The sequence below is a fragment of the Glycine soja genome, chromosome 11, assembly GCF_004193775.1.
Source record: "Glycine soja cultivar W05 chromosome 11, ASM419377v2, whole genome shotgun sequence".
Taxonomy (NCBI): Eukaryota; Viridiplantae; Streptophyta; class Magnoliopsida; order Fabales; family Fabaceae; genus Glycine; species Glycine soja.
This window is the reverse complement of record NC_041012.1, coordinates 32,412,134-32,484,222: the sequence shown is the minus strand read 5'-3', so window position 1 is coordinate 32,484,222 and position 72,089 is coordinate 32,412,134. Positions and strand designations below refer to the sequence as shown.

Genomic DNA, 72,089 nt, shown 5'->3' with positions numbered 1-72,089 from the left:
TGGTGGGTGATTGTCTTGGAGGGGAAAAAGAGAGTGAAATGAAAGGGTTTGTGTTGTGGTTCAGTTTTTAGTGATACAACTCTTTCTCTTCTTTCTATTTGCACCCCATCACTTCCTAAGTTCACCCACTCCATTCCTATCACTAAAGGCTCATTCATCTCATCCCAAACTCCCTAAAACTTACTACTCACACCCAAACAAGGATTTCCGCATATATAACCATAACATACATACAAGCATTACACACCATCATCGCATAATTAATTACTTAATGAGAAAAATGGTTACACACTAACAATGTAAAAAATTTTACACGATCATCCAATCACAACTCAGTATGTATGATAAGTTTATTGGCTTTTAAAATAATTATCTTAAAATAATTCAAATGGTGATTTATGATTGGATGACCGTGTAAAACTATTATACACCGTTAGTGCATAGACATTAAACTCTTACTTAGTTATGACACTTAAATTAAATTAAATTATTCATGTTATCTAATTAAAACAACTTAATTAGAAATTAGGGAAACCATAATGTTACATAGGAAGCAACAACCCTACTTGACTAATGTGGTGAGATTGCTTCAGCCTAGTTACTAATTCTCCTTAATGTATGATTTACAGCCCTATTTTTGCTACTTACATCCTTATTTTTGCTAAATATACAACTATTCTCCCTTTTTAATTTTAATTACCCATTATACCTTTTTTCCTTAAAGGGTTACACCCCTTAGAACCTCCTTTTTCTCTTTTGGAAATGTCTTTCCAAAATGACATATACTTATTTTGAAAAGACATTTATTTAGTAATAAAACGTATCTTAACCAAATCACTTAAGAGTTAAGAGTCATTTGCAGCTTGCAATCATTAATGTTGTAAACCTAGATTAGAAAATGAAGGTTCATTTGAATGCACTTAATGGAGAGAGACCAATGTCAAAATCTTTGTTTTACAATTGAGGTATATAATAGATTAAATTAGTGATAAATATACCTTGAAACGTAATGTGACGTATCCTTTTAATCTCTTATCTTACACCCTCATGTTTGTTAGTCTTATTTTCATGTCATAACTATTATTCTTTAAAATCTAATTTTAACCCCACATTCACATATATTCATTATATAATATTGTGTATATTACATATGACATTGTGTATTTTCCTTCACATGACATTACATTTCAAGGCACATTCATCATTAATTTCCTCTATTATACATCTTAATTGCAAAGCAAAGCATTTAACAATGGTTTCTCTCCTTTGAGTGCATTCAAATAAGTGTTCATTTTGTAATCTAGGTTTACGTCATTGATTAAAGAGTGTAGTGTCTCTTAAGTGAGTTGGTTAAGCTATTTTTTTAACTACTAGAAATGTCTTTCCAAAATAACATATACCTATTCCAAAAATGTATTTCTAGAACTATGATACATTTTTGGAATAAGTATAATTCCAGAAATACATTTTCATAATAGAAAAAGAAGATTCCAAGGGGTGTATCCCTTTAAGGAAAAAGGGTATAATGGGTAATTAAAATATGAAAAAGGGGGATGGGGTGTACTTAGCAAAAGCAAGGAGTAAATAGCAAGTGCCAAGAAAGTATCGTGAGTCCAAGGTCCACTTGGATTATTGCGGAAAATTTAAGTGCACTGTTTTTGAGTTTATTCTTGTTTAGCATGAAAACATCAATAATATATTAGTATATTTCTGCGGTCTTTGCGAAGATCTGATAGTTGCAAAGATCTGATAAAAAAAAATTCAAAATTCAAAACTAAAAAGAAAACATCAACAGACAAATTCACTCGTAAGTTACTTGCGGTCTTTGCGTTTTTTTATTTAAAAAAAAAACTTGTTTTATAAACTAATTTTTAAAAAACCTCAATATAATTAGGAAAAAGTATGTATTTATATAATTGTATATATATTACATTAATAACATTGAGTACTATATTAGTATATTTCTTTTCAAATCTAATTTATTTATAATTTTATAATGAAAAATATTAATAATGTATTACTAACACTCCCTTAATATAGGATAAAATGATAAAGCTTAATGTGAGTTGAGAGATCAACACGGCGTGTTCTACACCTTACAAACGTGATTCTACAATCCCATTGTATGAGAGTCTTTCTCGATCTTTTTATAGCTAACTGGGTGTAGGTAGGATTATATTATTAAAATATAATTTTATTTTTGTATTATGTATAGAAACTTACACTTTAAAAACAAGAACGAGAATATCATATTTATTTGACCAATGATTAAATATTCATTCAACTTATTTATTATTTTTAAATTAAGTATACGATTGCATTAAATAATTAGTTAGTTTGTTACTTCGCGAAAATAAAATACAAAAATTCACAATTAACTATAAGTTTCCCCTACTATGTATCATTGACACAATTTCAAAGTTCCAATTTCAAATGGATGAATCATTAATCATTATCAATGATGGATTATATGGGAAGTAGACTACTTCAAGTAGTTTTTAAACTTGAGAGTTCTGACTTTTAATTGTTAATGTTAATTTTATTTAATGTTTCAAATCTATTAGTGTTAGAAGGGAAATAGCGCATTATTACACCAACAAAGAGAGAGACCAACGTTATAATATTAACAACGAAATATATTAAAAATTTTGGTCCAATTATTGATTGTAATATTATATTATTTTCAAAATTTGATCTAATTATTGAATTGTATGTATATAAATTTTTTTAACGGTAATAAAATGCTAGGGGTCCTTTTTGATAATTGACCCGGCCCCTATATTTTAATGGGTCATTCATAGGAATTTTTTAGGACCCCAGTATTTTTTCAACATAAAATATTTTTTTTATTTCAAGCAAAAATATTTACTACATGATAAACGTAACTCTTTCAGATATATTTTTATACATCAAGTTTAAATTTAAATTTTAATATAAAGGAAGGAAGACACATATTACCTAACAGTTGGAATACAATCTTTAAGATCACCAATAAGTTCATCACACATGTTTATTTTTTATTAGTGAGATATGAAGAAAAAATGTAAGGTCAGGTTACTGATAATACTGACTACTTCAGCTAACATCTACAAACTACTAAGGAAAAGAAAATCCACAAAGCACAGCCTTTTTTTTTTTTTTTTCTAAAGGGGAACTACAGCCTTATTAGTTGTTTTGTACAATCCTACTTCATATTTAACTACTTCAATCAAGATAGAATTTATAATTTGTTATACTCTTATCTGGCAGGCAAAGATTATATATATATATATGCTATAATATTCCCACTCACTTTTAAGAAAGAGTATTATAGCAACATGCATCTTTTTAATTAGACAAAATAATCATTAATTGCTATTTGAAACCAGCATCATCAGTAAAAGGGCAACAATGTAACTTAACTTTATTTTTAATAATACAAATAATTAATCTAAAATTTATTTTTCTCCCACGAGCACGCCATATTTTTGGTTGTTGTCTTCCGCAGAATCCGCTTCATCGTGCTTCTCTCTGCGTTGTTTGTCATCCAAATTAAACAAGGATTACAAATATTGTGTCAATATCTCCTTCCTCTCCTAATGATGGATTTGCACATGATTAAGTCTCTCCGCTATGGTACCCCTCGCTCTCTGTCATGTTATTGATTCAGTCATAATTAGTATTTTACACATATTTTTACTAAACCTATTATGTTAAACATTGTACTTAATAAATATTTTGTTTTAAACCTTAAAAATGTTTCCAAAATTTATTTATCTGTCGTAGTTAAAGTTTCTAACATTTATCATTAATATTGACAATATTTTTATAATTATATTTTTTAAAATACACTTATTATTACTTTATAAAGTTTAATTAAATATTAAATATTTATAAACTAACGTATTTATTTATAATTCTAAATTAAATGACTAAATCGTGCTTTTAAAATTTTATACAGTATTTCAGCATTTCAATGCTAAAATAAAAAGTTAAACCATTTGAATTCCATTGTAAAAATTATATAGCACAAATAGAAGTGGTCCATAATTCATAATAATTCATTAATAATGTCCGTTGAGTTGGTCCAATGTCAAATTTTAATGCATCGTTGGTACTGCCGTGCCGACACATAACGTCTAGGGAAAATGGTGGATCAATTTGACATTTAAAGAAATAAAAAAAATATAAGTAACATAAATGAAGTAATATAAATAGAAAATAAAAATATTAATAGAATATCTGTAATGGAATGTATTTTCATATTATTACTCATCGTGTAAGGCAAATCATAGTTATCAGAATCAACAGGGGTTCCTTTTAGGAGAATCAGCAGGGATGAAATGCTGATTTTTTTTAGCAATAACGTTTTTAATTAGTAACTAAGAGATTTTTTTAGGACACAAAGATATTTTAAGAGTGTTTTGTTTTTATCAAAGAACTTTTTTATATGTTTAATTAATAATTAGATCTGTATTAACATACTGTTTATATGTTCTTTGATATTTTGTGCATACTGTGAAGTTAAATTTAGAGTTGGCTTCATTCTTACCCAGATAATGTCTAGGAGCGAAATTCCTTGTTGGGTAAGTTTCGACCCGCACGAAAGGCATAACAATCTATAAAATAGTAACCGGTACCATCAGGAATGTGTTATGTTAGATTATCAAGAAGAATTTTAAGAATATTTAAATCCAAACATAACAAAATTTGAATTTGTAAGTAACCAATAACTTCATAATTCAACATCTTAATTCCTTGATAATTATTTTTGTTAACGACCTATTAATCAGTCCAACCTTTTAGTCCTACCATTTAGTTTTTGATGAGCTTGGGACTTGAGAGAAGATTTTTTTCCAACAGTGAAAAAAAAATACCTTTTGCTTTTAGACGAGTTTGAGCGAAGACAGAGAAACATTTTTTTTCCAACATCCATCCAAGGCTCTAAAGAGCTGCTGGAGAAGATATTTTCAGGAGAGAATCCAGTCTTCTATAAGTATTTCCCCACAATTTAAAGTTTCTGAATCCCATGGGCCATGCCATGACCTTTATCGTAAATTGATTCATCATGGAAGTGAATCGGGTGACTCTTCCATGTTGATCTCTCCTCCACCACCTCCTTAAGGTGATGGCAAATTTCTGAGTTTCCCGAATTTGCTTCCATGGTGAATCAATCGACGACAAACGTCGTCGCATGTTCTCTTTCAAATTGATCTCTCCTCCTCCACCTCCTTAAGCAAAGCTATCTCTCTTTCTCTGTCTCTATTTATATCAAGTTAATGAATGCACAGAGGAATTTTTTTTACTGCTGTAACCTATGATCTTGTATCATGTTTTTCTTTTGTTCTTTTTGTTTAAACTATTGAACTGGCTGTACTCTTAGCTTCAATTTTGTTTTCTGCATTGCTAGGTAGGTGAACCAAAGTATGCCACCAACCATGAGATCAAGCAGAGAATCCAGAGTTGATGTTGCAATAGCTACTATTTGACTTGTGCATATTGTTATTTTACAATACTTGTTGATGATGATTCTGTAAAATAATATGCACACATTGGTTTATGCTACTATAAGAGTGGGTCAATAGCTATTGCAACATAACTCTAGAATCTCTGCTTGATCTCAATGGTGGTGGCATATTTTGGTTCACTCAACTTGCAATGAAGAACACAAATATCAATATCCAATTGGGAAGTTAGGAGTGCAGGCAGTTCAATATTACCTTTAATGTCTATATATGTTAATGATTAGAATCCTACTGCTCTTGAAATTCATATTGTAGTAAAAATAGCTATATAAAACTAATTCTATTTGTTGAATGTTAGAAAAGTTATTGTGTAACTCATTTTCGCAATTACATTCACACTGAGGAATACATGGTAGTCATGGTTAGTTTATTGATGTAATACTAGCACAAGCTTTATTCTTACAAACCTTTCCTACTCATCTATGTTAAATGACTTTCTTACTATTGGGAAAACTCGGACTTTCCCGCTTCGTGAAGTTTAAGATAGACACTTAGTAATTAAAGGTAATAATGAGAGCACACGATTATATTTCTCCAATATGGAGATTCTTCCACTATGCAAAATGATAGTAGGGTTACAAGGATGTGTTTACAAAATTGACTCATTCTATGGTGACTCACTCAAGCTTGAGGATAGAGACTTCCCAAACTATTTATCTTCTCTCTCAAAGAGGCTCTCTAACTTTCTAGCTTCCTCACTCCAAGGAGTGAATTCACTCTTGTCTTGAGATCGACTCACTCTACGGTGGCTCACTCAAGCTTGAGGATAGAGACTTCTCAAGCTATTTATCTTTTCTCTTAGAGAGGCTTACTAAAGCTTGAGGATAGAGACTTCCCAAGCTATTTATCTTCTCTCTCAGAGAGGCTCTCTAACTTTCTAGCTTTCTCACTCTAAGAAGTGGATTCACTCTTGTCTTGGATGGTTAGGAATGAAGGCTCCTACCCTTATTTATACTACTCCACCTCCACAATGAATGGTGGAGATTACTTGTATCCTAGGGTGGAGATTAATTCTCTAGAATGCTCCACACATTCTAGGAGTCTCTACACTCTTCTACCCCCTTCCATACTCTTCCATAAGGTTCCGGAAGGTTCCGCACATCTCCAAAATATTCCAGAGGTTTCCATATTCTTCCACAAGCTTCTAGAGAGTTTTACACTACTCTAGAGTTCTCCAGGACGTTCTAGAAAATTCTACACTTTTCTAGAAAACTCTAGAATTTTCTAGAACCTCTCCAATTAAGGAAGGATCCCAACACTTACAAACCTTAATCCTACTGTAACTTTTTTCCTTAATGGTTCATATTAATCTTAGAGTTTGTGAGACAGAAAGTATGTACACGTATTAGTCTTCATAATGATTAGATTATATGCCTCATCATCTGGATTTAATTTGGAACAAGTTGACATTGAACAACTCAAAGATTTACCCTTAAAAGTTAAAAGCACACACTAATGGAGAGAGCCTACAGATAAAGCTAGAGAAATTCCAGAAGTTGCATGGACATTTGTTCATTTAGACTTTAAATGTGATCATAAACCAGAGCACTCAGTTCTTGGCAAACTCTTAGCACATTTTACAGGTCCCTTGAAGAATATTACATGATAGGGCAACCATTCATTCTGTTGGAAAACTTCTACTCATTTTTTGTTAAAATTGTTATTTAGTTCAGAAGATTTCTACCCACTAAAAGACTGTGTTACTAGTATCTCTCAATTAAAAAACATCCTAAATGGAAATTATTTTCTGTTATGTATGGTGCTCTACAAACTTTAAAGGAAAAGGTGAAGTATGCTAAAAGGAAAACATAAGGGGCATGTGGACTCCTCCTTTTGTATTTTTTACTACATTTCAAAACGCTAAGGGTAGAAACAATATACACAATAGAGACCATATATATTTATTTCCATTACGTTCAAACTCTTACAGAATAATGAGATTTAAATACATCAAATGTTGCATCTTTCAAGCCCCTAGGACATCTTGGAAGATAGACAAATACATAATTCAGATATCTTCTAACAAAACACAAGCAGAAACACAATTTTATAGTTACAACAACATATCCATTCACCATGTGAAAAGAGAAAACCACATATTCAATGAATTTCCTAGTGCTAACTGCTAAAGGGCCTAAGCAGTAGCTGGTAAGAAAGCTCTTTCAGGCTCATGATTCGCCAAAGGACCGTGACACCCAAGAACCTAAAAAGAACAAACAAAAAATTCAATCCTTTGATCCAAAAATCACATTGCTAGAAATCTTTTCAAAACCATATATCATAGTTGTTATGGGTGAGAAGGGAAGAGAAGTATCTATGCTAGCTATTATTATCGAAAATGGCTTTGCTTGCCTTTATTCATGAATATGGTGTTCCTTTTATACAATAGTGTTGCACCGTTATAGCTCGTAACTAACCGAGATAACGGAATAATGGTCTAAAGCTAACGTAACTAACTGGTGCTGCGTTCTCTATGTTGCATGGTACAAGTTTATACGTAATCCTCAAGGTGTTTAGGGCGTGAGGCTTATCTTCGTGGACGTTCCTCCGGGTGCAATGTTGCAGTACTGCTATCATTACCCTTCCCTGGGAAACTGACCTTGTCCTCAAGGTGATGGTCACCACGGGCATCCTCCCAATTCTCCCAAGTAGAATCTTTTGGAGGTAAGCCAGCCCACTGTACTAGCACTGAACGAGTGGGTGGGGATGTGGATGAGTCCATTCGTGAGCCAAGGATGGCTAGAGGTTTTAAGAGGGGTTGATTGTGAATGGCTTCAGGTGGAAGAGAGGAAGTTTGTAACTCGAAGGGCCCGTGATGAGGGCGGAGCATCGAACAGTGGAACACAGGGTGTATCTTGGACCCCGGAGGAAGCTGTAGACGATAAGCGACCTGACCGATACGTTTCAAAATGCAAAATGGCCCAAAGTAGCGTTTGGTGAGCTTATTGGGTTTGTCTGTTGGTACCGAAAGCTGACGATGGGGGCGAAGCTTAACGTACACCAATTGTCCAACCTCATATTGGACTTCTCATCTTTGCCTATCCGCGAATTGTTTCATGGTATCCTGGGCTTTGGTCAGCCTGCGTTTGAGTGCCGTGTGAATCTCTGCCCTTGTTCGTAGAACTGTTGCTGCTGCATCATTGTGGGAAGAGCCCAGGATGTAGCTAGGGACGGAAGGCGATGGCTTGCCGTAGATAGCTTCATACGAAGTGATCTCTGTGCTGGAGTGTTGTCAAGTATTATAGGACCACTCTGCTAGGGCAAGGAACTTGTACCACTCCGCCGGCTGATAGTGGACGAATGAACGGAGATACTGCTCAATGGTGCGATTCATGACCTCCGTTTGCCCATCCGATTGAGGATGGTAGGTTGTGCTCATACGCAGGGTCGTGCCATGCAATCTAAACAACTCTCGCCAGAAGGAGCTTATGAAGACGGGATCTCGATCGGAGATAATACTACGAGGAAACCCGTGGAGCTTACACACCGTATCAATGAACAAGGTGGCCACTTTGAACACCGTGAACTGAGTAGGTAAGGCTCCTAGGTGGACGCCTTTGGAAAACCGATCAACCACCACGAGGATCACCGTGAAACCATGTGAACTTGGAAGGTGCGTGACGAAGTCCATGGAAAGGTCTTCCCCCACGCCGTTAGGTATTGGAATCGGTTGTAGCAACCCCGCAGGTCTTTGTGTGATGTGCTTGACCTGCTGGCACACGTTGCACTTACGAATGAATGTTCGAACGTCCTTCGCCATGGAAGCCCACTGAAAGCTTGATTGCAGGCGATGCAGTGTCTTCTTCACTCCGAAATGGCCTCCTATAGGCGCGGCGTGGTACTCATATAACAGTGCCGGTATGAAGGGGTTCTTCGAGTCTAACCAAATTGCACCCCTGAAGAGTATGAGATCATCGGAGATTGAAAAGTCCCGGTATTTCTCAAGATGCGAGAGTATGGCAGCGCGTTGCTGTTGGAACTCTGTGCTAGCTTCCAACGACTCCTTTAACTGCATCATAAATTCATGGTGAGGGACCGAAAGGATGAGGCACTGACCCTGGGAAGAGCAGTCAACACGAGAAAGGGAATCCGTGACTATATTTGAGGATCCAGCCTTATATTGGATATCATAATCGAATCCCAGGAGCTTGGCTAGATAGAACCGTTGTTCAGGTGTCTGAACTACCTGAGACATAAGCTCCTAGAGGCTCCTGTGGTCTGTGAATATCGTGAACTTGTGGCCAAGTAGGTACTGCCGCCACCGGCGGACTGCGGCAATGATCGTGTGTAATTCACGAACGTATGCAGATGCATGTTGAAGTCGAGGATAGAAAGGCTTACTAAAAAATGCTATGGGGTGGCCTTGTTGCTGGAGAACTGCTCCTATGGCACTGCCTGATGCATCTGTCTCGAGGATGAAGGGAAGGCCAAAATTGGGTAGGGTGAGGATTGGGGCTGTGGTCATGGCGGTTTTCAAGGAATCGAATGCGGTCTGAGACTTGGAAGTCCAGTGGAAGGCGTTTTTGCATAGTAGCTTAGTCAGTGGTGCCGCCATGCCTGCGTATCCTTTAACGAATTTACGATAGAACCCTGTGAGGCCAAGGAAGGCTCGAAGGTCCTTCGGGGAGCGAGGAGTAGGCCAGTCAACGATGGCCTGAACCTTAGAGGGATCAGGTTGCACCCCACTGCCGGACACGGCGTGGCCTAGGTAGTCAAGTTGGCGCTGGCCAATTAAGCATTTTGAATGCTTGAGGTAGTACTGGGCCTGCGACAATGCACGAAAGATACACTCCAGATGAAGAAGATGATCAGGAAGGGACTCACTATAGATCAATATGTCATCAAAAAAGGCTGCCGCAAACTTCCGCAAGAAGGGACTGAGCAGGGCATTCATGGCTGCCTGAAAGGTCGAGGGCGCGTTCCATAAGCCGAAAGGCATGACCCTATACTCGTAGTGACCGTGATGGGTGCGAAACGCGGTCTTAGGAATGTCGTCATCCACCATTAAAATCTGATGGATGCCTTGTCGTAAGTCGAGCTTCGAGAACCATGAAGCGCGACTAAGCTCATCTAGAAGATGGTTGGTATCGGGAAACGATCTCGCACCGTGATCGCGTTAAGTGCTCGATAGTCGACGCACATACGCCATGTGTCGTCCTTCTTCTTCACCAATAATACTGGTGAGGAGAATGGGCTACGACTTGGTTGGATAAAGACGGACTCGAGTAACGCTGCCACATGTTTTTTGATCTCGTTTTTCTGAAAGTGGGGGTACCTATAGGGCCTAACGTTAACTGGGTGGGCTGAGGGAAAGAGGTTGATGTGGTGGTTGTGCTGTCGAGGCGGTGGTAAGGTGGTGGGTTGCTGGAAAAGAGTTTGGAATTTGAGTAGAAGGTCGTTAATGGCGGAAATGGGGTGAGGTGGGTCGGTGTCTGGTTCGGGTAAGGTGACGGGTATAAGAGACAAGTGAAACAAACCCGAGACCGAGTGGGTGTGGATGCTGCGTCGAAGTTGATGGGCTGAGGTTGGGTCAGTGTTGGTGTGAACGTCTGCGTGAAGGCTAACGGGCTGGCCCAAGTGGGTGAAATGCATGGTAAATGAGGTGTAATCGGTAATAATAGGGCCCAAGATGCTTAACCACTCAATGCCCAAAACGACGTCGGCGCCACTTAACGGCAAAACGCGCAGCGTCACTGTGAATGAGTGGTCCTGTATGAGCAAGGAGGTGGCGGGGCACAGTTGCCAGCATTCCAAGACTGAGTCGTTTCCTACCATCACTCAAAGGGCCATGGTTTCCTCCATTGCCAACCCAAGAAACTTCGCAACACGTGGTTGGATGAAATTGTGTGTACTGTCGCTATCCACCAAGATAGTGACACGAGCGTGATTAATGACACCATAGAGACGAAATGAGTCGATGGCCGGAATGCCAGCCATGGCGTGGAGACTAATCTGAGGGTGAAGTGGGGTGGGGTCGAATGGTGGCACCGTCTCATTGATAGATTGTGGCGAGGCCTCTGTGAGGGTGATATCAGAGGTAGAGGACTCGTCGGAGTATACAATGAACAAAAGAACATGTCCTTTACATCGATGAGAGGAACTCCATTTCTCATCACAGTTGTAGCACAAGCCCTTTTTGCGCCTGTACATCATGTCCTCTGGAGTACACTGAATGAAGGGAGTTTTAGGTCGAGATGTTTGGGTTTGAATAGGCAAGGATGGAGCCTGGGTCTGTGGGGGAGGAAAGGAAGACCGCGGGGTTTTCCGGCGATCATTGATCTTATCTTCTTGAAGACGGGCGAGGGCCATGGCGTGAGGTAATGAAACAGGTTGGAGTGCCTACACCTCTCACCGGATTTCGGGGTTGAGGTCGGAAATGAAGAAACTCAGTACATCGGAAAGAGAGAGACCAACGATACGATTTGCCAATCTCTCAAACTCCGTCATGTACTCCGTGATTGAGCCTCGTTGAACCAGTTTGAACAATGCGCCACGAGGATCATCGTAAATTGATGGAGCGAAGTGAGTTTCAATTTCCTGAAGTAATGCCTGCCATGACGTAATAAAGCCATTTCGATACATCCATTGGAACCAACTGAGTGCGGCGCCGTCAAGGTAAAAGGATGCGATAGTGATGCGGTCTTCTTCTGGCGTTCCTTGATAATCGAAGAACTGGGAGATCTTGAAGATCCATCCCAGTGGATCGTGGCCGTCAAATCGTGGTACGTCAAGCTTGAAGGGGGGGCGCTGATGTAGGCGAGGAGAAGAAGATGGATGCTGATGCGGAGGCATGTTAGAAAAATGTTCACACATGGCGTCAACCTAAGTGGCTAGTTTGGAGTGTTTTGCGGCGAGGGTCGAGATGGCCTCCTCGAGACGATCAGTGGTGGTGCGGCGGGTACCGTGCTCCGCCATAGTAGCAGGTCGGACCAAGCTGTTATGGGTGAGAAGGGAAGAGAAGTATCTATGCTAGCTATTATTATCAAAAATGGCTTTGCTTTCCTTTATTCATGAATATGGTGTTCCTTTTATACAATAGTGTTGCACCGTTATAGCTCGTAACTAACCAAGATAACGGAATAACGGTCTAAAGCTAACATAACTAACTGGTGTTGCATTCTCTACGTTGCATGGTACAAGTTTATACGTAAGTTTATACGTAATCCTTAAGGTGTTTAGGGCGTGAGGCTTGTCTTCGTGGACGTTCCTCCTGGTGCAATGTTGTAGTACTGCTATCAATAGTCTAGAGACAAACCTTGGCTTTGACCCCATCTGGCACAATTCTGTTCCCAGACTTCAACTTCAAATACTCACTTCGACTGAGCTTGGTAAATCCCCTGAAAATTGTAAGACAACTATCAAATCAATGGGCATTACTACTAAATTCAACCTTATCCAAGCTTTACAAGCTTTGTATTATTAAAAGTTGTTACATGCTGCTTGTGTTTAAAATTGTTAATTTTGGATTGCTAGCAATCTGTTATCATGTTATGTAACAATTGCTAGCATTCTGTTCATTTTACATTGCTAGAAATATGATAAAAATTGTTTTTAGTATTTTGAATATTGAGAATTTTAAAGTTATTGCGGCCACGATTGCAAACACATGAGATGTGTTTGTTTGCAATTTTTGTCAATGATAAAGATATTGTGTATGTTTGCAATCCGATGCAAAATGATTTATGACAAAAGTAATTCTCTAAAAGATCAAGACTCTTACTTTTGTTTTTATTTCATTTTTATTAGTTGGATTTGTATTGGAATGCATGCTACAACAATTTCAACCACAAACCAAAAATCAAATATGCACTTAAACTTTTTGCAAGAGTCTTAATCCGTTGGCAATATTAGTAGTGCAACTTTTGTCTCAAACTTAATTTTGTAACAAAATTGTCAAATACTTCCTTTCATCCTTAATTATAAAGATTTTTTCAACTAATTCATCTCTCTTAATAAAATATTTAGTTTAGTTAATCATATTAAATTTATACTATTATTCCAAAATTATCCTTTTTATTTTTTGATCCACTTAATTATTTTTCATTAATGCTTGTAGAAAAAATAATTGAGTAAGAATTTGTAAAAAAAAATTAATAATCTAAAATTAAAAAAATAATATAATAAAAAAGAGACAAACAAATTTTAAAAAATAATCTTATAATTAAGAACGAAAGTAATATTTTCATTGCCCAATATTTGAAAGTGAAAATAAACCCGTGTTTTACAAATGACTCTTCAAAATCCAAACTTCAAGAACAGCTGGATGTGTGTTGTGACTGCGTTTAACTTCTTTTTAAAGTCATTCTAGCCAAGCTGTTAACTCACGTTTATATCCTAATTTTGGTAAAATAATATCCTCCTGGAGTTAAATGGTGGCGATGAGCTATGGGATTAGTGGATATTAAAACTTCCACAAACAACATCAAGAATCCAAGATAATCATTAAAAGTACTAAAATAAAATATGGCTAGGGTTAAATTTTCTGAATTTGGAAACAAAAGTTCAAGTTCTACTTCTATCATTTAAGTTGTCTAAAAACTGAAGTATATAGAGTTAATTATGAAGTAAGAGAACTAACAACTACTTCTAACAAGTTATAGTTATACACAATACAAACTGAGAAATTGAAAGAAGAGTGAGGTTGTTGAAGCTTACTTCTTCCCATGGTGTTGGTGTTGGTGGTGTTGTTGTTTTTGATGAAATAGAAACCTTGAAGATGGAGAGAGGAGGAGGTGGTGGTGCTTTTATACCCTTCGGACGCACGCGTTTGTGTGAGTGCATGCGTATGAGCTTGCATCTTGAGTGGCGATGTTTGACTTTTTGACTAGGCCCAATGTTGGCCTAGAATGTTCGAGAAGAGGGTTAGTTTGTTGAACCCGCTGTTTCGAGGCCTAAATAGGCTAATAGCAGGCTATTGCGTCCTGCACCTATCACTTCATGGCTGCTCCTTGGGGCACCCAACAGCTTTCAAAAATGCAAAAAATATCCATATAAATAGCAGAATTGATTTTCATTTATGCAGCGCTTTTTTGTTTCCGCAAAATCTCACTCCATTAGTTTAAGTTGCTTTCGTTAGGGTCGTTTTCGAAGCGTATTTGGTCTCCAGTGGTGTACATGCATCGTTAGGAGTATACGGTGAAGTTGAGTCATTATTCGTCGTCGGAGAAGAAGAAGAAGAAGAAGAGGTATGTGAAAAAACTTAGGAACACATGGATTAGCAATCCATATGACCATACGGATTGGCAATCCGTATGGACCATACAAATTTCTGATCCGTATGTTCATACGGATTTCAGTAATATTTAATTTTTTATTTAAATTGCAATTTAAATATAAAGAAGAAGAAGAAGAGGTACATGAAAAAACTTAGGAACACACGGATCAGCAATCCGTATGACCATACGAATAAGCAATCCGTATGACCATACAGATTGGCGATCCATATGAACCATACAGATTGGCGATCCGTATGGACCATACAGATTTCTGATCCGTATATTCATATGGATTTCAGTAATATTTAATTTTTTATTTAAATTGCAATTTAAATATAAATATTTTGAATATATATTTAATTTTTTTTGTAGTGTAATTTTTTTTGAAATATTTTTAGCAATTTTAGAAATTTTGATTTGGTGATATTATTTAATAGTTGTATAGAAAAATGTATTCTATAATTAGAATGGTAAAATATATATATATATATATATAAACTTTTAAAAATTGCTAAAACTAATATTAGATTGCTTATAAATTAATTTACTAATGATTAATAATTAAACAAATTTATATGACAATGATTATGTATTTACATGTTTAATTGAATTATGTATTTTAATGTTTATTACAATTATGTATTTATTAGATTTATATGACATTTTAATAAATATGTGTAGTAAAAATGTAGTATGTGGTTATATGATGTACAATACATTTATATTTTATTTTTCTATACAGCTATATTTGTGTCGATAACAAATGAGGTGATTGAATAATTTTTGAAAGTTGTATTTTTTGTCATTGAATTTGTTAAATGTTTTATTAAGATGGATGAAGAACAACATATGTATGATAATATCATGTTTGAAGAAGTTGATATGAATGTTAAAAATGAGGAAGATGCTGGCGTGAAAGTAGAACACGTCAATTGCTCTGATGCCTTTAATACTTCTCAGGTATTTGTATAATTTGTTGTTGTTGGTACAGTAATTATATTACATGTTTATTGATGTTAGATGTTTTTTGAATTGTCTTATAGTTGTTTGCTAGTTGTGATGAAGTTTTACAATGGGCTCAATTGGTGGCTCGTGACATTAGATTTTTTGTCGTGATAATGAGGTTAGACACCAATACTGGTGTTCGAGGAAGGGCCTCCTTTCTATTAATAGCTTGTGAAATGAGTGGTGAATATAGGCCCAAGAAGAATGATTTGGTAAGAACATGAACTGACAGTAGAAAATGTGGATGCCCGTTCAAGTTGCGTGCGATGCCAGTTTTAGGAGGAGAAGGATGGATGGTGAAGTTAGTTTGTGGGATTCACAATCACGAAATGGAAAAGTCATTAGTTGGTCATCCATATGCGGGTCGACTGACAAAGGAAGAGAAGATTGTTGTTGCTGATATGACGAAGTCGATGGTGACGCCAAGAAATATTTTGTTGATGTTGAAGGAGCACGATGCCAACAGTTATACAACAATCAAACAAATTTACAATGCTAGACATGCTTACCGTTCTTCCATAAGAGGGAGAAAACCCTAGTTGCTCAAAAGAATGCATGAGATTATGTGATGAAGGCTTGGGGGAGTTTGGTTGACTGTTCATGTGAGAGTTCTTTTGATGAGTACCTTAAAAACTTTGAAATGACTTGCTCTCCATGGCCTATGTTTGTGGACTATGTGTGTCAAATATGGGTGATTCTGCACAAAGAAAAATTTGTAAAAGCATGGACCAACAAAGTGATGCATCTAGGAAACACAACCACTAACATGTATGAATATTGTTTTTTGTTTGTGATGATTTGTTTAAGTGTTGACTTAAATAAAAATGTTGCGGTTGTTTATATGATGTTGTATATTTCATTTGTAGGGTTGAGAGTGCTCATTGGTCATTAAAGGGACTCCTTAAAAACTCTTTTGGTGACATATGCAGTGTTTAGGAAGCAATGAACAATATGATGACACTTCAACACACCTAGATTAAAGCATCTTTTGAGACAAGCACGTACGTGGTTGGGCATGTGTTTAACGTTACCTTGTACAAAAAAGTACTTGGCATGGTATCAAGGTACGCTTTAAATGAAATTGTTGTTGAGTATGAGCGTGTACCTTATGCAGGCAAAAACCCTTCACATTGTGGATGTGTCATGAGGAGTACCCACGGTCTTCCATATGCATGTGAGTTGTCGAAATATGTTGTTGGCTCCATACCACTAGAGACAATCCATATTTTTTGGCGGAGACTTAGTTTTTCATATCAAAGGTTATGTAAGGCATAGGTGACCATAACTGAGGAGATGAAAACCATATCGAAACGCTTTGAGCAACTCGATGTTTATGGCAAAGTACATTTGAAGACAAAGCTGCGAGAAATTGTTTATCCTGATATGAACTCCATGTGTCCTCCTTTAGAAAAGATGAATACCAAGGGTGCTCTGTGATGCCCTCTACCCCACACATATGTACTATTAATAAAAGAAATAAGAAATCATAATTAATTAAAATTCTTAAAACACATATAAATAAAATCCTTTCTAAAGGGTAAAAGGCTCACATTTACTTCATTATTACCAGATAAACTTGTCAGAAACATTGTTTTTTTTGCTCAAAACATCATTTAATTAAACAAAAATCATGCCCCAATATCACATCCTATCAGAGCATTGTGTCCTGATGTTCTTCAGCACAAGGTTCCTTAAAGCAATTCACCTAATCATTTGCTCCCACGAATACAAAGTTCGAGATCATCACAGGATCCAAACACAAACAACACACGGGGAGTGAGTTATCACATTCCTAACTAATGGAGAGAAACAAGACAACATGTAGGTATAAATATCATATAAACAAAATAAAACTTACTTAAACATAGCTCACGTCATTTCATCACTTTGTCGCCCAACATCACATCACAACACAACACGTCTCATTCATTTTTACAACATTCACATACTTAAGGATCAAAACACAATATCACCAAGTCAATCAATATCGATAAATACACAAGCGTTATGAAACATATACACTAAGACTTAATCCTATATGCAATGTGGTACCATATCAATGAAAAACCTCGTTAGGCACCTAGGAGTACTGACAAGACAAACCACACACTAGTAAGTCAGGTCACTCTCACTAGGTAAAATCATAGGGAGACCAGTCAGGGTCACGCTGTTTTGACGAGAATGCTCAAATCATGCAGGATCGACATAGGCTTAAAGGGGCACTCAAACTGAGTGTATTTACCCCCAAGGCCTACACTCCGAAGAGTCTGTTAGGGTCTCTCCCTCCTGATTCAGGTCCAACCCAGAAAACATTTTAGCACACATACTCTATCTATTTACTGTACAAAACACACGACTCCTCAATTATTCTCAAAATAGTTTTATCTTATCGCGCTTGTAATTAAACTCGTTGGGTCCCTTTAGTGGTTCCCATCACAATATTCGTCGCGCATTAACTCGTCTCCCTTAAAGGGTCTTAGCATTAACTCGTCGCCCTTAAAGGGTCTTATAGTCGTGTGATTGTACAATTCATAACTCACAACTCAATCCACATATATATTACGAGTCAATACAAACTCAATTTATCACATATATTTGATCTCAATCACAATGGTATAATCCCAAAGTAGCATGTTATCACACCTCATGAATCATATACACTTTACCTATGAACTATGCAATACACACAACTTCTCAATAATTTTCAAAATCATTTTAACTCGTCACGCTTGTGATTAAACTCGTTGAGTTCCCACAATGGATCCCATCACAATACTCATCGCCCTTAAAGGGTCTTACAATTATGTGATTGTACAGTTCATAGCTCATAACTCAATACACATATCTTAATACACATGTATTTCACCTTTCATCATAGGTTCAATTTATCACATACTCACAATTTGAATCACAATTTCATAATCTCAATATAACAATTTATACAAAAGGTTTATCACAACATGGGAAGTAAAACCCCTCAAATAATTTCGCACAATTATATCAAAATCATAAGTATGAAAAACGAAAACACCAAGAGAACTCAATTTTATCAACCAATTCACATCAGGACATCAATATTGTATTTATAATCATAAAGGAAAAATTCAATAAACATCCCAAAATAAACCAATTTAATCCTCTAAGGATCCCTACACATGTTCATTCTAACCCCAATTGCGATAAACTCATCCCTTACCTCTAAGCGGGCTCACGTGTGTATTGTGACAGCGATAGCGACACCTCTAGTGGTTTCTTGAGATTCCTCAAGCTTTTCCTCTTATTACTCTTATAGGGTTTCCAAACGTTAGAGAGAATGTGAAGGGATTGAAGTCTTAATTCCACTGTTTACGTGCGATGAGTATTTCTCCCTCCACAAACATTATTTTACAAATCCCGACGGTGAAGATGTGTGGAAATGAATCACGAACCAAATATCAAAATTCCACGACAATTCAACGGTTAACGAATCCGAGATCGTAGTTTTACTGAGACAATTTTGGGTTTTTGCGGGGAAAAAAAGCTACAATGCAAAGGGTATTTCTCTTAGGTCCGACATGTTTTCGTGATTCCCAAAGGTGAGAATGTTTGAAAATGAGTTCTGAACTTGATGCTCAATTTTCACAATGATCCAACGGTGAATGAGTTTGAGTTCATCATTTTTCCGAGACAAGTTTGGTGGTATGCGGGAAAAGAAAGAGTTTTAGGAGGAGGAGAAGGGAAAACAAAATTGAAAGGAAGAGGAGGTGTAAAGAGTAGTATCGTCAGTATGAAAACTGACCTAAGATGCATATATTTATAGCTAGGATACTCACAACCTATTATTTACTCTATTTTTCTTTGTTTATTATTTTATAAACAAATACTCTATTTTATTTCCTATCAAATGAATAAATCAAATATCTTTCCTTTTTTCCTTCAAACCATTATTTTAATTAATAACATTATTTTTCCTTATTTATTTTATTATAAAAAACTCAACATTTTTCTAAAACTATATTTTTTAACTACAGAAAACCTTTTTAATTTGTTTACGAAAAATGGAATGTTACATGCTCCAAAAAAATCGTTGACCAAACAACAAAAGTCAACAAAACGTGATCCGTTTTATTGGGAGTATGTTGATGCGTTACACTTTGTGCAAAATAGTAATTCTTCAGTAAAACATAGTGCATCGTCATCTGAGGAACCAATACAGAGACAAAATATTCCAATGTTGGATCAATTTCATTCGTGCATCCAAGATTCTATTAAAAACATTATTGATGTCAAAGCGAATGGTAACTATGGTTATTGGGCAATAGTTGCCTTATTGGGTATGGGTGAAGAATCGTGGTCATTGGTGCGCAACCATCTTCATAAAGAACTGACAATCTGGTTGGAAGTGTATATCAACCTGCTTGGTGGCATAGAGAGATTTGAGGAATTAAAGCATTCCCTACATGTTGACAGATTATATATGGTGCGTAAATTCATTGTTAGGTCACTTTTTCTTAAAATAACATTTAAGTAATCGTTATTTGTTGTCTTTTACATGTAGGTTACCATGGACAAGTGAATGAATATTACAGATATGGGATATGTCATTATTTCATGATATAACGTGATCATTGTTTCTCTTTCACGACAACAAAACATGACATTTTTTCCTCTTAGAAGTCACCAGATTCTTCTGTGCATCGTGTAATATGCATTGGTCATGTGTATGAAAATCATTTTGTATAGGTAATTGCATAATTATGATGTTAGTATAAGTGCTAACAATGTAGTTGGTTATCTTACATTGAATCTGTTTGTCATTATGTAATAGGTTTTTTTACGAGACCATTGTCCTTTACTACCATTGGCGTTGTTGTGGAATACACATTGTCAATATCAGTCAAAGTAGTGGCCCACCCCGTACGTAGGTAGAATGTAGCGTTACAGAAATTTGTCTAAGCTCAAAACCGAATTTGTTGATTTAGGTGAATAATGAACATAAAATATATTATTTCCATTGACATTTGTGTAAATAATTATTTTACTGACATTCTTAATTTTCTTGACAATTTTGTAAATAATAATTTATTTTCAGTCATTATTTTTAAAAGTTAGGAAATAATTACTTTGAAAATAATAAAGATATGGTTTCATTAGCTAATGGACACAAATTTAAACATTACATTAACTTCAACATAGTTGAAACAAACAAAAAATACATCAAAAACTACAATTAACTAATACTAATTTTGAATTGAATCACGTTAGATTGTCGAGGCATGTCATCTTTCATTTTGATTACCGGTTAACTAAAAACAGCTAAAATTTCTATTAGGCCAAATTGTTTCCAGTAGTTAGACTGTACTAAGACCTTTAACACGTCATCATCAGTTTTCAGCTCAATAACTTCAAATTTGATAACTTTGTCTGAATACTCAGAATGACCTAGTTGTCGAAAAAACAATCGTCTTACCGTTTGTGATTCATGAATATTATAAGGGGGAATCCCTTGAGGTGCAACTTGCTTGATTACATCCTTCACTCCATCGATGATACATCCCGAAGAAATGTCAAATCTTTTTGGATTTTTTCTTGTGAACGAGTAACCGACAAAGTCGTGTTGACGTGGCATGTTCCACCTCCAGTTGTAATATAGCACGACATCATGAGTAGGGGTCATAATGGCTTGAAGTAAGTTTAATATATCATCCGGTGTTCTACCAATGGTGCGTAATAACTCAATCGGATTAACATTTTTATATTTTTTAATTTTTTTTCAATCATTTTCTAAAAATAACTACAATTTTATAATTTTTAAAAATATTGTTTCAGTCTTTTTTTTAACTAACCAACACTTTAAATTATTTTAAATTTTGTTTTCAATCATTTTTTAAAAATAAATAACAATTTCAAATAATTTTGTTTCCACTCTTTTTTTTTACTAACTAACATTTTAAAATATCTTAAATTTTATTTTCAATCACTTAATAGAAATAACTAAGATTTTTAATTTTTTTAAAAATTTTCTTTCAACCATTTTTTTGACTAAAACTTTCAATTTTTTTTATTTTGTTACAAACTGTAACTTTTTTTATAATTGGCTTTCAATTATTTTTTTACTAACTAACATCTTAAAATATTTTCAATTTAGTTTTCGCTCATTTCCTAAAAACTCATTTTCTAAAAATAACTAACAATTTAAAACTTTTTTAAAATATGTTTTCAATATTTTTTTGACTAACTAATATTTTCTAATATTTTAATTTTTTCAATCAATTATTATAAATAAATAACCATTTAAAAAAAATTAAAATTCTCTTCCAATCCTTTTTAACTATCTAACATTTTGAAATATTTTAAATTTTGTTTTCAATAATTTTTAATAGTTAACTAAAATTTAAACAAAAATTTAAATTCGCTTTCAATCATTATTTTTAACTAACTATCAATTTAAAATATTATAAATTTTACTTTAAATCAATTTTAAAATTATTTTAAACTAACGAATTAAGTGTTTATAGTTTTTCAATTTTTTCCACCTATCCATTTTTTCAACCTATCTATTTCAAACTAACTAAATAACCTCAGCTGACTACTACAAAATACTACTGGCAAATAGTAAATTAACAATTCAAAAAAATTACTAAAACATAACAAACAACAAATAAATCACAGAATAAATTTACAATCCAACAAAACCATCGTATAAATGCATTTGAATTTTTTTTTATATAAAAAAAGTATATGAATTGACAATTCGTATGGGTTTTTACAAAAAAAAAAAAAAAAGCCATGAACGACAGAAACGAAGAACTGGCGGCGCACACAAACAACACAAACCAAAACACAACAATACAATGCTTGAACATATGGAGAAGGATTCACTAACCTCGAAGGTGATCAAGAAGACAAAAGGAAGAACATTCACCAACAATGGATCACGACCCACCAAGAAGACAAGGACCACAACAACAACGAAGGACCATGAACCAAGCCAACCACCCACAAAGAAAAGAGGAAGAAGAAGCATTGTCGGAGAAAAGAGGAAGAAAAAGCACTGCCGGAGAAAAGAGGAAGAAGAAGCAACAAATAAGAAGAAGAAAGCGGCGCAGGAGAATGAATAATGACTCGTACAGATGAGTCACTTTAGGCTTTTATAAGAAAGGGTGAAGTGCATTTTAGCCCTTTCACCCACGTTGTTGGGTGCCCAACGCAACACCCTCATTTCATTTTAGAAAACCCATTTTAGAATGTAAACTTAGATTTTAGAAAGTAGGCTATTGTATCCTATGCCTTATTATTACATCGGGCAGATTTCATTTCATTTAGAAAAACTAATTTCAAAATATAAATTTACATTTTGGAATAAACTTTCTAAAATGCAATGGGAGTATATGATACAATAGTAAAAGTGCATGATAGAAATGCCCTAATACCAACACCGGCCCACCCGCTCCATTTGTTAGTTCCATAGCATATAAAAGTTAATTTGATTTGAATAATTTTGTATTCATTAATTTAGTCCTTGAAATTGTTGATCCATGAAAAGAAAAATTAGGAGAACAAAATTACATATAAAAAATTAGTGGGATACCAAAATTGTAATTTAGCCTTCAAAATAACCACAAACTTTTGAATTCCTTTTTAGTTTAGATTCTAGTCCCTATTATAAGAAATTCACAATTTTAGTCAAATTCATCATTTTCATATTTTATTTTGTTTGTTTTTTAGATTTTAATTAATTATTTTTAATGGTATTTTAAGTTAATATGTTAGATCTAGAATTCAACTAGACCACTAAAAATAAATTAAAACAAGCAAAATTGAAAATTTGACCAAAATGACATTTTCTAAATCAGGGAGATCAAAATCATGAAAAAAAATAAGAATTTCAAAATTGTGGATTTGGGATTAAAGAGAGATCAAAATTATGATTTAACCTTTAATTTGTAATATAAAGTTATAATATATAGTATCAATATAAGTAAATAACTGTTAATTTAAACTTTTGATTTATGAACATGGTTCAATAAGAAAATCAGAACTTAATGCTTTTAACCATTATGACTAGGTTAGTTGTGACTGATGAAGAGCTTTAGTAATTTGCATAAACTTGCCTAAAAGAAAAGCTTTTAAATAACAAGTGCTCTAATTCAAATGTTTGAATAAACTACTTGGAACGGAATTTAATTCTCTAGTACTCTTTTTATCGATAAATATCAGACGTTAGTTTTTTATTAACCGGAGATTCAAACCTATGGCTTTTCCTCCCTTTCCTTCTTCTTTCACCACTAGATCAACCTTATACCTCCTCAATTCCCTAGTACTTAATTGGCCCTGCATCTAGATCTTCGTCAGCTTAAATGGTGTACAAAATCGATGTTATTTACCAGCCAGGGCTCTATCAGTCAATCATATTGTACAAAGAAGAGAATGAAAAGTAGTACCATATATGGTCACATTATTTAATGCACAGGGCAATGACAAACTCACATTGGATCTACCATAACTGATGAAGGTAATCATTTTCAACTTCTATAGTTCTATCTTGGCTTGATGCTTGGTATCACTCCACTAACAAGGTCACTACCTGACACATCTCCTGATACAAAAGGAGTCTTCATAACAGAAGCAGAGGCAGAAGATGAAGATGGTGTACTGTGACTGTCTGCTTTGCCAGAATCACTGGATATAAATTCAGCTCTCTTGGTATCTGATTCCGGCATTGTAGACCATATGTTCTCAAGCTCTCTTACCACTTCTGTCATACTAGGCCGTGCCTCTGGCTCATCTTCGCAACACTTCATGGCCAAAGTCAAAAATTTCTCCACATGCTCAGATGGATAAGACCCCATTCGTCCATCGATAATTGAAAATATCACGCCAGATTGGTATGCAACGTTCACCTGAAAAAGATTCGGATAAGTGATATTGTCAAGCACTCTATTATTTTTTGGGTGAACTTAGGCATCCCTTGGCTGAAAGTCAGAGGCTAATCCCTCGAAATATTGAGATTCATTTAAGGGGCTCAAAGATTTAGAGAAGTGATAGTGTCAAGCACTCTGTTATTTGATATCTTAAGACATGGGAAATGATAGAAGGAATATTTACATGACAAAAGGATACACGTTACTTGGAAATTGTTTAATTTGATTCAACCTAGATGTTAGCAAATACTTACTCAGTTCTGTTTACCCAAAACCTTAGACTAATGGAATAATAGTTGGACATCGCTAAGCAAAAAATGATCCAAGTAAAGATTTGATAACAAAAAACAGAACCGGTGTAGATGAAGAAACGGAAAGAATCAAAGAATTGACATTGACAACAAATGGATCTATATAATCCTGTAGAGAGGAAGGGTCTCTCTCTCTCTCTCTCTCTCTCTCTCTCTTTCTATTGAGGTGACATGATTCAATTACAAAGGCAACACTCATGAACAATATGAAGGCAAAATATAACAATACAGCAGAAGAAGAATAATTTTTGAAAAACAGATGTACAAAACAAACAGCATAGATTGAACATCCAACTGTTGATCACAGTTTGATCCAATCACACTAGGGAATAGGGAGAGAAAACAAGTTCTAAGATAAGAAAATACCTCTCTAACAATATTTTTGCCATGTGAGATAGGATGCATCCCTGTCAAAAGTTCCAGAAATACGACACCAAGACTATAAACATCACTCTTGTCAGTCAACTTATGAGTTAAGAAGTACTCTGGATCAAGGTAACCCTGCATGTTCAAAACAGTGAAAAACAAATGGTAAAAATTCATTAAATAAATAAAACCAATCTTCCAAAATCCATACACACTTCCAAGTGGTCAGAGCTGGGATACTATTTGTTACACTCAAGCTTAATTGGACCAGGGCAACTGGGGTGAACATGACATGACATGACCTAAATGGCTAGCCTAACCATTATTCTCAAATTCATCCAATGTAGGACTTGGGGCTATCACAGCAAGCTCTGATACCATTTGAATAGGGGACCCTAGACCCAACCTTTCAAGCTTCAACACCTGTTCTTTTCCCCAAAGAAATACTCCTAACATTGGCCATAATTATGTCAGCATCCTCCTAAGTTTTTTCAAAATTGATATCCTGGACAGAGATTTAGAGACAAATTTATAGGTATCAAGTGTTAGAATATTGAAGTTAAGAACCTTTTCATGTTAGTAGCATTACAGAGCTGGCTTATATTTGTAGTACAAAACTAGTGCAGTTAGTATTGCAACAATATGATTGCCAATCTTGTACTTAATATACAAGTGCACAATTTAGCAAAACCAAAACCAATCATGAAAGCCTTACCGGGGTCCCCTTTACCACTGTAGATACATGACCAGGCACAACTCCTTCCATGTCTGGAACTGGGGCAAGCCGTGAGAGTCCAAAATCAGCCACTTTCGCGGAAAACTTAGAGTCCAATAATATGTTGCTGGCCTTTACATCTCGGTGAAATATTGGAGGATCAGCTTCTGTGTGTAGATACATAAGACCTTTAGCTGCCCCTAGCGCGATCTTCAATCTCATTGCAAAAGTCAGAGGATCTTTAGCTGTAACTGTATACATTATAGCACACTCTTAAGATAGATAACATAAAAAGGGACTTAGGCACACAATTTCTGTAAAACAAATTATCTGCATCATTGAGCTTAGAGAAAAGGAAAATGTACACAGCATCTGTGACTACTAATTCATCAGAATAAAGCAATGGAACCACAAAAATAATTAATAATTTAAGATCAGAAAATAAGAACATAATGTATACCAGAAAGGTGATCCCTCAATGTGCCATTAGACATAAATTCATAAACCAGCATCTGCAAGCATGAAGCAACAAGACAAATGGAAGAAATTCAATAGAGTCAGAAAGAAAGAAGAATGAAAGGGAGTTTATAACACCAAAATTTTCTGAAAGGACAGCAAGGACTAGAATGATACATCCTCCCAAGGTTAGAAGCTAAAGAAAGTTTATGTTATATGAAATATCAAATAAACCCTTGTTTTAGGAATGACTCTTCAAAATCCAAACTTCAAGAACAGCTGGATGTGTGTTGTGACTGCGTTTAACTTCTTTTTAAAGTCATTCTAGCCAAGCTGTTAACTCGCGTTTATATCCTAATTTTGGTAAAATAATATCCTCCCAGAGTTAAATGGTGGCGATGAGCTATGAGATTAGTGGATATTAAAGCTTCCACAAACAACATCAAGAATCCAAGATAATCATTAAAAGTACTAAAATAAAATATGGCTAGAGTTAAATTTTCTGAATTTGGAAACAAAAATTACCTGTTCACCTTCTTCATCACAGTATCCAATCAGAGACACGAGGTTGCGATGATGTAACCTTGATAGTAATGATATTTCTGTAAGGAACTCCTTCTCACCCTGCAGGGATCCCTCTTGTGCACGTTTTATGGCAACAACTGTGCCATCAGAAAGAACCCCTTTATAAACCTTCCCATAGCCCCCTTGTCCAACTTGAGCAGAGATGCTGAAATTGTTTGTGGCAAAGGACAATTCTCCATAAGTAAAGGCCCTTACACCATCAATTTTTATAGAGATTTTAGATGCTGCAAATAAACATAAGTCTATGTTAATAGATTTTATAAATAAAGCCATTCATGATAACCAATCAGATATGCTTTGTAACAGTAAATACATGGTACCACATATTTTTTTTTAAATTCCAATCAAACAAGTTCAAAACAGGAAGAAAAAGTGGATATAATTTCACTCTGAGAATGTTAAGGTTCTGATAGGAAAACATTGAAAAAAACTAGTACTTTTACAGCAAGTGTAAACTATATCTTTAGAGCTTATAGATGAATATCTGAACTGCAGTTAAATTGTTTATACATTTTGACAAACATTAAAAACAAGTATATGCAATGCTGCGGTATTTGCACCTTCTGTTATAAAATATCCAATTTACGAACTAGGCTCATGTTCATAGTCAAGATATGAAGGGGTAAAAGTGGATTTGTAGCAACCTGCAACTTCATATATTTATCACGTGTTCCGAATGAGCTGCTCAAATACATAAGCATCTCTAATGTTACAAGAGTTAACCAGCTAAATCAATAAGACTTCTTACATGATTGTCTTGAGCTAAACCTCTTTTTGATTCTCCAAATGATTTTTCAACCCTGATTAGGCACAGTTTAAAAATTCAATGACAGAAGCCTTATCTTTTTAATGTCTTGTATCTTATCAATGCAACCCCCCCTCTCCACTCGCAAAAAAAAAGGGTGTCTCTTTTCCCATATGCTGGTTATGGGATAGAGCTACTTTTGGTGTTCTATTCATAGCTGTTCACAAGAGCATTGCTATTTCTGAATTCTGATTTGCAAAGACTGGGAGCTTTGCTGCATTCAATTTTTTTCATGTTCCTTATTGTATGTAGGATTAAGTTCATGGTATCTTAACCTCCTCCATTCCTCCTAGTTGTACTTTCTCTCTTTTGTCTCTAATCAAATTTCTCTTAATAACTAAAAAAAGGAAAAAAAATCAAAGGACATTTATCAATGAATGCAAGAATAGGCTTTAGTAGCTGGCTTAACATGGGTCTTTTATTTCAAGAAACCAATTTATTATGGTAACATGTGAACAGAAACAGTCCCAAAGGTCAATTGGAAAACAGCAAGAGTATTTTAGATGACATTAAAAGATTACTAAATTTTCAGGCAAAAATAAAATATCACACTGTAACATCAAGCTTCTCATTGTTATAGAGGCGGAGAGCTTGAGACAAGTTAAAGAGAAAAATGGGAATGCACGTGTTAATTCATGATACAAAACTCACCATGACGTTGCTTGGAAACGGCATGATAATCTCTCAATTTTATTCTCAAAATAAGAATGGTAACAATTGCAGATAACGTCACTGCACAGGCAATTGCCCCTATGACTATGCCAACCAGCACACCCGTACGTATATTCTGTGATTCAGATCTCGTGGGAATCACTGCAAGAATAACGAGCAGTATGAGGACAGTCATATACTCACAACACATACAATATACTCTTGAACTCAACACTGCATCTGAATCATGCAATTTATAGTTGTTTCATTTTTGCTAAAGCATCTCCAAATCATTAGGATGAGGAAATCAGAATATCTATTGAGGAATAATCAGATAGATGTCAGTTAGAGGGCTCACTTACATAAAGCAAAATCTGTTATTTATGCAAACTTTGACATGCGAAGCATGCATATGGAGAAAAAGCTAATTTGATAATAGGAAGATTGAAAATTATTAGCTTAACATTTGCAATATCTTCTTTTTTTTTGGGGGGGGGGGGGGGGGGGGGGGGATCTAATGCACAACAGTAGAAGCATAACATCATAGTACAAGTAGTTGAGTGAGAACACAACTTTTTGTTCTACTGATTGATAATGGTACACAAGTTCTAGACAAAACAATTAAAAATTTACTACAATGCTTTTTGTGCAGTTAACGTTTGGTTTGCACTAAGAAAAGGCACAAAATTTTGACATTTTTATCATTCAATTATTTTCACACTTTAATATTATTTATCACCACAAAAGCTATAGCAACTGAATGCAGCATAAGAAGCCTAATTAGGACACAGATGGAGGTTGAAAAAGAGGAATTTCCCAAACATGGAAAACTGGAGAAAGTGGACAAAATCTGCATGATGCAAGATCCTCTCCTTTTGATAAAAATCTAATGGTTCAATACCTAAAACAGAAAGGCAATGTGGAAGCTGTCAGGGGATAGCACAAATGATGCATTAGTGTTTTGGTTGTAAGTGACCCTTCATCTTCTTAGTCTTTGTATATGGCTTGTAGGCTATCCATGGATATTAGGGTTTTGGTTGTAAGAGTAACAGAGATATTCAATTGGAAAACAAGGGGAAGCAGAAAAGGCCACTATGTAGAAGGCAAGAAAGTATGGAGCAGGAGGATTGAAGAAGAGAAGGGGAGACTCAAGGAGAAGAAAAGATTGGGAGTTGTCCTTTGGTTCCTTAAGTAACTTTTCTCTTGTGCTTCATCTTATGTTTTGTTCTCTCACATGACAATTTTTAAAGTCAAACATGGAACAAGTATTTTTGTGCTCTCTAGTCCTTCATTTTTTAAGAAAATCAAGTGCAACCATATATGAACAACTAAATTAATAGAGATGAGACTTGAAGGGGGTCAGCGCATCTGCACTATCTATTTCCTGATTGTCTCATGTCTAATCTTATATTCTATTGATACAGATCAGTAGATAAAAAATTTGTGTCGGCATTGTTTTTCTTACTATAATATTCTGACCCATGTTTATCGAGCTAAAGAAAATGTGGAGAAGTTTCAGAGACTTACCATCCTGGTAAGAACCCAAAAGATTGAAGCCAATCAGTTCATAAGGCCCAAACGTATCATTGTCTGGAATTAGCCATCCTGTGAACTTGCTTTTGATCCGTAGGAGCTCGCTTTCATTGAAAGTATGATTACTAGTGTTATTAAGATATGGAGGAAAAAACTTCAAATCCATTTTCAGTCGAGGTCCTACTTGCCAATAAAAATCATATTCTAGCTGATCAAAAGATATTTCAAGACCATGAGTCATGTAGTCCTTAAATCCATTCAAATATGGAAGAAAGTTTGTAAATCCAGGACTTTTCAACCGATAGAAAACAATCAATGGAAGCGCACAGAAACAATCCACAGTGTATTCAAAAGGAGGAGGGCATCCTTGAGGGGGACAGGAACTGAAATTTGTTGTTAATGAGCCATTTGTTACAGTAGCAGCTTCAGATCCACAGAACTGAATCAGGGTTATATTTGAGCAAAGGGGATTTCCATTAAGCCTGAAATACAGTAATTTTCAAATAATAACATGTGAAGCTCTTTAAAAATGATGGAATATATGCTTAATCTAATGTTAAATTCTTGACCTTCAGCAAAATGACACTAATCTTTTGAACATGCATAACAAGGAGAAAAAATACATGAAAATCTTCAGTCTCAACTACAATGATTTCAGAACAAACTGCACAATAGCTAGTAAATTTAGAACCGTACCCAACTGTGACATTTGGAGGAAGATCAATACTGCCTGATATGGTTGTAAGATTATTATTTTCCAACTCCCTGCAAGATTAGAAACTCATGCTCAGCAAACTAAAATACAAAAACCCAGTACTGAGTAGCATCTACTGCAGAGGGAAATACAGATGAATCAATGATATTAGCATAGTAAAATTCCCACAATTATGCAATTTATCACTTCAGATCTTACAAGAAAAATTTTTCTGTTCCATTTAAAGTCTTATTCTGCCAAATGGAGGAAGAAACAGTGCCATCCAATGAATTGTTTGCAAGTGACCTGCCCCATAGATGATATTAGTAAAAACCATTTATTTATAACATGATTGATTAAATAGGAAATATAAAAGTTTGATAATTCAATATAAAACATATCATAAGTAATTCAATACATGATCTGCAAGTGAGATAAGGTGATAGATAGTAGTAACTCTTGTTTGGCTTATAGTATGTAATATAGCTTTACGTAGAAGAAAATAGGTTAAAACAAGAAACAACTTACAATTTCTGAAGACGTGGAAGATCAGCAAAGTAGGATGGAATATTTCCAGTAAGGAGGTTGTTTGATAAATCACTGCACATATCCCATGAGGTAAAAAACTAATCATATTATCACATTCTATAAATTTGCTTTGGCCAACAAACATACAAGGAAAATATTGACATATTGACATGTAGAATTCAAAAAATTAAATGTAAAATCAATCAATGAAAGATTAAATGATTGAGATTCTCACATGGTTGTGATATTTTCAGAAAGCTTATTCGGAGGAATCGATCCATTCAACTGGTTGAAACTGAGGTCACTGGAATTTCACAAATAGTAGTCAGTAAACACAGTTACAAGCTGCACTAGACTTTTTCTTTTCCAGACATATACAATACAATATTTACATTTCTCAGGAACAATCAAATACAGATAACTGAACTTACAGATAAAGAAGGTGAGGTATCCTTCTTAAATCAGGAAGTGGTCCTCGCAAATTGCAATTCCTAAGGCTCCTGATAATACCAAGAAACCAATAACAACATTTAGTGATTTAGACAGTCAACCTTGACACCAAACCCTTCTCCTCGACCAAATTAAATTTTCTTTGTCGAGAAATTTTATTAGGCAGAGGATAGGAGAAGAGTATGCAGAGTGATAGTGTGCCATCATCCAGCTAGCGGTATTCAAGAACAAACCCTTAACTGAATAACTGAAGAAACCATATTTTATTATTAAATTAAGTTCGGTTTTCAGTTGTCATGTTCAAAACCGAACCACAAACATACTAAACTTATTAGCTTTCATATTTTACTCTCAAATAAACTTGAAATTATTTTGACTTGTGATTTGTAATATAGACTAAGTTATGATTTATGATGAGATATACTACTTTGACAGAGATTTTTATAAGAATTTTATTATGTATTTGATTTTTATCTAATAAGTGTTGTCCCATTAGTGAAAAAGTAGCCACTAGAATTCATGTATTGGTTTGGGACTCTACTCTTACTATAGTTTATGAAATTTCATTTGGTTGCTCATCAAAAAATAGTCTTCTTAATTTATTTATTTAAAAAAATATCTGACCCAATCCAAATGATGAAGATTGGATGGGTAAGTATAGATTTGATACTATTCCAAAACTTATCCAAACCAAGTTGCAAGTTTTCTTTTATGATTAAATCAGATAGGTTTTTGCCACAAAACTGATTCAAACTAATTGAGTCAAAATACTAATACTCTATGTCTTAGCATAGAACATTGTAACTAGAGTTGGTTAATTGGTTAATCTCATGTAACTATAGTTAGTGTAGTTAGTTATTCTTATAACTAACTATATAATCTGTTGTAATAACCAATTTCTGTTAGCCAATTCATTCAATGCTATTCACTTGCTTCCTTTATCGTTTTCTTTCTCTGCAAGCTTCTTCCATAAGCTTAGCATTCATCCACGGCAGACATGGAGTTTATGATGGTATCAGAGCTCTTCCATTGAAGAGCTCTACTGCACAACTCTCTGATTTCGTTTCTTCTTTGACTTCCTTTTGATTCCTTCATCATGATAGACAATTCATCACTGCAAGATCAATCTTTAAACATTCAGTTCATATTATCTCCCTCCTATCAATATTGTTTCCTCTATCACACAGTGTTGAACCACAGTCATACAGTGAAGCATCTCGAGATCCTAATTGGATTGAGGCCATGAATGTAGAGATCAAAGCACTAGAACTCAATAATGCTTGGGTTCTTACTGATCTTCCTAAGCACAAATCAGCAATTGGTTATAGATGGGTGTATAAAGTCAAGCATAGATCTGATAGTTCAATAGAGAGGTATAAAGCCAAATTGGTGGCCAAGGGATACACTCAAGTAGAAGGACATGACTATCTAGACACTTTCTCTCCAGTGGCTAAACTGACCACAGTGAGACTTTTACTGGCTTTAGCTGCAATCAATCAATGGTATCTCAAGCACTTGGATGTGAGCAATGCCTTTTTACATGTTCATTTGCATGGAGAAGTGTACATGGACATTCCTCAGGGTATGAAAGTGGCCAGACCCGGACAGGTCTGCAAGCTTCAAAGGTCCTTATATGGTTTGAAGCAAGCCAGTAGACAATGGTATGCCAGACTCTCATCCTTTCTAGTTTCACATGGATACAAACAATGTGCTTCTGATCACTCTTTGTTTATTAGACATGGTTCTCACAGAATTGATGTCTTGTTAGTCTATGTTGATGGCATTGTCTTATCAGGCAATAACTTATCTGAGATTCAAAGGGTTACCCATTTGTTGGATGATACTTTCAGAATAAAGGATTTGGGAGATTTAAGGTATTTCCCGAGCTTTGAGGTAGCCAGAAGTTCTAATGGTATCAATCTTTGTCAAAGGAAGTATGCACTGGACATTCTTAATGATTCTAGCATGCTTGGATCTAAGCCAATGTCTACTCCTGATTACATATCTAAACTGCACCAACACTCAGGACTTCTACTTTCAACAGAGGAAGCCTCTTCTTATAGGAGATTAATTGGGAGATTGATTTATTTGACAAATGCTAGGCCAGATATCCCTTATGCAGTGTAGCATCTATGTCAATTTGTTACTAATCCCACTTCTAATCATAAGCAAGCTGCTTTTCAAATACTCAAATACCTCAAGGGGACTCCAGGTGCAGGGATTTTTATGTCTGCTGCTAGTGATTCAGATTGGGTCGGTTGCATTGATACTATACGATCTATCACTGGCTATGCTTTCTACATTGGTGATTCATTAATTTCATGGAAGTCTAAGAAACAAGCTACTATTTCCAGAAGCTCCTCTAAGACTGAATATCAGGCTTTAGCAAGTGCTACTTATGAGCTACAATGGCTTACTTACTTGCTCAAAGAATTTAAGATCAAATTTCATAACCCTGTTGTCCTATATTGTGATAACAAATATGCTCTTCATATAGCAGCTAATCTTGTTTTTCGTGAGAGGACCAAACACATTGAGATTGACTGCCATATTGTTCATGAGAAAGTGTTGAATGGTCTTGTGAAGCTTCTTCCTATTTCTTCTGCAAATCAACTAGCAAACATTTTGTAACTTCTCATTTTTCGTAAATAAATTTAAGAGGTTTTTTAGTAAAAAAAAATAGAGTTTTAGAAAATGGTAAGATTTTTATAATTAAATAAATAAGGAGAAATGATGTTATTAATTAAAATAATGGTTTGAAGGAAAAGAAAAAGAAAAAGATATTTGATTTATTCATTTTATAGAAAATAAAATAGAGTATTTGTTTATAAAATAATAAACAAAGAAAAAATAGAGTAAATAATAGGTTGTGAGTACCCTAGCTATAAATAGATGCATCTTAGGTCAGTTTTCTGATGATACTCTCTACGCCTCCTCTCCCTCTCAATTTCGTTTTCCCTTCTCCTCCTCCCAAAACTCTCTCTTTTTCCCGCATACCACTAAATCTCTCAGAAAAACGACGATCTCAGACTCATTCACTATTGGATCATCGTGAAATTTGAGTACAAAGTTTGAAACTCATTTTTGAACATTCTCACCGTTGGGAATTACGAAAACATGTCAGATCTCAAAGAAATACCCTTTTCATCGTAGCTTTTTCTTTTCCCGCAAAAACCCAAAACTGTCTCAATAAAACTACAACCCCGAACTCGTCAACCGTTGAATTGTCGTGAAATTTTGATATGTGGTTCAAGATTTATTTCCTCAAATCTTCACCGTTGGTATTTGAAAAATAACGTCTGTGGAGGGAGAAATACTCATCACACCTAGACAGTGAAATGAAGACTTCAATCCCTTTTTCTTCTCTCTAACGTTTGAGAACCCCATCAGAGTAGTTAGAGGAAAAACTTGAGGAATCTCAGGAAACCGCTAGAGATGCAACTATTGTTGTCACAATACACACGTGAGCCCGCTTGGAGGTAAGGGATGAGTTTATCGCAATTGAGGTTAGAATGAACATGTGTAAGGGTTCTTAAAGGATCAAATTGAGATTTATTTTGGGATGCTTATTGTATTAAAATTCTTCTTGTATGATTATGTGAAATTGTTTGAGGGGTTTTACTCCTCGTAAATTGAGAAATATTTTTTGTATAATTTGTTTGTGTTTTGAATAAGATTAGCATAATAAATAGTTATATTGAGATTATGAAATTGTGATTGAAATTGTATATAAGTGATAAATTGAATATATGATGAATTGTAGAATAATATATTACTTTGAGATTATAATATTGTTATGGAGATTGAATATAAGTGCAAAGTTGAATTGTTAAATTGCGAGATACACGTAGACATGAGATGGTTGATTGTGACATAATGAGATGTGAAGTTGTGAACATGAGTTTTAGTTGTGAATAAGTGTGTGGTTAACACTTGATGTAACATTACTTGTGTTGTGAGCGGTGAATTATACAATAACTCAACAAGTGTTTATCTTAAGAAAAATGTTGATGCACAGTGTTAAAGGAAAAATGTAGGTTTCCTAGTTAGGAACCAGTGTTAAATTGTAGCGCAATGTGTTAAACGTGTTTGAAACACGAGTGTGAGATCATGAGTATTGTATAATTCATGAGTAGTACCTACTTATAATATTATTGTTGAAATTGAGTATAAGTACAAAGTTGAACATGTGTTAATTTCTGAGATACATGTAAACTTGTGATGGTGGATTGTGACATTATGAGATGTTAAATTATGGGCATGATATTTGGTTGTGAATAAGTGTGTGTGTTTAACATTGGATGTGACAATAATTGTGTTGTGAGCTGTGAATTATACAATAACCCGATCAGTGTTTATATTGAAAAAACTATTTATGCACAGTGTTAAAGAGAAAGTGTAAGTTCCTAGTTAGGAACCGTGTTAAATTGTAGCGCTATATGTTAAATGTATTTGAAACACGAGTGTGAGGTCATGGGTATTATATAATTCATGAGCAGTGTCTGCTTGCAAAAAAAAAACTATTTTAGGAGTTGAACTTGAATCAGGAAGGTGAGGCCCTAACGGATTCTTCGGAGTTTAGGCCTTGGGAGTAAAGACACTCGGTTTGAGTGGTCCTTTAAACCTATGTTGATCTCATATGATTAGCTCATTCTCGCAAAATGGAATGACCCTGACTGGTCACCTTATAATTTTACTTAGTGAGAGTGACCTGACATACTCATTGTGTGGTGTGTCTTGTTATGTACTCCTAAGCGCCCCAGGGAGGTTTTTCACTAACATGGTATCACATTGCATGTAAGCTTGAGTCTTAGTATAATTGTTGCATAACGCTTGCTAATTGTTTATTATGAAGTTAATTAGTGTTATTGCATCTTGACTCGAGTGTGTGATTCATGTGTAATGTGATTAGTGATTGAAAAACTAATTTTAAAGATAAAGTGGTGAAGTGACGTGGGTTGTATTAAGTTGAGTTATGTTATAAATATTTCCATAATTTATTTTGATTACGTCTTGTTTATTTGTTTTGTTATTTTTTTTGTGATAACTCACTCCATGTGTGCTATTTGTGTTTGGATCCTATGATGATCTCGAACCTTGTGTTCGTGGGAGCAGATGACTAGGTGGATAACTTTAAAGAATCTTGTGTTGAAGGACGTTGGGACACAATGTTCTAATAGGATGTGACATTGGGAATGTGTTTTTACTTTAATTGCATGATATTATTTTATTTTATTTTACCTCACTGATTTAATAAAACATTTTTTTGTAAATTTTGACGGCCTTGTTTTGAGCCGAATATGTTTTTAATAAGTCTTATTTGATGATAGTGAAGTGAATATGAACCTTTTACCCACGTGAATTTGTTGATCAATATTTTTATATGTTTTATTTTTTTTTATATGTCGGGATAGAGGGTGTCACACATTTACACTAAGGCTATCATGCCTGGTGCATTTCAGTTTTTGTATTCCAAGCTAGGAGTGTCTAACATCCATTCCTAGCTTGAGGGGGGGTCTTGGCATAGAACATTGTAACTAGAGTTGGTTAATTGGTTAATCTCATGTAACTACAATTAGTGGGGTTAGTTATTCTTATAACTACTATATAATCTGTTGTAATAACCAATTTCTGCAAGTCATCATTCTATGCTATTCACTTGCTTCCTTTATTATTTTCTTTCACTGCAACTCTGCAAGCTTCTTCCATAAGCTTAGCATTCATCCATGACAAACATGGAGTTTATGACTATGTGCATGACAATATATGGTGTTCTACCATGTAGTCAACTGTATTCTCATGATTTCCACAAGCATTTTTTTAAAACATTTTTTTCCTGTTTATATATCTTGGCCAACATTTTCTCTTGTATGATTGCTTCTCCTACATATAAGAAATCAATCACAAAAGTTATAGTATCTCAAATTGCTACATCACACCTAAAATTTAAAATAAAGCCTCAGGAACCTCAACTTCACTCATTGCATTTGCAAAACCTACTTAAAGAGAAGGAATAACAGAATTCACTTACATCTTCAACAACTTTGACATGTTGGCATATGTATCAGGAATGCTATTTCCCTCAAAGTTATTGTTATCAAGTTGACTGCAAGAACAAGAAGATAAAGAAACACTTCAAAAACCCAATTACACGACAAGGAATATTTGTTGAAACGGACAACAATTTAAAAGCAGTAAATGTAAAAAAAGGATTAAAAAGTTCTACAATGACGAAAGTATCAATTTTTTAATATTGATGTATCAAAAATCTATGATAGATTACATAGCTGGCAAAGCACTCAGTGTTCCTGTCCTACATTTTCCACCACTTGCCTAGAAATTTCACTTCTCACAACCAAAGATTGATCTAGAACTAACTATCAAATGACATTTCTTAGAATTTAGGCATAAGGCCTAACTCAACCCCACAAAATCAACTTATAAAGAGAGGGATTGCCCATGATTTATGAAGGGTTACATTGGCCATATCTCTTGTGGATGTGAGACTAAACACACACCCTCACGCCCAAGGCTATGGGTCTAAAGATGGCAATGTGAGTGGCCCAACAATGGATCTAGGAGAATCTTTGATACATACCATATTAGAATTTAGGCTTAGGGTCTACCTGTACCACAAAACCAACATCTATAGTGAATATAACACAAACTTCATATGGATTATATTAGCAATATCTATAGTCAATGTGGGACTAAGCACACCTCCTCGGAGCTAGGGAATGAAGGTGTTCCAAAGAGACCGTAATTACGGCAAGCTAGAGGTGACCACAATAGGGTGGTTTTCCAACAGCATTGAAGGAAAATCCATAGCTTTGCAACTTCTCCGATCAGTATATATTCTAAACATATAGTAACACAATTGTTGTTGAAGTTATAGGGGTTTTACGTGTATAGAGAGCAAAAGTAGAGAGTAGAGACTAAACACTCCAAAATTGATATTAACTTAATATGGTGTGCTATATGTGTCACAGCATGCAAAACATAAAGTACTAAACCTTATCTAATCTTAATTAAACGAGGAAATCAATCCTAAAGATAATCTAAGATACTCTAAATTATTCTGAGATATATTCATATATTCGAAGTTAGATAAATCCTTATTTCCTTCTATGTGTCTATGAAGATTGAAAAAGATGACTAGCAGTCTAGTACACATTAATTAATTAGGGGTCCAATAATTTTAAGAGTAATTTAAAAAAAATATATTATAAATTGTTAACAAATTTAATGCTACTAACTAAATCAACTAACTTTCTTGATAATTGTGAATTAGTTAAATGGGTCTTACATTTAGGGGCAGAGGTAGTACTAAGCAGAACACCATAAAAAAATTATTCATTTTATTTTCACCACTCCTGCAAGTTCTTGTTGAGATGTCTCTCCAAACTAGCTCTATGTGTTTTTTCATCCAAAATAAAATAAAACTATATGCGCTGACACTCATATATTACATAAAGAATAGGAAACCTACATGATAAGTAAGCTTGGCATATCAGCCAGCTCACGGGGAAGATATCCAGATAAGTTGTTGTTGTCGAGAAGACTGCAGGGCCAGAGATGCATCTTGTGAACAAGATATAGGCATGATAATTAAGGATTAAAAAAACACTGAAAATATGTTAGTAGCAGCAGTTATGTCAATGATTACTAATAACCAACTTACAGGTGAACAAGCTTTGGTAATCGGGAAAGCTCCGGTGGGATTTGTCCACTAAGTGAATTATTGTTCATGTGGCTGCTCCATTGGAGGTGAAAAAGATAAACATTATTTTCTTTCCATTTTTTTGGTCATAACAAAAATGTTGAGAAATAAAAGAGTTCGTGTAAAAAGAACAAGAGTGGTCATTCTTTAACTACTTTTTCATTGTTAAGAACCTTACAAGTGCTTTGTCTTGTTCAGGTTTGCAAATGACGTAGGTATAGGTCCGGATATTTGGTTCTGATCAATTTGTATTCTATCCAGGTTTGGAAGATAGCCAATCTCCTCTGGTAGTGATCCTGTTAAGTTATTTCCATTCAGAAGCCTGTGAAAAAATATATTTGATGAGAAAGAATGCAGAGATGATGTAACTCTTCTTGTTAAATCACCACTCTTTTACTTGTAGAACCATTTAAATTTATCTTTCTACCCTATAGGAAACAGTGTTTAATTCAATTATTTATAAGATCAATTCTGAATTATAGCAATGACAAGGATGTTTGTGCATTAATAAGTCTAAAAAAGGTTTTAAAAAAAATATACCAAGGTAATAACAACTGACGTATTTAATCATATGAAGACTAACATACATGCCTAACAGGAAGGCTCAACTTACAAGAGTTCCAAAGATGTGATATTGCCAACTTCCTTTGGAATACTCCCACTTATGTTGTTCCACATAAAGTTCCTTTAGAAAGCATGGATCAGAGGAAGAAGGTAATTAAAAGTTGCAAAAGGGAGAAAACACTCAAATGAGTGAAATCTACTACACAAGCGAAAATGGCATCTAATAATGCTAAACTGAAAATTGTTCAGAATATTTGCCATTTCTAAAATCAAAGCAAATACTGTCTTACAATCTTTTCATATAAGTTAATTTGCCAAGATCTGGTGCCAAAGTTCCGAACAAGTTCAATCTCAGTAATTGCCTACAGACAAGAAAAAAAACAAACTTAATAAGGGAGTAGCAGTGAAAAAAGAAAGCTCTCAATTCTCAAACAGAGATTGATAGCTCTGCATTAAATAGTATAGCATTGAATTAAAAGGCAATTGATGAACTAGATTGATCAAGACATGTAAACTCATCAAATTATGCTGAAAAGATCATCATAAAGAAGTACACTTGGCCCACAATTCTCATCCTGCTTAGGTGATTATATTTATTTCTACTATACTGAGCATAAACTATCGAGCAAGGAAGTGCTTGACCCACAACATAAGACTGTTAATCTATTTGCAACATAAAAGAAGAGATTAATAAAAGATAGACAAAGGAAATGGAAGCCTGAAAATGTTATTATGTCATTTATGAAATAGAAATGTGGAGTAGAAGATAGAATTCATACAATTCTTCAACATGCAGATAGCCATCCTCTTTTGTTTCATTGAAGCACAAAACTCCTTTCCACCTTGATGTACACGGGTCTCTATCTTCCCAATTGCTCAAATTTCCATTAGGATCAATCAAACGCCTCTTAATGGCTCTCAATGCGTCAACTGCATGTTAATTCAAATGAGAAGAACATCATATCATCATTAGAGAACCAAACCTCCACATGGGAGACTTCATTGGTGATTGTAAAAATCAGTCTTGTACTGAAACTCATCTAATATATAATATTATTTTTGCGGATAAAAAAAAACAATACACATTATAAGCAATAGTTTACAGCTTGTGCCCATTTTTTTTTTCCTTTTATTGTAGCAATGGGTTCTCTATTTTCATTTCTCAAATTTTGTAATAAATCTGGATAATGGATATTATTGTTGTAACTTGTAAGGGACACATGAATATTGTATCTGCAGATTTTGTACTTTTAGTAATTTTACTAGTGATCTTTTAGATGATAATTATACACGGAGAAATTATTAATATGCTGGAAACTTTTATTAATATATGCCATGGCATATTAAAGAAAGTGCTCCCCAAGAGAAGAGCTACCACTTCCACAAACGCGTGTATACCATAAAGAGAAGCTAGCAATATGAACCAAGTATCTCAAAAGCTTAAGTCGATGGGTGAAATGAATGTCTTTAAATAGTACATCCCTAACTTGCCCATCACACAAGGGTTCTTTGAGCTTAAAGCATGGTTAATGCACAAGTCCACCTACCCTATGCTTAAATTCAACCTTTTAATTCTATTGTACTTAGAGGAATAGGGAAGACAAGAATCAAACTCTAAACTAAACAATTTAGTTATAGAGACTCTTATATCATGTCATGAACCAACTAACCAAAAACTTAAGTTGATACACAAATGGTTTTTAATATTGAGTACATGCCTAATAGAAGCCAAGCAATAAGGGAATACCAAAAAAAAAGGAGAAAAACATACCTTCAACGGGATCAGTGATGTTATTCTGCCCAGCAGCATGCAGCAAATAGCAGCAGAACCACAAGAGGAAAACAACTCCATGCTTGAAACTCTTTGAAAGATGCATCCCAGGAATGCAAAAAATCACTAGAACACTCAAATATCTCTCATGAACTAAGCGGTGTACTTTTCACTCCCTGATAACAACAAAAACCAAGTTGTGAAAACTCGAGAGAAATCTCTACCCTTCATTGATATATACAAAAAGATTCTTGTCAATCAGCTCCTAAGTCCAAACAGATTCCTACAAATTTGCTTCACGATGATGCAGGCAATCAAGGCATATTTGTGCTGAAATCATGCTGATAATATTATCTCATTCCAAGTAAGAAACATTCATGGAGATATAAGGTGGATTGGATGGTTAAGGGAGAAGGAGAGAAAGAGAAAGGTCATGGATTTGATCACTTCTGCAAACAAAAACTAACATTCTAACAAACTAACATTTGCCTATCATAAAAACAAAAAGAAACATTCATTGAAATGAATCCAAAAACAACCTCATGCATGCATCTCTAACTCTCAAGTCCAAAAACAATCCCAGCAGCTATATTAAACTAAAGCAGAAACCAAATTCAGAAACGACCCTTTGAAACTAGAGAATAATACCTGAGAAAGAGAAGCAAACCTGAAGCCAAAATGCAAAAAGGCTCAAACTTTGAAACAAAGACTAAGAACAAATCAGAAAGTAGCACATGGGTGTGTGACACAGGTTAAGTACCAACGTGAAAATGAAACAGCAGAGGGTGTTGTCTTGTCTTGTCTGTGTGACCAATTGACCAGGTCGCCACAATAAAATGCAGCACAAAATGTAGGTGTTGATGATGTTGGAATTCCATCTCTTTCAGAAACTCTGGGTTTGAACCAAAAAATGCATTAAAAAAAATGGTAGAAGTAAAAAACAAAATAAAGAAGCTCTCAAATAGGTGGGCCAATTTGAATAACGTCCAACTACCACCGTGCTGGAGAGTGAAAGAGAGGGAGGGAGAAATTATTATTACTATTTAAATAATAATAATATGAGTCAAGAGGATTTAATTTAGTTGATTGAAAGTTGTTGTAAATATTCTGATAACCAAAAATAAAAAAAATAATAACATGATTTATTTTGGGTAAAATATTAATTTATTAATTAACTGATTAATACAGCAATTATGTGAACATGTAATAAAAATAAATTATAATGTAAAATAATAATATAAGTTATGTAAAAATTAATTACTAAGTATAGAATAATTCAAATAATAGCATCTAACAGTTTTGCAAGAAATATTATAGTGACTTTTAGCATGAAATAGTTTAAAATCATTGTCATGCTAATAGGGGTAAAATTAGACTAATAGAGGTATAAATTGAATAAAACAGTATAAATGTGTGTTTGAATTGGTTGAGTTATACTCACTGATTTTAGAAGCAATTAATAATTGGTTTTATAATGAACTTAGTATGATTTTACACTCATTATAGTTTTATCCTATCAATCCACACACATTATAAATTTTGTTAGGCCTGAGGTTAATTTTACTTAAAAATATATGGCTCTCGGTCTTATAACTTGTTTACTTGATATAGGCATTTTTTTAAAGACCTAATTGACTTATATAAAAGTTTAATCTGACCTATAAATTTGTTTTAAAGTTGTAGTTTGTGATAATTTAACATTATAATAGAGATAAAAAAAAATAGGTATGTTAACTTTTATAAGAATTGAGTTTAATTTGTTTATACAATATAGGCATATTTTAAAATTTTGTCATTCATTATAACTAATTTAAAAATATATTTTATAATAAGGCATATATGTATAGGAAATAAAATTTTCTTTCAATATAATATAAGCTTAAGTTTGAATTTTATGTAATTCAACATGCTTTAACATTTAAAAAGGTGAGTAAATATAAAATTTTAATACATTGTAACAAATTTAATATTTTTTATCCTAATAAAAAATTTGGTATAATAATACTAACAACAAATATTTATTTATATTTATTTGAATAGGTTGATTTGTTAGACTTAAAAGACTTTTTTACTGATGAATCTTACTTTTTAATTTAAATAAACATTAATAAAAATATTCAGCTGATTTATTTTATTTTTTAAAAAAAGTGTGACTTGACTTGAGCATGACATAGGTTAGATTATAATAACTGTCAAATGATTTAACTTTTTTTATCCTTATATGTCATACTACAATTCATACGAGTATCAATGTAAATGTCATGTTATTACTTAATACTAAAAAACCAATCAAACTTCTCTTGGAAACTAAAAGTGAAAAACATCAACAACAAAAACACATTATACCGCTTTTTATATATATAATCACATGTCAATCTTTGTTCTCACACATCTTATATAAGTTTTTAGGCCAAATTTCATTTTCAATTAAAAAATATATTTATTTTTTTAATTAATTTATTTGATTAATGCTAAAATTTCTTAGATTGACATTGATGAGATATGTATAAATTACAAACAAAACATTTGTTATCCATTAAATAAATTCTAAATTTTTTAAATTAAAGAATTTAAGCGTACACTTTATATTTTTATACAAAATATGTATTAATTAAATTAATATTCTCGTAAATATTTACAATTAAATATTTTAATATTTGACCTGCATTTCCGTGTACCTGCAGTATAACATGAAAATATTGACTACTATTATCGGTATAACCCAACTTTTGTCGTAACAAAAGAAAAAAGAAAAGGTACTACATATTGGTCAAAAAGTAAAATTTAATTATATAAATTCAATTTTAGTGTCACACGTTAATTTTTTATAAATATTTTAAAATTACTAAAAAAAATCACCTTCATTTCGTGAAGAGTAATTTATCAAAGCACAAGGCTGCGGTCACACACAGGAATAATCGAGTTAACTTTCCAGATTCCTGGTTGAAAGTGTTCATATTGTTTCACACTTTTGATTACGACCTAAACCTATGGAATAGGTTATAGTCTAAAGATCTGTAAAAAAAAAAAAAAAAGGCTATAGTCTAAAAAGAAAATAAAGTCAATTAGGTGAACCAATAGCATGAAATTACGCAAATCTAAAATGAATCTACTACTTGTGTTGGAAGGAACTATAAGTCTATAACTAACCACAATACGAAGTTACATGATTTAATAGTAATTAAATTGGGCTTAATTAACCTCTCTTTTTTAATGTCTTTTATGCGTGAAATTTTCAGTTTCGTTAAACGTGTGCGATTGCAGAAAGAGAAAGTACACCAAATACCACTCTAATAGGCATAGCCAATCTTGGTTAGTCTTCGTCCACAAAAGTTAATAGTTCAACTTCAATGATTATCGGGTAAAGTTAATATAATCCAAGAAAAGAAAAAATAGAGATTAAAGCATATAAAAACTTGTTTCTGGAAACCTTTATTTGCCTTGGTCTTGGATTGGGTAATTGTGTTGTTGTCCTACCTATTTTCAAATGGATTACTTGTAAAGAAATTTATGTAAAATATATAATATCGTACCATGAATGAGTCTAATCGATTTGTCTCAAGTTCGGGTAACCTTTGAAGTTTGAAATGCTTGATTCATAGCTAAAATTAAACTGAGTATATCATCATTTTAGTTATGGAGAGTGTGATGCGTTTTTATATTAGTCTCTAAAATTAAAAAAAAATTTAAATAAATTAATCGTTAAGATTTTTAGTTATTTTTATCTACTTCACTAAACTTAATATATATAATTTATTGTCATTTTGGTTTCTAACATGTGTACATGCAGTTAAGATCATATTTAAATAATTTTTACTATATTTAAATAAGTACTGAAATCAAGTAATGATTAAAATATTAATATGAATCCAATAAGATTTTGAAAAAATATATATTACAGACAATTTCATGAAATTTTCCTATAACTAATTGCATGATGACAGATAATTTCTCGTATTATATTTTATTTTTAATTTTAATTTTTAAGATATTACATTATTACATACTATTTCTAATGTATATTACAAGTTTTTTTTTTCTAGCTACATTTGTTAGCTCACGTCTCTTGAACAAACTAACTCAGCTCAACTCAATTATGACTGGCTGGCAGGACAAGTCAAAGTGTAGTTAAAATGAGGATATTTGGCAGTGGGCACTGAAGAAGAGCCCATCTCATGAAGCACAAAAGTCAAATTCTATCGAAGAAAATATCATGCATGTGTAGAAGATACTTCTCTTTGATAAATATCCAATGTTTGAATTCACAAATATCCAACTGTTGCATCAAGTTAGGTTTCAACTTAATTAATTACCCATATTTGCTAACATTTATAATAATTATGTTAGAAGTTCTACCAATTTATAATTGATTGGCACAGTATAAAACTTAGTATATAATTATTTTTTTAATGACCAGTATATAATTATTAATCTAATTAATGACTTTTTAAACTTTATACTTGTTCATAAAGAGTAATAACTTCTAAAGTTTTCATGAAAAAAAAAACTTCTGAAGTTTCTTTATTTTTATATATTTTGGTCTATCATAAAAATATAAATAAAATATTTAGTATTTGCACATTTCAAAATCTATATTAAATTAGATGTCATCCATCTCAATAAATTAATCTTTATATATAAAACCACTTCCAAAAGGATAATTCTTTACAAATAATTTATAGTACACTATAAATAATATATATAGGCCCACATATTAAATACACATCTATGACCTATATGATGTACAATAAAAAATTATAATCTGGATTTCTACACTGTACTAGTACTACTTCACCAAAAAGAATTAAATTATATGTTATTAGTTGCCATCAATAATACTTACAATAAACCTGCTCATAGCCGGCTGATCCAGAAAATTCAACACTCCCCACATGAATATCACATTAAAAGCTAGCTGATAAAAAAACTTATATCCAATAATTTTGAAATAATAGATTAATGGTCTCTATTCTTAGTACCAATATTGAACCAGAATGAAAAATAATTATAAATTATTCTATTCGCAAAATTTATGGTACCCCGATCGGTTACAAGTCACAATTAGACTGATGGCACGGTTTGAATTTAACAACAAAAAGAACTGCTTTTAAATGTGTGCATTAATTTCAAACGCGAATGCAGCCAAATACATGCAACTGTCTCCAATTTCGTTCATATGATTGTGTTATGGAAATATACTCGTTATACTCAAATATATGGTGGTCCCTTGCAACAGTCACCGTTAAGAAGCAATGGTTACCTGTCACAAAGTAAATAGGTTTTGCTTTCCCTTTCTATTCGATCCCATCATAAGCCAAGAAAAATTAGTGGATAACACGAATACGAAATCGAAAAGATTTGTGGATAGGCCTGGCTTGTGTCTTGGCTTAACAAAGCCTAGCCGCCATCCTAAATGGAATGTTATTTTAGGATTTATAGAACAGATTTTGATGGACAAAAAAAATTAAATTAAATTAATTGAAAATTTTGTTATGATGTAAAGTCAGCTTGCACTGAAGTTATTTGATGTAAAGCCGCCATCATATATCTTTATCTTCTAGGAGAAATCTTCTTTCTCAAGTAGTATAAGATTACTATAAATAATAAATAAATATTTTTACATATTTAGACTATAGTCAGTAGAGATGAGTAACAATCACATAAAATGTAAAAAATGAAAATGAGATCATCTCCAACCAATAAACTCATCAAAAAAATTCTTTTATTTTTTAATAATATTTTATATTTTGTTGTATAATGTCACTATAAGACTAAAATATCAAATATGTGATATTACAAATAACAAAACGAAACACGGGTCATTAACAAATGTGGAAAATAAAATTAAAATATACATTCAGTCATTGTCATGAAAGAGTTAGTTTATTTTGGTTCTTTCAAACTCCTTATAGATGGTGTATCATACAAAAATAGAAGAAGATGCAAGCTCGGGGGGACCAAACACATGTACTATATATAGGTATTCTACTATCAAGGGTGCAAGGGTGCATTTAGTAGTCGTTATCATCAATTAATAGTCATTACCACCCATTAGTAGTCATTACCACCATTAGTAGTCATTTAATATTTGACTTTTCAACTCCAAAATTGATGGAGCACTTGACCTTCCAAAACATACAAACCAATCTTAACAAAATTATTACATTCTCCCACTTGATCTAAACTTTTGACTCATTAATTAAAATAAGTCAATGCTCAATCTTCTTAAGAAATGAACATACAAATCATAGCGATAAATCCTCTTACAACAAGTAATATCATTCATGTATTACAAAATGTTCAATTTCTCAAGTAATATACTCAATGTGGTAATAAAACTTAATGAATAAACTCAATGTTTATTCTTGGTCCAAAACAAAATTTTTCTCAAATAAATCAATATGCACCTGAATATGAGAAAATATCACAATATAAAAGTTCCAACTCTAACTTGTATGTATACAATCATAAAGTGGAACCAAGTCTCATTCTCTCTCCATGATCCTTGAATTTAAACGGTGGCATGCCCTTCGTCAAAGGATCAACGATCGTCAACTCAGTGCTCATATGCTCAATAACCACTTTCTTGTCTTTTACTCTTTCTCTAATGGCTAAGTACTTAATGTCGATGTGCTTATTTCGACTTCCACTTTTGTTATTCTTAGCCATAAAGACAACAACTGAATTATCGTAAAAAATTCTCAAAGGCCTTGAAATAGTATCAACTATCTTTAGCTCAGAAATAAAACTCTTAAGTCATACACCATGTGACATAGCCTCAAAGCAAGAGACAAACTCAGCTTCCATGGTAGAAATAACAGCTAAAGTCTGCTTAGTACTCCTCCATGAAATAGCTCCACCAGCCATCATGGAAATGTACCTCGATGTTGATTTTCAGAATCAACACTCCTCCCACAAGCAGTTGTCAGCAATGCACTCTCACTCATCTCCATTACAAGCCTTTCTTCTTCCTAAACACACATGGTCATTAATTCATTGATAGACCATTTGTCCTTACGTGTGTTGTAGGAAATCTTAAATGACCCATATTCTAGTGGAAGGGTGTTTAGAATGAAGTGCACCAAGAAGGACTCAGACATATCAATCTCTAGTTTCTTAAGTTGAGATGAAATATCTTGCATTTGCATTATGTACTCACGCACACCTTTCACACTGGTGAGCCGGAGAGAGGAGAACTTCATGACCAGGGTGCTTGCTAAAGCCTTATATGAAGTGATGAACTGGTCATCAATAGCTTTAAGCAAGTCTCGGATTTTTTCATGTTGGGCGATAGAACTATGTATCCCAGCCGAGATTTTGATTTTAATGAACATCACGTTGAGCTGGTTGGATCACTCCCACCGCTCATATAGCGTAACAACAGCTAGGTTACTTTCATCAATGATTGCAAGTGGTTCGTCTTTCCTTATAGCATAGTCTATGTCCATCCACCCACCCCAATTATAGAAGAATTCTCTCATTCCATATCTTATAGTTATCTCCTTTGAGTTCAGGAACATCATATTGAATATCAGAAAAACTAATAATTTGAGGAGCTACATAAATCCAAAGGCTTATGTCAAAATTTGAGACATATTAATCTTAATTGTATATTTTACCAATGTAAACATACCAAAAAAATGAATCTTGTGACATAAAACTTGTCTGTGGGCTAAATCTTTTATTCAATAAGATATAATTAAACTTTATGATAGAATAATCAAATTACATACTCAAATTCATGCTTTACGGGTACAACATGAAAATAATTTGATTTTCTATCGCAAATATTTACTTTATGATAAAACTGTCATTCTGTCAAATTTGCATCACCTCATGATCCTTGTGGGTAAACCATGAAAAATAATATGACAATTTTTCCTAATTAATTAAACAAATATAATAAAAATTCCTATGGGATAAAATTCATTATATAAAGTACAATTAATCACAATATTATGTGTAATTCCTTATATGATCTTTAAATGACTTAATATATAATTTTAATCAAATTATAGATGTTGTGGCTAATCCATAATTAATCAAAATTATAAAGATCACTTAGACATAAAACTTAATCATATGAAAATAAATAATATTATGCACTTCAAGATCAAGATATAATACAATGATGAATAAAATTCTCATATATAATTGCATAATTGAAACATAACATTATGCATTTAATTTCACACACACATATATGCACATAATAAACTTTTCCAGAATATATTCATGCATAAGATAAATTAAAATTGCACAAATTGCAAAAGTAAACAGAAAAGCATAAACATATAAGATATAGGGAAAAAAATATCGAAGAATAGATTCATGCATAAGATAAATCAAAATTGCACAAATTGCAAAATTGAACAAAAAATCATAAACATATAAGATATAGGGAAAAAAATATCAAAGAACCTTGAATGGTTCAGTTGCTCATGCAACGTTAAGTAAGTTGTAGGTAGCTAGTTTGAGACCTAGCTAGTGCAAAAACAATGTATTTTGCATTCAAAAATATTAAATAGAGAAAAATATATGTGTACATGAACGCGCGTTCTTGAATTAACAAAAAGTTTCTTCAATAGTGTGAAAACACATCCACATCGAGACCAGTATCTGCTATCAATAAAAACTATCTCATATCTTTTTATCTTAAGAAGCTTCCTAGTATAAGGCAAAGAAATTTCTTAAATAATCACATGACTAATTATGATAATTAATCACATGATCTGATCCTAATATATAGCAATAGAATCTTATTTTTATTTTTATTTTATGGACAACTTTATCAAATAAAGTATTTTTTTTTTTTTGCAAAGATTGAAACGCTCATTTGTGTGTGACCCCGTAAGTTCAATATCAAACTGATAATAAAATAATCATAATTAATTTACTAATCAAGGTAGGCGTCTAGCAACACTCATCAACATCCAGATAACATGAAATAACTTTTTTTTACTTTCAAGAACTAATAGAAAAATAATGTAATATTTACTTTCATTATTTACAACTTAAGGTTAATTCTAGAGTATAGTATTAATGTCAAATTCTAATAAGTTAACACATTATATTTAATCAATGAATGACTTAAGAAACTCTTTTATTCTTTCATTCAATTGTCCTGATCAAGGTCTTAATTTCATCGTAGAGCTCAAACTCATTACTTAGAGTTGATGGATTCCTTCATTATTAATCATTAATTTTACAAGTATTTAATTATATCCAATATTCATTCAACTAGTGCCCTAATACATTAGGTGTTCAAAATTAAAATATAATTAATAACTTATTAATTACTATGATAATCTCATATCAAAGAAAACTATTATATTTTTTCTTGAGAACTTCCTATTGATAACTTAAGGTAATATTAACAATTAATCATTCTCAATTGAGTCAGTTTAATGAGGACATCCATGTATACATCATTCGTACATGCAACTTAATAAATGAGATTTATTAATCTTTATCTAATAAAGACCATTACATGTATATTAATCTATCTAGATTATTGATATCTTATTCACAATAATCCTACGATCAAGAACAATTTAAATTAAAATTACAAATCACTTGTTTCTCATTATATAATCTCTATCATAATAACATGTCTCTAATTTTAATCAAAGATTTGTCAAATTAACAATTTAATAAAATAATAAAATAAAGAATAATTTTTTTACTAAAATTGATAACATGATGAATTAAATCACAAACATATATATTTATCCTAACAGGTAATCTATGTCTATACCTAAGAAGATCCCAAAAAATGAAAGAAGGTGGCGAATCCCACCAAATATACCCAAAATTATGTGCACCAAAAGCGGCTAATATGTCCGCAGTGTTATCTTCACGACAATTCAGTAAATATGAGAAATTCTAAAATTTCTAGCAGATAGAGATAAAACAGTTTAACCATCAATTATGTAGAGGCCAAGAAATCAACTGAGGATCATTCGCAGCTTTAACCAGTAAGCTAGAATCAGTTTCCAACCACAAGTGAGATCAATTATTAGAATAAGCAATCTCCATGGCATTGATGACAACCATAATCTGCACACAAAAAAACGTAGAATTGCATTTTACATAAAATGACAAGGAGTGGTTACTAAACTTCAATTAATTGCATTGAAATACAAGGACTACCTAAAGATAATGTAGTTTTAATAATTAATTAAATCAAATAAAAACTGAATGTAAAGCTAACTGATGAATTTTTAGTGTCAAGAACATATGAGTTCCTTGACACACACTTGTAGGAAAAGAGAGAAATGTATGAGGTAGGAGAGAGAGAGTTTTTGATCTGCAAATCTATACTTTTCTTGATATGTATGAACTCATTCAACAATCTTATTGAATGATCAATTGTATTTATACATCATTGTTAAAGACTGAAATGATAAAATTGAAAATTACAACTCAACACCTTACTCTATTTTTCAACAACAAACTACTAACTAATTAACTAACTTTCTAACAAATGAAAGCTATCTGAATAATCCACAACACCATCCTTTAATTTTGATCCTCAATTAGCTTTAATCATAAATTTACTTCTCAGTTCTTCAAACTTGGCTTTCTTCAATGGTTTTGTCAGTAAATCAGCAAGATTATCTTTTTATTTACAGTAGATGAGCTTGATCTTTCCTTTGTTAACTTTGTCCCTGATAAAATGATACCTAGTTTCAATGTGCTTGTTGTTCCCATGATCTACTGGGTTCTTAGCAAGATTGATTACTAACTTATTATCAATCAGCAGGAAAACTGGTTCCTTTTTTTTTAATCTTCATTTCTTTCAACATTTTTCTCAACCACAGACCTTGACATTTTCCAAGGGAAGCTGCTATATACTCAGCTTCACAAGTAGATAATGTTATTGGATCTTCTTTCTTCGAGCTCTAGGAGATTAGAGCTCCACCATACATGAACACATAGGTTGCAGTGCTCTTCCTGTCATCCTTGTCCCTCCTCCAATCTGAGTCAGTATATCCAAGCAAATCTTGATTTGATTCATTCTGTCCAAAAGGTAGCAACACTCCATAATCAGTTGTGCCATTCACATACCTTAAGATCCTTATGTAGCCATCATGTGAGAAATCTTAGGTGCCTTCATAAACCTGCTTATAGTGCCAACATTGTAAGCTATGTCAGGTCTTATATTACACAAATACCTGAGTGAGCTAACTATTTGTCTGTACAAGGTAGCATTTGCTAGTTCTCCTTCATCATTCAAGCTCATCAATAGTTCAGTTTCAGCTAGAGTTGCAACTGGATTGCAATTGTTCATCTGAAACTTCACAAGCAAATCAGTTGCGTATTTACTTTGATGCATCACCACACCTGCTTCAGTTTCCTTGAATTCAATGACAAGGAAATAGGATAGTTAGCCCAGGTCAATCATTTCAAATTGCTTCATCAACAGCTGCTTGACTTTGTTGATTTCTGACATGTTGCTCCCAGTGATCAATAGATCATCCACATAGAGGCACACTAGGATTAAATATGCAGTAGTCTCTCCTTTAATATAGACACCATGTTCAAAAATACATTTCTCAAACCCAATCTGGTTGAGCACACCATCAATCTTCTTGTTCCAAGCTCTTGGAGCTTGTTTTAAGCCATACATGGCCTTTTTTTAATTTGTACACTTTGTCTTCCTGGCCATCAACTTGAAAACCTGGAGGCTGATCAACAAACACATCTTTAAGAGGACCATTTAGAAAAATAGACTTGACATCCAATTGATGCATTGACCACCTTCTCAGACTTGCAAGTGCAACTACTAGTCTTATTGTCTCAATCATTGCTGCTGGAGCAAAAATTTCACCATAGTCCACACCTTCTCTTTGCAGGAAACCCTTTGCTACTAGTTTTGTCTTATGATTAACCACCTCTCCTTTGGGATTCTTCTTCACTTTAAAGACCCACTTAACTGCAATAGGTCTTTTCCCTTTTGGGAGATTCACAAGATCCCATGTGTTGTTCTTCTTAATTGAGCTCAATTCCTCCTTCATTGCTTGAATCCATTGAGGTTTTTGCAATGCTTCCTCTACATCTATTGGCTCATCACCAACATATAAGGTTAAATGCACTAGGTCACCACCTTCAATGATTTAATCATCTTTATAAACTTCATAATCTCTCAAATTCTAGGGAACTTGTGTCACTCTTGTTGACTTTCTCAGATTTCCTTGGTCAGGTGTGGCTGATGTTACAATAACATTATTACCACTATAATCTACTTCAATAAGGAATCTTGCATTCTTACTTGTAGACTCGGGTTCCAACCTCCAGTTTTAAACTCATCAAATTCTTCACCCCTGCTAATTGCAATTTTCTTGGTCCTTGGATCAAATAGCCTGTAGCCTCCTGTCTCATGGTATCCAAGAAATACCATCAGTTCACCTTTGTCATCCAGTTTCAGTCTTAATTGGTCAGGAATGTGTTTGTAGCAGATAGCACCAAAAATTCTCAGATGCTTCACATTGGGTTTGATGACTGCCAAGCTTCTTCTGGAGTCACACAATTTAATCTTTTTGAAGGACTTCTATTCAGCACATACACAACAGTGGAAGTATCTTCACTCCACAAGTTTTGTGGTAGATCCTTGCATTTGAGCATGCTCCTGACCATGTTCATAATTGTTCTATTCTTCCTTTCTGCTGCCCCATTGTGTTGTGGAGTGTAGGGTGGTGTGAACTCATGTACAATTCCTGCTTCATCACAAAATTCTAGGAATTCTCTTGAGGTGTATTCACCACCTCCATCAATTCTCAACACTTTAATCTTCCTAGAACTTTGATTTTCAATATAAGCTTTGTACTTCTTAAAGATATTAAACAAATTAATCTTACTTTTGATCATATAAATCTAGGTCTTTCTAGTGAAATCATCTATAAAGGTTACAAAGCACTTGTTTCCTCCAAGGGACTCAACTTGTATAGGGCCACAAACATCTGAATAGATGATTTCAAGCTTCTGAGTTGATTTTACTGGGATAAACTTCTTGAATGGCTTCTTTGTCTGCTTGCATTCCAAGCACTCCCTGCATTTCTCCTGTGGTTGTTGTAGTTGAGGAATTCCTTGTGCCAACTTGTGCATTTGAGCAAGATCTCTTAAATTCAGGTGTCCAAGCCTATAGCGCCAAAGCCATTCTTCTTTGTTACTTACAACACTAAGACATTCGTGCTCAAATGCTTGCGTTCCAACTTTGAAAGTTCTATTTTTTGTCAATGGTGTTTTTATGATTAGATTTCTGGTTTTGTCATATACCAGCATCATCATGTCCTCCATAGTTATCTTAAAGCCTTTCTGAAGTAACTGACCAAGACTTAGAAGATTGTTGCTTATGCCTGGAACATAAAGTACATCCTCAATGCAAGTTTCTCTACCATCTTTCCTCTAAATCAGGGCATTTCCAATTCCTTCATCAAGCATGGTGTTGTCATCTGTAAATCTCACTTTGCTTTTCATCCTTTCATCTAGACACATGAACCAGTCTTTGTGACCAGTCATGTGTGTAGAGCATCCTGTGTCTAAGTACCATTGACCCTTGTCATCATGAGGTGTCTTGTTTGTTACCATCAACAAGACAGGTTTAGAAACTGAATCTGCTCCTTCTGCAAGTTGAGCCTCATCAGTAGGATTTTTATCCTTGTACCAGCAATCAACAACATAGTGTCCCTTCTTTCCACAGTTGTAACAATCTACATTCTTCTTGTCCCAAGTCTTTTTTGTTAAACAAATGGCCTCAGTTATCTTAAGAAGGGGGGGTTGAATTAAGATAACAAGAACTATTCCCCAATTTAAATTTTGCTCTCTCTCTTTAGATTAACAATGCACCCTTAATATGAATTACTCAAAAGATAATTCAGAATAAACTTCTTTAAAGGCAAAAGATAAATAGCAATAAATAAAAGAAGTTTATGGGAAGAGAGAAATGCAAACTTGATTTATACTGGTTCGGTCACTTCCTGTGCCTACGTCCAGTCCTCAAGCAACCCACTTGAGATTTTCCACTCTCTTTGTAAAATCCTTTTACAAAGTCTGAATCACACAGGGACAACCCTTCCCTTGTGTTCAAGAATCCTTTACAACAAGAGACCCCCGGTCTCTTAACCCCTTTTCAGAAGTAAAAAGAAAAGAAGAAGAAATCTCTCTTGAAAGAGACAGATTGTACAATGAAGATCAATCACAATTCCTTATTTGAATATGCAAGCGTTTGACCAAGGAATCTTTGAGAGGATAAGACATTTCAATTTAGAAAAACTCTCTTAATCTTTTGAGAGGATAAAACTTTTTGGGCAATCAAAAACTCTCTCCCAATTCGTGTTTCCAAGTCACATATAAATAGACCTTTGATGGCCATTCATAAACCATTTGAATAGATGTGACTCTTGAAAGTTATTTTCTGAAAATCTCCTCTGGTAATCGATTACAATAGTTGTGTAATCGATTACAGGCTTTAATATTTGAATTAAAACGTTTATTAACTGCTGGTAATCGATTACCAATATGGTGTAATCGATTACACAGTCTAAAATTTGAATTCAAATATTTAGTAGCTGTTGTAAAGCATTTTTGGCCACTGGTAATCGATTACATCCTCTGGTAATTGATTACCAGAGAGTAAATCTCTTGAAAAACACTTTTTAACATGCATTACTTGGCCAAACCTTTTGCTATATCAATTAGGAATTTCCTTCCTAATGTACTAGTGATCATCTTGATGTTGTGGCTTGTATTCTTGAATCATTTGCATCATTTGCTTTTCTTCATCATGATCATCATCAAAACACCAAAGGCATTTGCATCTACAATCTCCCCCTTTTTGATGATGACAATACAATACCTGAAATCAAGATTCAAGCAAGCAACAACCAATTGTATATAGATAAAATGTGCGTTTACTCCCCCTATATTTCGAAATTTATGATCACTTGATTTATAACTTTTATCACTTGATTTCTAAGCTTTTTGATCATCATCAAAACACCAAAGATCTTCTACAATCTCCCCCTTTTTGATGATGACAATCCCTGAAATCAAGACAAACCATATACAAGATGATAGCACGTTCACACAGCCCTTACTCCCCCTATCTTTTGGCATGTATGCCTATGCCTAACTTTAATGAGTAGTTTAATTGATTTCTAACCCAAGTTCTCTCAAGTTCTCTCCCCCTTTGGCAACATCAAAAAGAACTAAACAACACAATCAAAATCCAAACAGAGCCAAACATTAAACCAAAATAAATCCATACATTGTCATAACCAACCAAAGCAAAGTCCAGAAATATAATAATAGTGCAAGAGTATGATAACTAGAGCAACAAAAAGCCAAATACACGGCGATAAAACAAAGTACTAATAATACTTAATTACTAATAAGACTTAGTCATAATAATAACAATTAAGCTAAGAGGATGATGGAGGCGGTGGTGGTGGATCAAAGCAAGTACGGATGAAGGAGACATCTTCTTCAACTTGTGTGAGGCGAATATCCATGCCGGCAAAGCGTGTATCCAATGAGTCGAAACGTTCACCAACATAAGAACGAAGACCTCGTAATTTGGTAAGGACTTCATTCAGAAGTGCTGAATCTTCACGCTGAGGAGGAGGTGAAGGAGTACGCTCATCTTGAGGAGGGAGTGCATCTTTCTTCAGCCATTGACCATTCCGATCCTTACGGTAACCAAAAGAAGTCACTGCACCAACACCAATAGCAAAGGAACGCTTGACTTGAACAAATGGCTCATCATCAAGCGGAATTTGAAAATGACGCAGAAATAAAGTTATCAAATGTGGATAAGGTAGAGGTGCATTGGCCTGTAATGCCTTATGCATTCGGTACCGAACCAAATGGGCCCAGTCGATCTGACGACCGATAAGAAAAGCCCACATAAAAATCAAATCCTCCTCAGAGGCTTGTGCTAAATTTGAAGACCGAGGAAGCAAAATCCTAACAATGATATAGTGCATGATGCGATTATCAAAAGTTAATGATCCGGCCAGCAATCTACCGATCATTTCAGCCTGGTCATTGCAGACCATACGGCAAGCATCATGACTAGAATAATCAAATTTTCATTCATCAACAATGGTGCCCTCAAAAGGTGCACCTTGACTGGGTAAATTAGTTAAAGAAAAGAACAGTGACTGATCAATGACCATAGGAATACCATGCACCTCAGAAATAATAATGCCATCCTGAATTTTTAAATTGCAGTAGAAGACCTTTACAAGTTCGGGATAATATGGCAATTTTAATGACATGAAATCAACAAGGCCAGAATTTTGAAACACTTGATAGCAATCAAACGTTTCATCATTAAAGAATTCTACGTCTAGGTACTTAGGGTCTAAGATGATTCTAGAAGAAAATTGAGAAAGGTACCGTAGACGCTGATCATTGGAAGAAAACAATGTTGATGATCTTGGAGATGGTAAAGATGGATGAGTAGGTGTTGTGGATGCTTCAGATGGTCCGTGGCGGCGATGGGCAGCAGCACCAGCGGTGGAGGATGATCCCTTTCTCTTCTTCGATGGCTCTGCCATTTGATGAAGTTTTAGTGGATTTTAATTGGTGAAAGTGAAAGAGGAGTGAAAAAGAGGAAGATTGGGCTTTACGGGATGTGATTTGGTGAAGAATTGAGTGAGATACGAAGATTTGAAGTTCTAGGTATGGAGGAGACGTGAGGGGAGGCCGTGGCTGCGCAGAAATTCTAATTTCATGAGTTTTTATAGACGAGGACGAGTTGTAATCGATTACAAGGCTTGGTAATCGATTACAGGAGTAATGAGCCTTCTGGTAATCGATTACAGGATGTTGTAATCGATTACAGGCTGCTTGTTCTTGTGTAATCGATTACAGTGAATGGTAATCGATTACCAGAGCATAAACTAGGCTAGTTCCTCTAAAGTAACCTATGTTTATGCTAAATACATCTAACACTTATCAATCATCATCACTAATATGTATTTAATTCTTTCAAACAAGTATTAATCAAACAATTAACACACACCAATCAAATATAATCAAATACTTACAATTAAACACAATCTAACAAAAGCAATCATCAAAACATAATCAAAAACAATAATCAACATAACTATCAATCAAAAACATTAATGACAATCAAATACTAAAGGAGTAAACAAACATAAAAAAAACTCAATAAAAAGTTAACAATTATAGACAAAAATCATCAAAGTAATCAATCAATGACAAATGACCTGTTGGTATCATTTGATATTACTTGTTGGGCTTGTTGATCAAGTGGCATTTGTTTGTTGTCTCCATAAATCTCATATCCATTTGTCTTGGGGAGAAATATGAATAACCTTTGATGCATGCCATGTGTTTGGAGAAATTTCTATCAATGTATCGCCTTTGCTCTTCTCCATTTTTTTCAGTCTTTCATCATGATACCCAGATTTATGATTTTTTTTTTTTTGAATCACTTGAAGAAATTTTATTTTTTATTTTCTTCCCAAGTGATCTATGCTTTCTTTTCTTTCTTCTTTGTATTGATGTTTGATTCCCTTTTATTTCTTTTGTTTCTCAGAAATTTATTGAACCTTTTCACAAAGAGTCTGAAATCATCATCATCTTCTTCTGTTTCAGTCAGGTCCTCTTTGTCACTTTCTTCTTGAACAAAAGATGATGAGGCTCTGCGTGCTATTCCTTTTCTCTTTATATCATTCTCTTCATGTTGATGGAGTCTCATAAGTTCCATTTCATGTTCTTGAAGTTTTCCAAAGAGAGTGGCAAGAGACATATTAGTGAGATCTCTTGATTCTGCAATTGCTGTTACTTTTGGTTGTCATTGCCTGCTTAAACATCTCAACACTTTGTTAATAAGATCTTCATTAGGAAATATTTTTCCCAATGATGCAAGATGATTAACTATACGAGTAAATCTCTTCTGCATATCTTCTATGGTCTCATATTGAAGCATTTTGAACAGTTCATATTCATGTGTGAGAGTGTTTATTCTAGATCTCTTGACATCAGTTGTGCCTTCATAGGTTACTTGCAATGTATCCCACATTTCTTTTGCATTTTTACAATTTGAGACTCTAAAAAATTCATCCATGCCTAATGCAGAAGTGATTATATTTTTGGCCTTTAAATTGTATTGAACCTTTCTTCTTTCATCATCATTCCATTCTTCTCTTGGTTTTTCTATAGTTGCATTTCCCACTACCTTTGTAGGAATAAAAGGACCAACTTTAATGGCTTCCCATATATTTAAATCTATGGCCTCAATAAGGATCTGCATTCGGGTTTTCCAATAGTAATAACCCTCGCCATTGAACATAAGAGGCCTATTAATAGAATTTCCCTCAAGAAATGGAAAGTTGGATGAGGCCATATCTATTCTTGAAGTTTTTAAACTTTATACAAGAATCCCGCTCTGATACCACTTGTTAAACAAATGGCCTCAGTTATCTTAAGAAGGGGGGGTTGAATTAAGATAACAAGAACTATTCCCCAATTTAAATTTTGCTCTCTCTCTTTAGATTAACAATGCACCCTTAATATGAATTACTCAAAAGATAATTCAGAATAAACTTCTTTAAAGGCAAAAGATAAATAGCAATAAATAAAAGAAGTTTATGCGAAGAGAGAAATGCAAACTTGATTTATACTGGTTCGGTCACTTCTTGTGCCTACGTTCAGTCCTCAAGCAACCCACTTGAGATTTTCCACTCTCTTTGTAAAATCCTTTTACAAAGTCTGAATCACATAGGGACAACCCTTCCCTTGTGTTCAGGAATCCTTTACAACAAGAGACCCTCGGTCTCTTAACCCCTTTTCAGAAGTAAAAAGAAAAGAAGAAGAAATCTCTCTTGAAAGAGACAGATTATACAATGAAAATCAATCACAATTCCTTATTTGAATATGCAAGCGTTTGACCAAGGAATCTTTGAGAGGATAAGACATTTCAATTTAGAAAAACTCTCTTAATCTTTTGAGAGGATAAAACTTTTTGGGAAATCAAAAACTCTCTCCCAATTCGTGTTTCCAAGTCACATATAAATAGACCTTTGATGGCCATTCATAAACCATTTGAATAGATGTGACTCTTGAAAGTTATTTTCTGAAAATCTCCTCTAGTAATCGATTACAATAGTTGTGTAATCGATTACAGGCTTTAATATTTGAATTAAAACGTTTATTAACTGCTGGTAATCGATTACCAATATGGTTTAATCGATTACACAGTCTAAAATTTGAATTCAAATATTTAGTAGCTGTTGTAAAGCATTTTTGGCCACTGGTAATCGATTACATCCTCTGGTAATTGATTACCAGAGAGTAAATCTCTTGAAAAACACTTTTTAACATGCATTACTTGGCCAAACCTTTTGCTATATCAATTAGGAATTTCCTTCCTAATGTACTAGTGATCATCTTGATGTTGTGGCTTGTATTCTTGAATCATTTGCATCATTTGCTTTTCTTCATCATGATCATCATCAAAACACCAAAGGCATTTGCATCTACATTTTTTCCTCCTCTCCCTCGATTTCCAGTATGTCTTCCTCTATTGGAACTTTGGTTGCCATTGTTTTTCTGATCTGAGCGCTCTCTTGATCCGTAGTTCCCTCTTCCTCTTGAGTTCTTGAATCTGCCTCCCTTTCCTCTGGATGATTCATTTCCAGATTTCTTTAGGTTTTGTTGAGCCTGAATAGCTGTTTCAATACAATTATTCCTTTCTTGCAATCTTTGCTCATGGGCTTCGAAGGAACCTTGTAATTCATCAATGCTCATGGATTCCAAATCCTTTGATTCCTCAATAGCAACCACAATGTGGTCGAATTTTGGATTCAATGATCTTAATACTTTTTCAATCAGCATTAGATCAGTGAATTTCTCACCACAACCTTTCATTGAATTAGCAAGAACTTGTAATCTACCGAAAAAATCTCCAATACCTTCACTCTCTTCCATCTGCAGCAGTTCAAACTGTCTCTTCAAGGTTTGTAAGCGCACTTTCTTGACTTTTTCTGCACTAGCATAAGCTTTGTTCAACATGTCCCAGGCTTCTTTCGCAGTAGTTGCACCTGCAATCTTCTCAAAGTGGGTATCATCAACACACTGATGAAGAATCACCAATGCTTTGCAATCCTGCTTCTTTAATTCTTTGAATCCAACCTTTTGTGCAATAGGAGCATTGTCTCTTGGAACTTCTACACCATTCTCAACAATATCGGTTAAATCTTGGAAGCTAAACAAGGCTTTCATCTGAACTTGCCACCTGCTAATGTTCTTGCCAGTGAGAACTGGGAGATTCGCTAGAAAATGGTCATTGGAAGCCATGGTTGTGCTTAAAGATCCCTTCTTGATCGAACCTTGCTCTAGATACCACTGTTAGTGTCAAGAACATATGAGTTCCTTGACACACACTTGTAGGAAAAGAGAGAAATGTACGAGGTAGGAGAGAGAGAGTTTTTTATATGCAAATCTATACTTTTCTTGATATGTATGAACTCATTCAACAATCTTATTGAATGATCAATTATATTTATACATCATTGTTAAAGAATGAAATGATAAAACTGAAAATTACAACTCAACACCTTACTCTATTTTTCAGCAACAAACTAGTAACTAATTAACTAACTTTCTAACAAATGAAAGCTATATAACTTATCCACAAATAGATCAGGATTAGTACATGAATAACAGAATAAGCATACATTTGACTATTATTTTATGATCAATTTTTCTTACCATAACCTGTGTTTAAATGTAAAATTTATTATTAAAATTATTTTAAATATGTTCAACAATTAAAAAATACTTTTTATATCAAAATTAATTTTATCCAACTTTAAAATAAACTCACTCTAAGTAACTAAACAAGGTGAGAGCTAAGAAATCCTCTAAAACAATACGGTGAGAAATAAAAGTGGGTTGATAAATAATCAAATCAAACATTCGTTAATATCATACTCACGTTTAAAATATTTAAATGATTATTTGGAAACTCATTAGAAAATAAGAAATCATGTATAGGATATAGAAATTATAACTACTAACTATGCAGTAAATGTAGAAAATAAGTTATTAGTCAATATCAAGCTCACGTTTAAAATATTTAAACGAGTATCTGGAAACTAATTTTTTTAAAAAGACCTGGAAACTCGTTAGAAAATAAGAAATCATGTCTAGGATATAGAAATTATAACTACTAACTTTGCATTAAATGTAGAAAATCACATATGAGATCTCTAACCTCACATACTATGAGTTTATGCAATTGAATCACCAATTTATTGAAATTTTAAATCATTTTATTCAATAAAATGCTCAATTATATTCAATAAAAGAGATAGCCCAGCCGAAACTAACATCAGTATCAAAGAGGATTCAATAAAAGAGATAGCCCAGCCAAAACTAACATCATTATCAAAGAGGATGTAACTCAGGAAAAAAAAAAGTCAAAAAATGAATTGGGGCATTTCCTTCTGGTCTTTTTTTTTTTTCTTTTTTATCAACATAGCCCAACGTCACCTAGCTGTTAGATTTAGATAGCGAGGACCACATAGTTTTATATCCTCTCTCTATCCATCGATTTAAATGCTGGGCTTGGAAATTAAGAATGGACCCAATTACGATGCCAATAAACAAATATGTATTGGAACTTGCGGAACACCACAAAAAATGCTCTTGATGAAGATTATATTGGGAATTATTTTCTTATAATGTCCACAAATTTTAATATAAATATCAGAGAACAGGGTTATACACTAATATAAAAAGTTTTATGCCTTCATTCAATCATATTTCATTATACGATAAGTTTATTAATTTTTATAATAATTATTTTAAAAATCATATTAACAGTAATAATGTGTGATTGAACGATAATTTAAAAGTGTTTTATATTATTAATATATAAATATTAAAATCTAAAAATTATAATTAAAATGAAATAAAAAAATATTATTAATAATGTAAAATAGTTTGACATCATCATTCATTCATAAACTTATTATATATGATAAATTTGTTGACTTTTAAAGATTATCTTAAAAGTTAAATCAGTTATGATTTGTGATTGGATAACAATATAAAATAGATTTACATCGTTATGACTATTAAATTCAATTAAAATGAATTTAAATACATATTTTAGTCACATCCAACAATTTAAAATTAGTTTTATTTAAATTAAATTTAACAATATTTAAAACAAATGAAGCTAAGAGGGTAGGAACAAAATCAGTCTAACTCTAGTGATATTTGGGACTCCGAAATGATTATTAATTAGATGATAATTAATATCAGTCCATTTTGATTTCATGCCTTTTACTTAATATTTTTTTAATAGTAATAGAAATTTAAGGGCTTGTTTGTTTTTTTCTTCTATAAAATACTTCTAGTTTTTTTTAAAAAAAATATTAAAAAACTTCATTAATAAAGATAATTAGTGATAAGTAATTTTTAAAATAAACAACTATTTTTTGTGAATATTCCTAGTTGAGGTTCAACGATTAATTTCTTAAAGTACCAAATTGATTTAAGGAGTTAATGTTTAGCAACAAATATTTTTATATACTGTTTTTAGTTTTAAAACAAGAAAAACATAACAACTCGTCTTTTTGTTTAATCTCATTAAAAAAATAATTCTTCTACAACATTCTAATAACCATTGCTCACGTCTTTTTCTTCGAACATTCTCGCGCCTAATATCATTTCCTCTTTAACATTTTCAAGCTCGATGAGGCTTTCTCTTTCTCACCATCACTCCTCCACCCATGTCTTGAAGAATTTCAACATTCTTCGTAACTTCGCTTCCATGTTTCCTGGTGGTGAGCATAAAAAAAACAGTTGTTGCTCAAATAGAGAACCCATTTCAAATCCATTAACAAAGTGAACGATCTAGAAAAATGAAATTATTGTCAATTAGTTATCAACAAAAAATAGGTGAAATCAAAAACAAAATTTAAAGATGAAATCTTTTTATCAAGATGGTGTGACACATAATCTTATTCCCATGTGGTTAAAAAAATTAATTATTAATTAATGCGTATGAAAATATATTTATTATGAGAGATCAATTCCATTCAAAAAATCATAATACCTTTTGGCATAGAAACAATTATAAGATATATCTACCCTATAACAGGTTTTGATGAAATAAATATAATTTACACAAAAGTAACACCTATACAAATCAACCAACTGTAATTAGAATATTTTTTTATATAAAAATATTTTCTATTAGAAATAATTTTGTTTGAGGCAAATAAGATTATCATAGGTGTCAAAGTTTTTTCTTAGAATATTGAAGAGAATTACATATTTAAAATTGAAACTTAAAATCTCTAATTAAGCTAAAAAAATCTTATGTCCAATTAATTCACAGGTGATAATTATAATATGTAATTGAATAAAATATTTACGAAATATTATATAACGACACATGAATGTTATCTAAATCATGTAATTGACACGTGTACACTAAATCTTGAAAGACATCTAGATTGGACACATATCATCCAGTACATTAGTGAATTCATAAATTTATTTACAATGATTTAAATTCAAATGTATATAACAAAAGCTAATTATTATAAACCAAGGTAAGATTTTTAGCATATAAAGTCTATAAATGAACCATAGTCCCCAACCAAGAGGAACAATAAAGTTTGCTGAAAATTTTCTCAATGAAAATTACGGATAAAGATACAATTGGAAAGGTTTTTAGACTGGGTAAATTATATTGCAAAATTTATTCTCAATACTGAATTATCGGTTCAGCATTTATATATACAGAAGACATAGAAACAATCCACTCACTCAGTTACTTGGTATCGAGAGATGACCAATGTTATTATTCACGTTAAGAATATGTCAAGAAACTCTAGATCTCTTGTTTAGGAATCTGATCTGCAAGCCTCGTTATTTTTAAATATAAATAAATAAAATCTCTTCGAATAGGTACTATAATATTCATCGAAAACTAATGATTTATAGTTTTGAGTATCTATATTTCCTAATTCCTAACCCCAACTCTCCTCGTGAGGTAAATATTACACTGACTTAATATAAGATAGGTAATAGTAGGATAGACTAGTCCTTTTAATTTCTATCAGCAGTGAATCAAATAACTAATTAAAATAAGATAAAACTAACTTAACTACCAAACAGACGCTTACTCATTATTTACCTGAGTAGTATACAGTTTTAGATATAACCAGTTATATGATTTTAAAGTTAAGAGGCCTCAGATTTTAGGATTTAATACCTTGCTTTACTTAGTTAATCAATATATACAGTAGACTTACTATACATCGGTTTTAACCGATGCAATAAGTTTGATAGATTTATATTTTTTTACATACCTTCTATATCGATGAAATATTATTTTGACACCAGTTTTAAAATTAATGTTAAAAGTTTCTCACTTTCAACATGATTGGTTTCAAACATCAGTTAAAAATTGACGTTCAAAATATTTTTTGAAATAATTAGTGGTTTTTGTGCCAAAACCTACGGACCTACCCTGAACTTAATATAAATCCATACATATGCCATACATCTCTTCATTGCATCTGGTACAGTATGACTATAGAAAGTAATTTTAAACCAACTTGATTTTTTTGCCATATTCTCATTCTTTTGTTCTAATTATATAAAAACTATATGCAAGTATAAAGTGAGGCAAAAAAATTAGGAGCCACTCATTTCCTTGTTAAAATCAGCCTATAACTTGCTAGTTGGGTTGGGAGGCTTTCTTTTTTTTTCAGTCAAATAAAGGATAAAAGAAAATTATCCAACTTTGAACTCATATTCGAACACAGTGTCCTACATTATCAGACACATCAACCCCACCCAATACGTACTTTTCTGTCTTAATGTTTTAATACATTCTTTGGATATAAGCCTAATTCAAGGCATTGAACTGTTATCATTCTTTGTATGTGTTTTCGCAATTATAGATTGCTCTCAACCAATGAGATCAATCCAGAAGCCGCTTCTCAGGGGGTTACTCCTTATCTTAATGCTACAACCTGTACACACTAATAATTTTCTTTGAGACAATTCAATACGCGTATGTTATAAAGTACCTACAAATATCACTATATATATATAGTTACTATACTCAGAGCAAGGGTGTCCACACAATTAATGCGAGTTTGACCAGCAAAATAGCGTGGTGCATGCCTTTGGAGTTAAATTTGAGTCAGTGTCAGTGATTTAGTCCACAAGACGACCCCTCTACCTGGAACTAAGAAGAAGGGCAGGGAGGGACCATTGAGGTGGAGGACCAAGCTAATTTCTTCCTAATCTAAGGCAGTAGGTACCCCACAATTTTACATTACCCGGCTTCCACGTGAAAAAATTCACTCATTTCACATCATATTTCTCCCTTCATGACCTCTTTGCAATCTGCATCCCAAGGTGGGGTGTTTGCAACATGTTGTAATCAAATAAAACAGATAAGAAAAAAGGCTGATTTATGCAATTTTTATAGTGATAAATAAATCATTGAAAATAAAACTGAAATAATCATTTTTTATTGTTGTGTTTTTCTTTTTACCCTAATATTAGCTAGCGTAAACATAAAAATATTTATTAACTTTATTGATGAATTAATTTATGTTGTAAAATTTAATTAATCATTTTTAATAAAAAATTTATTTTAATTTCATTTTTTTCTTTGTAAGACTTAAACATAAAATATTATTTAAGGAGGCCAAATTTAATATCACTCACTCATTGTTGATTAGAATTGGGTTTATTATCTTGTGTTTTTCTCCAACTTTGTTTACAATTTAGTATGTTGTAGTAGTATAATATATCCACTTAGTTACATATGATGCGCCTCTTTACCAACTCTTTATAGCTCTCAGTAAGTCTTATAAGTCTATCATATCCCTACCTTATTAATTACATCATGTTTTAAAACTTTGCTGGCCCTTGCGTGTTTTAAACTCAGAATTCCGACGTTTATTTTATTTAATAGTATTGTGTTTGGTAATTGATTCAATTTATTTTAGGAAAATAATCGCTTGTTTTTGTTCATCAATTTTTTACTTTTTTGAGAGAAATAAAAAATATTTCTTAAAAACAACTTATTACCAAAATCGGGCAACTCCACGTTGCCAATGCATGCGCACTCGAATCTTTAACATTTTTTTTATGCATCTCGAATCTTTAACATACATATGCTTGTTTGATTTTCTTTCAAGGCAAGCAGCGCGGAAATTTGGATCCCCTTCATTTCACATGATTGGGATCCATGAAAAAAAACTGCAGCGAAAAAATGTAAATAAACACACTTTTATAATAGTCTAGCATACAATGGTACACAAGTGCACTGTAGTAGATCACTAGGTCTTAAAAACTTCTAGTTTTGGGTCTTTATTTTTGTGAACTCAATTTAAGACAGCAGATGTTTTTTATGGGCATCTGAATTGTTTCACGTGTATACTAAAACGTGTAACTTTCTTATTTGAGATCAAAATATCTTTTAAGATATCAACAAATTATTGGTTCTGGGTGATAATAAATTCCGTTATCTTAAATAAGATTTTGGGTCTTAGTTTTGTATAGGGAAAAACTTAATTAGGAGGAAAGAATTTCATTAAGGATAATTAATTTTTGTTGAGATTGATGAATATTTTATATCAGTAGTAAAAAAAAATCTTTATGGACTATTGGTTGCTACGGTTAATAGATACAATTAATATATCTTGTATAAGCCTACCTACTTGCTCTCATGAGAAAAACTCAACACATTAACAATTTCTATCTCACGTCCATGTCGTCTCTACTACCATTTTTGTATTAAGAAAATATTTTTTACAGTAAAACTTGAGATAAAACGAGTGATGTATAAATATCTTGTATAAATAATATAGCTCATATTTTATTATATAGTACTAATTTTTTTTCACTCTGGGCACCAGAATTTCCCCATGACTATATTGTCTTTTATACTTTTCTCAGTCATTTGAACAATGATAGGTACCTTCCCTGTGCGAATGAGATTATCATCATGTGCACAGGTTCCTGATCTTTATATACCCATAGAGCATAGGTCAATGTAGGGTAGGGATCAACCATGGTAAACAATGCACTTGCACAATTAGAATTAGTAATGTTTGGTGGAAGCTCGTGTCCTATCAACACCTTTGAGAATTGAAGAAATAGAAGAGAGAAGTGATATATATATATATATATATATATATATATATATATATATATATATATATATATATATATATATACTCAACAACTTTATATTTGACATCGAGTGAGAAAGATAAATATCAAACAGAACAATATGATATATCGATATGATATGATAAGATGAGAATATTAAAAAAAAAGTGTTAATTATATGACTTATATTTCAATTTTGGGGGAAAAAGATAATTAGTTTCTAATATATTCTTATATATTTCTAACACTATTCATGTCTTAGATGTCTAAGTTTTTATTTCAGATTTATGATACGCTTTTTCCTTATTCATATAAGAATATCTACAATATGATTATTTATGAGAGTTGCTTGATAAAAATTATCATTAAAGTATTTGATGTCACGTTCTTATATAAGTATTGTTGCTTATATAATTATTAATATTTTTTAACTATTTTTATCAATAAAAATTACTTTTTAGGATAAGAATAAAAAAATATGATAAAATATGTCAAACAATTTATTTAAGTAATTATGTATTATAATACTCTATGATGGAATAATTTAAAATTTGGACATCATCCATAAGTATTAAATATACCATCACTAGATTATGGTTGCTTCAAAATTGAGAGGATCATTAATAAATATATAATAAGTTTATTGATTTTATCATCTATTAAAATTAATGTACTTAGATTAATAAGGTAATTATGGTGAAAATGTACTAAGACTAATCATAATTTATTTATTTAAAGTTAACACTTTTCTTGTTTGGTTTATTTTTTTAAAAAAATATTATTGGATATATGTGAATATAACATTTAAAATAATTTTATAATATTATTCAATCATAAACTATCTTACATATTAAGTTTGTTGATTTTTATTATATCTATCTTAAAAATCATACCAATAATAATCTATGATTGAAGGACTATATAAATTATATATATAGTGAGTACATGAACATTAAATTTATTATATATTGATATTATAACGTCCTCAAATCTCGATAATTGAAAATATATGTTTCATGTAATTCTTGCATTTGTTTGATTAATTTGGGTTAGTTGAGGTGTTTGTGAACTATTTGTGTGTGATTGCTTGGTGTAAATGATTAGATTATGTGGAGTTTGTTTGACCTGTGTTGGTTTGTGAGATGTCAAGTTTGACCCAAAAATTTATTTCAGTAAAATCATGATCTCAGGCCTATTAATCGTTTGATCGCCTTCAAACTTCAAGTGTGGGTTTGTGATTCATGTTTGCATGTGTTGATCGTTGGGATTTTCCAAATAACATTTTTAAATGGCTCTCTTAGTGAGACAAGCGCGCTAAGCGCAATCCCCAATCCGAGAGGGAAAGTCACTTAGCGAGACAAGCGTGCTAAGCACAATTCTCAACCCAAGTGGAAAATTCGCTTAGCGAGACAAGCACACTAAGCATAACTTCCCATCTAAGAGGAAATTTTCTTAGCAAGACCAATGCTGATAGAGGTGCAACGAGCCCATCTAATGATCCTTTACATGAGATTGGAGGTCCTATGATAAGGTTCAAGACTAAGAGGATGAAGCAAGCATTGCAAGGCCTAAATCTAAAAATCAAAGAGAAAGAAAACCAATGTGAATTAAGAGCTACACTTAATTGGGTTACTTTCCTACAAATTGATGAAGACGCTTTGATGTCAACTTGAAGAATCACTTTGGAAAATTCAATTTACAAGAGAAGAAGTATCCATGGGTTAAGTTGATGAGTTTTGGTAGACTATTAATATTGGGCTAATTAGATAATAACTAAGTCCAATTTTTGTTATTTTATTTGTAATTTCCGTACTACTTTTTGGGCTGAATTTTCTGGTGACTTTCATTTTCTCTTAACCTTACTAAATGCTTTCTAGAATTCTCCATGTCATTTAGTGGCTAGTGAGAATTTATTTTCATGCTTATTGTCATTTATTTTCATTTAGTGGCATGCAATAATCAATGCATTTGGTAAATGCATATTAGTGGGAATTTATTATAGCATTTCAAAATTAGCCTATAAATAGGAAACTCTTGTACTTTCCAAAGGTAGAATTTGAAGGTTAATGAAATTTGAGATTTTCTCTATTGTGAGAGTTTTTCCTTTGTTCTTGGGTTAAGAACTTGATAGTGTTGGTTCCACCAACAAACCACGATTAGGGTCACACTCCTTGTGATAACATTGATTCTATCGGCAGGTCGCGGTTAGGGTCAAGTTGCTTTCTTTTTATACTAGTTTTTAAGATGATCCTAAGTGTTCTCTTATCAAGTGTGCTAAGCGCAATTCCAATCCAAGAAGGTAATTCGCTCATAGCGAGAGGTCGCGCTCAACGCCAAAAGTGTAATTTTGCTTAGAGAGACAAGCTCGTTAAGCGAGATTTGCAGATTATAAATATGTTCTTCAGCATAAAATTTGATTTTCATCTATTTCTTTCTACTCACGACTAAAAATAGTAACACCTTTTCTTGCACCACCCATGACCACTGGTGGCCACCACGAGTCGTCGTTGCTTGCCACTAGACCACCGCACAAAGAGGAACACTTTAATCGAAACGGAATCTTCAAAATCTACCTCTAGGATTTGGTAGAAAAACAAAGCTCTCATCCCTTGTTTCATGGTTTCTTCGAGGTAACCATGATTCCTTTGTCTTCTCCTAGCTAGTTTAAGCTTCTCTTAGTATCTCTTGCGATTAAGGTGCCATAATAGAATGTTTTTACACTTTCTTTGAAAAACCCTTGAAAATGAGACACTGTAAAAGTTACCATTTTATAAAATTGATGTTGTTTTTGTGACCTTCGTTGAACCCTGGTCACATTGACATGATCAGAATTTCAAAATGACGTCTCATTGATGTAGACCCCAAAACACCCCTTAGTCTCTTTTAATTTGACAAGGGTATTTGACCCCAGATGTTGATATTAACCTTGTTTTTGAAATTTATGTTAAATTGTTTTCGATTTGGTATATAGAGCATTATGTTTGGACTAATGAACGTGAACGTGAAAGACCTCCGAGTGACGTAGAGAGGAATTGACAAAGAGATATCAATAGGGGAGGGGAGTTTATTATTTGGTTTACGGCTTTAATACCATAATTAGGGTCAGGGGACCTAATTA

At 33.2% G+C, this 72,089-nt stretch overlaps 1 protein-coding gene across 3 annotated transcripts; it reads right to left on the bottom strand.

The window, feature by feature from the left end:
- Window positions 1-23,903: 23,903 nt before the first annotated feature.
- Window positions 23,904-42,648, bottom strand: LOC114375985 (probable LRR receptor-like serine/threonine-protein kinase At1g06840). Of its 3 annotated transcripts, none has more exons than XM_028333875.1 (21): window positions 42,444-42,648; window positions 41,777-41,952; window positions 40,785-40,935; window positions 40,296-40,367; window positions 40,055-40,126; window positions 39,620-39,763; window positions 39,403-39,474; window positions 39,211-39,282; window positions 37,753-37,827; window positions 31,703-31,771; window positions 31,507-31,575; window positions 31,272-31,343; window positions 30,963-31,049; window positions 30,746-30,814; window positions 30,044-30,531; window positions 28,517-28,678; window positions 27,001-27,284; window positions 26,480-26,531; window positions 26,020-26,270; window positions 25,305-25,439; window positions 23,904-24,606 (listed from the first exon to the last, which is right to left on the bottom strand). In XM_028333875.1, the coding sequence occupies exons 2-21, from the start codon at window positions 41,880-41,882 to the stop codon at window positions 24,244-24,246; spliced, it is 2,865 nt and encodes a 954-aa protein (XP_028189676.1). In that variant the 5' UTR covers window positions 41,883-41,952; window positions 42,444-42,648; the 3' UTR covers window positions 23,904-24,243. The 3 variants fall into 3 exon arrangements, with proteins under 3 accessions (XP_028189676.1, XP_028189675.1, XP_028189677.1); XM_028333874.1 differs by having other exon boundaries at window positions 42,425-42,647; XM_028333876.1 differs by lacking the exon at window positions 42,444-42,648 and adding an exon at window positions 42,316-42,336.
- Window positions 42,649-72,089: the final 29,441 nt, after the last annotated feature.

Coding starts and splice junctions, on each gene's coding strand:
- LOC114375985 (XM_028333875.1), bottom strand. CDS start 41,882: ATGCATCTTTCAAAGAGTTTCAAGCATGGAGTTGTTTTCCTCTTGTGG. Junction 39,283..39,402: donor TTACCAAAGCTTGTTCACCT/GTAAGTTGGTTA, acceptor CTGGCCCTGCAG/TCTTCTCGACAACAACAACT. Junction 30,532..30,745: donor CCTCCAAATGTCACAGTTGG/GTACGGTTCTAA, acceptor ACTGTATTTCAG/GCTTAATGGAAATCCCCTTT.